The 70,843-nt window shown below is 38.6% G+C and overlaps 6 protein-coding genes and 1 pseudogene across 7 annotated transcripts; 4 read left to right on the forward strand and 3 right to left on the reverse strand.

Moving 5' to 3' along the window:
• Nucleotides 1-1,811: 1,811 nt before the first annotated feature.
• LOC110767470 (putative glucose-6-phosphate 1-epimerase) lies at nt 1,812-9,685 on the forward strand. The gene is made up of 10 exons (XM_088250181.1): nt 1,812-3,066; nt 3,107-3,252; nt 4,868-4,942; nt 5,670-5,726; nt 5,813-5,973; nt 6,314-6,454; nt 6,964-7,066; nt 7,169-7,268; nt 7,617-7,864; nt 8,379-9,685. The coding sequence occupies exons 2-9, from the start codon at nt 3,145-3,147 to the stop codon at nt 7,829-7,831; spliced, it is 960 nt and encodes a 319-aa protein (XP_088106307.1). The 5' UTR covers nt 1,812-3,066; nt 3,107-3,144; the 3' UTR covers nt 7,832-7,864; nt 8,379-9,685.
• On the reverse strand, nt 9,397-12,927 carry LOC110767469 (elongation factor). Its single transcript, XM_088250182.1, has 2 exons — nt 12,472-12,927; nt 9,397-9,913 (listed from the first exon to the last, which is right to left on the reverse strand). Exons 1-2 carry the CDS (start codon nt 12,692-12,694, stop codon nt 9,717-9,719), a joined length of 420 nt encoding a protein of 139 aa, XP_088106308.1. The 5' UTR covers nt 12,695-12,927; the 3' UTR covers nt 9,397-9,716.
• Nucleotides 12,928-22,812: 9,885 nt separating this feature from the next.
• LOC110767467 (P-loop containing nucleoside triphosphate hydrolases superfamily protein) lies at nt 22,813-30,386 on the reverse strand. Of its 2 annotated transcripts, XR_002528329.2 has the most exons (12): nt 29,837-30,386; nt 29,488-29,497; nt 28,720-28,782; nt 28,238-28,351; nt 27,909-27,970; nt 26,591-26,645; nt 26,119-26,320; nt 25,108-25,214; nt 24,316-24,371; nt 23,506-23,598; nt 23,251-23,408; nt 22,813-23,073 (listed from the first exon to the last, which is right to left on the reverse strand). XR_002528329.2 is itself a non-coding variant. In XM_021971011.2 (11 exons), exons 1-11 carry the CDS (start codon nt 30,272-30,274, stop codon nt 23,301-23,303), a joined length of 1,308 nt encoding a protein of 435 aa, XP_021826703.2. In that variant the 5' UTR covers nt 30,275-30,386; the 3' UTR covers nt 23,095-23,300. The 2 variants fall into 2 exon arrangements, 1 of the variants encoding a protein (XP_021826703.2); XM_021971011.2 differs by lacking the exon at nt 22,813-23,073 and having other exon boundaries at nt 23,095-23,408.
• Nucleotides 30,387-41,616: 11,230 nt separating this feature from the next.
• Nucleotides 41,617-43,879, forward strand: LOC110767466 (protein GAMETE CELL DEFECTIVE 1, mitochondrial-like). Its single transcript, XM_021971010.2, has 3 exons — nt 41,617-42,346; nt 42,729-42,918; nt 43,372-43,879. The coding sequence occupies exons 1-3, from the start codon at nt 41,823-41,825 to the stop codon at nt 43,579-43,581; spliced, it is 924 nt and encodes a 307-aa protein (XP_021826702.2). The 5' UTR covers nt 41,617-41,822; the 3' UTR covers nt 43,582-43,879.
• A 34-nt stretch (nt 43,880-43,913) lies between these two features.
• On the forward strand, nt 43,914-45,276 carry LOC110767471 (pentatricopeptide repeat-containing protein At1g26900, mitochondrial pseudogene; annotated as a pseudogene).
• A 1,197-nt stretch (nt 45,277-46,473) lies between these two features.
• On the reverse strand, nt 46,474-48,424 carry LOC110770365 (E3 ubiquitin-protein ligase RSL1). The gene is made up of 2 exons (XM_021974494.2): nt 47,354-48,424; nt 46,474-46,843 (listed from the first exon to the last, which is right to left on the reverse strand). Exons 1-2 carry the CDS (start codon nt 48,223-48,225, stop codon nt 46,768-46,770), a joined length of 948 nt encoding a protein of 315 aa, XP_021830186.1. The 5' UTR covers nt 48,226-48,424; the 3' UTR covers nt 46,474-46,767.
• Nucleotides 48,425-53,418: 4,994 nt separating this feature from the next.
• On the forward strand, nt 53,419-57,053 carry LOC110746098 (4-coumarate--CoA ligase 1). The gene is made up of 5 exons (XM_021946313.2): nt 53,419-54,538; nt 55,385-55,583; nt 56,095-56,308; nt 56,487-56,589; nt 56,764-57,053. The coding sequence occupies exons 1-5, from the start codon at nt 53,516-53,518 to the stop codon at nt 56,881-56,883; spliced, it is 1,659 nt and encodes a 552-aa protein (XP_021802005.2). The 5' UTR covers nt 53,419-53,515; the 3' UTR covers nt 56,884-57,053.
• Nucleotides 57,054-70,843: the final 13,790 nt, after the last annotated feature.

A 70,843-nucleotide genomic window follows, 5' to 3' on the forward strand; every position in this document is an offset into this window, starting at 1 on the left:
CAGAAGGAAATTTGGGGGAGTTGCCAATTTTTGGCTGACCTAGCCACAAAAAAAAAAAAAAAAAAAAAAAAAAAAAATTTGCACCTGCCGAACGGTAGGCATTGTGCAGAAGGAATTTGGGAAGTGAAAATGCCCACTTGGCTAGCTACTTGGCTGACCTAGCTTAAAAAAAAAAAAATTAAAAAAAAAATTGAACCTACCGAACGGTAGGTGACATGCAGAAGGAAATTTGGGGGAGTTGCCAATTTTTGGCTGACCTAGCTCAAAAAAAAAAAAAAAAAAAAACCTTCTCTCCCTCCAAACCACTTTGGTTTTTTGTTGCAACTTCTCTCCCTCCAAAGTTCTTCTTACCCGGGGACTTGGGGGACTGGGGATAGTGCACTATACGACTTGGAAGACAAACTACGGTGTTGCTCGGCCAGTGCACTTAAGATTACAAATCCCCAAGCAAGAAGTACCTTCTTACTCGCGAACTTGGGGGACTACTGTTGACACCATAACTGACCAAGCAACTAGAAGAAACTCTAAGCAAAGCAAGAGGAGTCCCACATCGGAAATCTACAAGAAGTGAAGACTCCCTCTCACCTATAAAAGCATACCACTCTCCACTTAAGAGGGGATCTGGAACTAAGCTGGGCTTCCTCTTCAGGACTCTCCTGTTAGTCTGGCCTTCGAGTCCTGGGTCTCCAGACCCGGGGACTTGACCCCTGGGCTCCAGACTCCTAACTTTGTACCTTAGGCCCTAGGCCTTCTTCCATTTATCTTTGGGTCTAATCCCCTTGTACAAATGTAAACAATATCATAATGAGAACATCTTCCCTGTGGACGTAGCCCATTCATTAAGGGTGAACCACATATATCTTGTCTTTAGTATGTTCATAAATTGGCCAAGTCCTCACATACATGCCGAAGGTCCGAACCTTCATCCATCATCCATCACACACCATCATTAAGTTGGACTCAATCTTGGCCGAACCATTTTGGGCATCAACAACATTCTTGTGGATCTGCACACTAGTGAACTATACATAGGTTGTTTGAGACTTTCTTATAGCTATATCTGGAGAGGGTCTGCTTTGCTTAAAGGCCATCTTATAATGCAATTTCCAAATATGCCAACATGTGAAAGCAATTACAGATATGGTCCTGCAAGAGTTAGTGGGATTGCAAGGCAGATCACCAATTGTAGTAAGGAGCCAGTTAGCAAAAGTGGAGATAGAGAACTTGTCTATTCTTAGATTAAGCTACCCTCCAAACCAAATTGGCACCACCCAAGTACATAAAAGAAGCATATGTTCAACAGTTTTAAGCTCATTGCAGCGAATGGGGCATGTAAGGGATGAACTTATCTTCCTCCTGACATGTTTTCTTTAGTAACTAAGCAATTCCTGAGAGCTTTCCACAAGAAATTACGATTTTTTGGAGGGGCTTCCAAACTCCAAACAAGCTTCCAAACTTTAGGATCAGTCACTGAAGAAGAAGATGGGACCCGTCCATGTATATGATCAGATTCCTGCTGAAGCCAGTGATACCCAAACCTCATGGAATAACTCCCCATCCTCTCAAAAGGCCAAATTAGTCGATCATGTTCCCCAGTAAGTCTAATACCAAAAATTACAGAAGCTTCCTGGTTTGATATTTGCTGCCTTACAAGTGAAAGCTCCCACTCCCTGGTGACAGGGCAAGGTTGAACTCATGGAGGCTGTGAAAGCCCATGCTACCATTATTCTTTGGTTTTCCTAGAGCCTCCTAGCTAAGCCAATGAATTCGTTTCTCCCTTCTTGATTGGCCCCACCAGAAGTTGGATAGCAGGGAGTCAATTTCTCTACATACAGATTTGGGAAATAAGAAAATATTCATAGGGTATTGAGGGACAGCTTGTGCCACTGCCTTTATAAGGACCTCAAGACCAGCTTGAGACAAAAGTTGTTGTTTCCAGCCCTGAATTTTCAACAAAATCTTTTCTTTTCTTTTATGTAGAGCAAAGCTTCACGTTTGGCTCTTCCCCAAATGGTAGGAAGACCAAGGTATTTTCCTGGGTCGTCGACCTCTGGCATACTAAAATACCACAAATATCTTAGTAAATATTCCCTAGAGAGTTGGAGCACCCTGCCTTAAACCACGAGAAGGCTTAAAGCTTCGACCTGGATGACCTTCTAGAAGCACCGCAAGTTGTCCAGTGGTAACACAACTCATCACCAATTGGATCAGCCCATCTTCTGCATGATCGTTTCAAGGAAGTCCCACTCTATCCTATCATAAGCTGTATTCATATCCAATTTCACCCTCATTTCCCTATCTCTTCGCCTCTTCCTCCGTCTCTTTCTTTCCTCTGTTACAGACTAGGTGTTTCAATTATTCAACAATTCTACAAGCCTCCTCCCTCAACCGGCAGAAAAGACACAAGGCTCCTTCTCCAAAATATCCTCAATGTAGGCCTGAAACTCTTAGAACGAAAGAGACTTCTCGTGAGGCTCGGAATCGGAATCGAAAGGGGAGCCCATAAGCGCTTTTGCCGTCGGTGGTGATGTGATCGTTTCGGCGATGTTGCAGTTGGTTTCACTGAAGGAGGAGGGGCCTGGGTTTTGTGACGATTGGCTTGATTGGGAATTGATTGTTGGGTTGAAGATTGGGAATTGATTACAAGAATAGAGAGAGTTTGCTTGGGCTTTTTATATATTTTTTTATTATTATAGTTTTCTTATTAATTTTTATATATATATTTTTGATTTATTTATTATTTATTTGACTTGAAATTACAAATTTACCCTTATAGCTAACAAATTTTTTTTAATAAAACTTAACGGTAAAAGCTAAATTGAATATTTTAATTAATACGAGTGTTAAATTAACTAACTTTTTAATTTAAGGGGTCAAGTTCGATATGGGTCCTAGTTTTGGGGTGTTCGGCAATCTCCTGTAAAATATCGTCAAACAATAATATTGAATATTCCAAATTACCTATTGAATCTCCCACATCAGCCAAGAAAATATAAAGATTCCCCAAGATAGTTTGTACAAGTAAAAATAAAAATATATATGAAGCGTAGTATAGGATCTGAAAAGGTTCAAAATTATGACCAAAAAAAAAAAAAAAAAAGAAAAGGTTCAAAATTGCAGGGCATAATAGAGCGAGAGAGAGAGATGTCTTCCGGTGCTCGGGAGAGAGAGAAGGTGTTTGTGGAGCACTGTAAGGGCGCAAATGGCCTTGACAAGGTCGTTCTCAGAGAGGTTCGAGGCACTTCCGCTGAGGTACCAACCCTTCTCTTTCTCCGATCTTTTGATTAATTCATTATCATTTCTATACAGAATACTGTTGCATTCTGTTTTTGTTAGAAACTTAAAATGGCACAGAATCTTGAAACCAAATTGTGATAGATACATGCAGCTGTCCTCGAATTTTCAATTTAATTCATATGCTATGTAAAATTCTACGTGATTTAATTATTTATATATATATATTTTACTTTTGGATGTCCTTAGATATAGGATGAGCTTTGTATACAAGTATGGAATTGCAATTTGTATGGTTCAACAATAACAGATAGAATCGTTGCTTACTGAAATTTTTTATTGCTTGAATCCTGTGATTGAAAGGAAGAAATAGAAAACAGAAAAATATATCAATGCAATTTCAACCCTGGTAATCTTTGATTATTTTTATCTCTTTTCTTGCTTTTGTCGGTGTAGAATGTTATCTACATACCTTTTCCTTCGGTGGAGCTTCAATTTCTTGAATATCTTATCAGTTCCGAAAGGTAATTGTTGTTTAGACGTGCGGGCGGTTGCTCTAATCGTCTTGTTCCACATATTTGGGCTTTCAGAGTGTATAGTGGATTTGATTCCAGTCCATTTGTGATGCTAAGTACATATTAGTATTGGCTGTGTGCTACTTTGAGTGTGTGACCATTTTACAGAAGTTTAGTTGGACAACATTCCTCCCCTGAGGTTCTTTTTATGGAAGAGTGGTGGGTCAAATGAGTCAGAATACTGCTTCTGGGTTCAATTTTTACTGTCCTCAATGGACGAAGAGATTTGAAGCATGTGTCCTCTGTAAGGGATAGATTCTGTAAGGGATAGATTCAATTTATGGTGATTAAATGTGCTATTATTGGTCAGTGCTGCAGTGGGTATATGAATACATGTGATCTATTCAATAGTAAGAGTGTGGATTGTCAATTACTTTTATTCTATTTTATTATATTTTATAACTCTCATAGTTATAAACATCTGTAAATAAGTTTATGTGCCTTTTACCTATGTGAACTCTTAACTCCTTGGCTACTCTTTATGTTAACTTTGCTACAGAAGATGAAAATGTTCTGGCTTTTGCACCTTTGTATACGTTCCCATGCTAAACACTACTCTGTTTCCTGTTATATGTCATAGATCTCATAGTACAAAAAGTTCTTTGAAAGTTTGTGTGCCATTAACCTATGTTAACTCTACAACCTTATGGTAGAGAATGCCATTGGTATTTTAAATTTACCGCATAATATGGAACTTTTCTGGACTACTATGCTTCGTGTGTGTGTTTGGATGTGGCTCACACACTCACGAGCATGTGTAGTGTTTAGTATTGATTTGCTAAAGCATTTGAGTACATTCCACATAGTACCAATATTCTCTTCTTTGACAAAGTTTCCGTGTGTAATATTTCATTCCTTTCTTCTTTAAAAGAAAATCTATGGTCTTAGAGTGATGTGGTTGTCAACTTGTTGACTGTATTCCTTATTCAATCTCATGAATTCTGCCTGTATGGTGTTAACTTGAGTGTTCCTCTATATTTCGTGCATGAGTCCTCAAGTTTGACATCTAAGGCTAATTCTTAGATTACTAATGAATATTTTTTCTACTTTTGAAACAGGTGTATTTGTATGGCGGTCAAGTTACATCATGGAAAAATGAATATGGGGAAGAGTTGCTTTTTGTTAGTAGCAAGGTATCACATTTTGGTAGAGATGTTGCACGGAAGTTGTTTATCTTTACATAACTGATAACTTTTCTTGAAGTTACTTCTAGTTATTCATATGCTATTGATTGGTTTTCAGTCACATTAGGGACTAGGAAAACAAAACGTGCATGTTAGATATTATCCGCACAAGCGCAACTTACATTTCAGCTGTTACTTATTGTGAGAAAACTATTTAAAAGAGATAAGTATATTGTCACGGATGTTATTAAACAGTTAAGTCATTTTGCAGAATGCAACCCATTTTCATGCAAAACACCCAATAAACCTCTTGGAGCGATCGATGCCATAGTTATAGCTTGAACCTGATAACCCACTTTTAAGAAGCGCTCTTTCAGCCTTTTTGTAGAACACAAACTTGATGTAGCTTGAACCTGTCATTCTATTGATGATTTCAAACTTTTTTCTTTATTATGTCCCAAATGAATTTAGAAAAAATTTAAATGTGGACAGCAAATTAAAATTATATGGGGAATCTTGCTTAGTAGCCCTGTTGCATTCGTAGCTCCGTGGCTGGCTTTAAAGCTTAGAGAGGACATAGAACTAAAAAGAACAAACTCAGATGATGGATATTGGGAGAATGATTGTTGAGGAACATATGGATGAGATGAGATAATCTGATCTTTGTTAGGCCTAAAGATTGTTTTCAGTATGTGTTCCCCCCTCCTTTTCTAAAATGTATGCATGTTTCTTGCAGGCTACTTTTAAGTCTCCTAAGGCTATCCGTGGAGGAATTCCAATCTGCTTTCCGCAAGTAGGAGTTTCTCATCTTTTATCTTCTGTTTTATTTGCTTTGGTATTCTTTTTATAAAAAAATTAATAATTAGTTGGCACATGCAGTTTGGAAGTCATGGTTCTCTTGAACAACATGGATTTGCAAGGAATAGGTTTTGGAGTATTGATCATGATCCCCCTCCATTTCCAACAAATAGCGGCAACAAGGCTTTTATTGATTTAATCCTTAAACCCTCTGAAGAGGATTCAAAGATCTGGTCGCACAGGTAGTGGACTTAAATTTGATAATTACATGTTTAATTCAGCTAAGGTAGCATGTAATTGCTTCCATGGTGGCTGGAACAGGAAAATTCCAGAACTGTGCTTCTGTTTATACACACATACATACACAGACATATCATAGAACGTCATATGTGATTATAGTGTTATAATTTTGCACAATCAGTTCATTAGAATGCAATTCTATGCTCTACGAAGTGTTAGATTTCAAATATGTCAGTTCTTATTCATTTTTGTTTTTCGTTTTTGCTTTAATGTATGTTTGTTGCAATCCCATGGATCTCTGTTTGCTCGGTCAAGTAATGATGTAATAGCAATCACTTGCAGATATGAATTTCGCCTTAGGGTTACTCTAGGACCAGGAGGAGATTTGATGTTGACTTCCCGCATCCGAAATACAAACACTGATGGAAAGTCGTTTATGTTCACTTTCGCTTATCACACCTATCTTTTCGTAACTGATATCAGGTTTAGTGATGCAATTTCTTGCTATTGTTTTGAATTCTTTATAATCAAATTCATGTTTCCTGGGCAGCTGTATTTGACTGGCAAGCATCATAAACATATGCTATTATTGCGCCCTTGCTGTTATTTAACCAGTATTAGTTCAGCCATATATTTATTTAAAACACCAGGTTATAATTCCTTTCAGAATCGGGTTGTGAAAATGGAATGGTAAAATGATATTCTAGGGTAACATTCGTCAGATTTTGTTTAGTTCTGATCTGCATTGTATGCCATTTCTAGCATTATAAGAAATATTCTAGTAGACAATTAAACTAAATAAATTATCTTTTAATATTGTTTTTGAAGGGGCAATAACACATCCCACATTCTAGCTGTGATATTTAAATGCGAGCAGAAGTTTTAGTTAAATACATAATGGAGATCCCTGTATGTGCATCTACATAATCCATTGCTGGAAAGTGTTCCTTTTGTGTGGTTTGCACATTAACTGTCATGTTGTCTTTGTTTAGTGAAGTGCGAGTGGAAGGACTAGAGACACTGGATTATCTGGACAACTTGAAGGGTAGAGAGCGATTTACTGAGCAAGGGGATGCAATAACATTCGAGTCAGAAGTTAGTGTTTGTCCTTATCCAGATGCATTGTATTTTTGACACTTTTGTTTTGGTTCTTATATATATGTTTATTTGTTAGTAAATGATACTTTCATTGTCAAGGTGGACAAAATTTATCTGAGTACGCCTACAAAAATTGCTATTCTGGACCATGAGAGGAAGAGAACATTTTTGTTACGGAAGGACGGACTTCCAGATGCTGGTGAGTTTTTGTTCATTCATTTTTCTTTGCTAGAAAACTATATTATGTTGAGAAACTTATCAAAGAAATTAAAGGCTGTATTTTGATGAAGGTGTATAGGGTTTAGACAAGCTGTTTTGATAATTTTAGACAAGCTGTTATGATAATTGTAAACATTAAAAGAAATAACAAAGAACCAATCTGTCTTTTATTATTTTGTTAAGTGAATTCTACTGTTTATTTAACTATGGCTAGATACCAAGTCAATTGAGCGAACATAGAAGGTTCTGCATGTTTTGCGTAAGTGGTTATGGCATACAAAACAAAACTTGGCTTTAGTGTTTATCAGATGGTCCTTTTCCATTGCAGTGGTCTGGAATCCATGGGATAAGAAAGCAAAGGCAATTTCTGATTTTGGGGATGATGAGTACAAGCATATGCTCTGTGTTGAGGCTGCTTGTGTGGAGAAGCCTATTACTTTGAAACCTGGTGAAGAATGGAAGGGAAGGCAGGAACTGTCTGCTGTCCCTTCCAGTTACTGCAGCGGACAGCTTGACCCATGTAAGGTACTGCAAGGCGGTTAAGTGATCAGCCATTTTGATGCGTCTCTTGTACAGGTAGTTTACTACACCTACCCAATGTTTAAGTTTTTTGATACAATAGCAAGTTCTAAATTTCTATAACATAATACAATTTCTGCTAGACCACTTTAAGACTTGTTCTGTAGTTTACCTAATTTGGAAATTTTAAATGCATTTGGTTTGAAAAGTGGGATTAGGTCATCTTTAATTTGAGGGAGCAAAAGGGTTGTAGATTGTTATTCTTGCTCAATCTGCAGCTGAGGTATATAAAGTAGGCATTTTAGAAACCCCCCGCTGCCCCCCAATGGTCATGCCCTATACTATAAAAGGCCGTACATTCGTTTTATTTATTTTTTCTTATGAGTTGGATTTCAGCTTCTTTTCTTTTTTCTTTCTTATTTTTTTTTAAAAATCTTTCCACAATAGTTGTCTATACGAAAATTTTTAACTTTGCCTGCAAGCTTCTTAATTTGCTTGTATTTTTTTTTTTCCTTCTTCTGTTTCCGTTTGTGATGAAGTGGTGATGATGACTATAATGAATGCATTGCAGGCACACTATGCATTCTAGATTTGGCAGGCTTTTTGTTGGATGACAGATTCAGTAAGCAGAATTGTCTATAATGATTTCATTGGACATTTGATTAACAAAAGACGACAGAAGAAGGCGGTTAAAGAAAAGTTAGTTAATATTTTTTGTACATCTATAGGGACTTAATACGAAAGAAATGAAGAGAAGAAAACCGAAGGCCTTATGGCACCCCCTTCGTTTTCTGGCCCCTTTTAATCTTCCCTCTCTTAAACTGTTCTTTTATACAATTGTATTCTTTCCTGTTAATGAGTATTCTTTGCCCTCGTCTAAGGATGACTCTTGTAATTCTCCGGCTTATCTTTGGAACGTAATGTTACCAAGCACCCGATGGATGGGGTCGTTTCCAAGATTTTAACACCAAAATAGTTTGTTTTGTAAGTAATATTTCTGCAGTGTAGTTCTTTTTTGTTTCTTGAAAGGAAAATTTCTTTTTTGTTACAATATCCACCAAAATCCCAATTCAATACACCCCTATGTAGCAATGGTGCTCGTCTTTTACTCTACCTGAATTTTAGGTAACACATTTTGTAGCATGTGTAGTTATGTTGGATGTTTGTTTCTTCTATATTAACTTGGCTACCAAGTTTAACTTATTTACATATTAGTAAGGATACGTAATTTTATATATCTCCATTTATTTCTGTTTTCATCATTTTTATTTCATGGATTGTATCCTATTAATAAGATAAGTTAGCAGCATAACATGTTCTTCGTTTTTAACCTTTTGGAAAAATTGTGATTTTCTTAAATGCATTTTTACCACATACACGTCGAAGAAGATGGATAGATTGTTTTTGACGATTTGTTTTTATTTTTATTGTTGTAAATGTGGTAACAGTAGCATTATTCTAATTTCAAACTTCGTTACACATGGTGCAAGTCAAACTCAGTTACGAAATTCAGAACCATCAACTTATATTATTTATATTTACAAATGATAATAGGGAAAAATGAGCTCTCTATCTATGTATGGAGGCTCTTTTGAATGAACTGCTTTTCTTTTTCTGATTTTTCAATGAAAAACATTATTCATATTTACAAACGACCACTTGGGTCATCTCTGATAGTACTAATTTACACACAATAGAGGTGAAAATAGATACACAATTTCACCTTATATCACTCTGTGGTTTTGACACCTGCAACAGCTTGTGTACCATATGCCACTGTAAGTCTTGGAGCAATTTGACGGTAAAAATATGATGCCAAATGTCATGTTTTTTTTTTTTTTTTTTTTTTTGGGGCAGCGGCAACACATTATTAATTGTCACTATTTTTATAGTATCTGACTGTTTAATTTCATGCATGATTTGAAGAGAGTGGTGACGGTTTACTATTGTTGCTAGAAAATTCAAAAACTCTCCAGAAGGGTCTTTGTTTGCGTTTGGAATGGTGACTTGTCAGCTCAGTGTCTCTGCTCAGCATCTGCCACATCACCTGCACATCTTGATATCCACAGGTTTGTACATCGTCATGAAGCTTCAAAAGTCCAGCACCTGCTCCAAAACAAGACTTGTAAGTGACATGAGATGAGATTCTAAACCAAATACAAGTATCTAAAGAAAAATGTCCCTTCTTAGCCAAAGAGTTAGCAACCACAGATTAGTTTCTTGATAAGTATTCTAAATCAAATACATTGTTCATGTTTTGATACATCAGTTTAAGAACTTCGGTGTAAGGAAAGCGGGCTCATTGTCTTGACCAACTGGTCTAACACACATCAACTGTTATTAAAAAAAAGTTAGATTAGATTCCAGAAAACCAACTTAATTGAACCCATGTTAGCCATTAATATATTGACCACAACCAAAGAAATAATGTGACACTTATCATGATGATGTCCCAGGTAGTTGGGATATCATGTGATACATCTGATACAAGATGCTTCCAAGTGGCAGAGATGTTAGTGGTTCAAACAACAAACATCAACTGTCGACAATGATATTTTTTGGTGTGGGAAATTTCATGCTCAAGATAGTGATTAGAATAATATGTCGAGGTTGTTGTCAGGCCGCTATTTTAGTGATCTGGTGGACATCAAGTTGAATCAATAAAGATGTTGATCCTATCTCTTTAGGCCCCTCAGCTTTCGACCCAAAGACAAAACAGAAGATTGGTGACTACTTTTATGAGATGTAAAATAGAAATTGGATGGTCCCTAAAGTAGGTTCATCAATTTTTTTATTATTTTTATACGAGAGAGATATTGAGAAAGGGGGAAATCGAACCTAAAATCTCAAGTGCACGGGTAATTGATCTTAATCACTTTCGCTACAAGTCCCTGTAATTGATCTTAATCACTTTCGCTACAAGTCCCTTGCAAGGAGGTTCATCAATTTGAATGGCAGGAGTTAATCACTAACTAGGAAACTCCGTACAATCACACACGCTTTGGCCCGCCTTAATTTACTCTAGTGGGTAGCGCACCAGCAATGGGATCTTTCAATAATCTATGTGCCAATCTTCTTTTTCTTTTGGGCCTATTTGCAAGAAATTACAAAAAAAACAAACAAAACAAAACAAAATAAAAACTCTGTTTTTATAACTATTTGAAAGGTTTGGTTAAATTCATCATTGGTTGTGGTTGTGGTGGTGGTGGAAAGAAACTCCCCTCATGATGGAATCAAAGCTTGTTTTCTCAAATGGCAAAGTATATTAAACTTGGATAAATTATCAGTTATTTTATATTTATAATAGTAAATTTAAAGAATTCCTATAACCGTAGCTCTAAGCAAGAAAATATATGCAAGAAAAAGTTGCCTATATAGCTACGTGTGTAAGGTGTCGACAATCGTTGTTCATTTTTTTTTATGTTAATCACACATCAATCAACATTTCAAAATCGTTTAGAAAACGATGAATTTGCATCCACAATGATTCAATGAATCCTGCGCCTAGCAAACAAATGACGCCAACTTCAACTTGTAAGCATTCACTAGAGAATTGTGGAGGTTTGGTAAGAAACAACTTGCTTAGTGGGGAGGCCAGCGAGATGCGAGCTCAAATGAAAAAGCAGCACATCATCACAAGAAAATACTATTGTTTATTTTATTTTATTTTTTTGACAAAATGAATTAAAAGTAATCTCCAATTACCAGAACCACTTAATTAATTATTTTTCTATGAGCCCCCTTAATTAATTATTAAAAATTAGAGGGGAAAAAAAAAGCCACACTTGTACTTTTTAGGTATGACTCATGAGTCTTCAAATTTATTTAATCTTGTAAGACTTTCTCATGCAGAGTCATCAATCGGCAGTTGGGATTAAATATTTTAAAACCAAACCGATCGTTGATTTTGACAAATTCAATTAATCAAGCACCGACAATATTTATTATATATACATGTTTAGATAAATTTGACCTTGTGGTAAAATAAAAAGAGATGCAAATTGGAAAAAATAATTCAGTTGCTTGTAAGGGTAAACTATATATGTTAAAAAAATGTACAAAGAAAACAGGGAGGGAAAAGATATATTAGTTCAAGTCGGATCAAAGAAAACGACTTTAGTTTTTTAATGAGGGAAATCAAAGATATTGAAATATGAACACTGTTATGTGGCTAATGATGTTGAAGTGTTGTTAAAATAATTATAAATATGGGGGATACAGAAAGGGACCACAACTCCAGAAGTAGGGGATGAGATGTGGTGGCCAGAGATCATGGGAGAGGGAGAGGGAGAGGGAGAGAGAGAGAGAGAGAGAGGTGGGATCTAGCCTATAAAAAAAACCATTTAATGATGTAGCAAAAAATTTATAAAAAAATGCAGCACTAAATCACTGATGATGGATCAACATTGGAGAACTTGTTCAATCACAAAGAAAAGAAGACTTATTGATAGGGAGAAATGAAACTAAAACTTTGCTTCTTATTGAAAACAAATAGAGATTAAATTCTTATTCATCCCAATTATGTTATATATATTTTCTCCGGACGTCCGGACGTTATTACCGAGAACATGAGAACATGGTATGTATAAAAGAAATAACCAAATAAATAAAAACAGAGATATTATATATGTGGACAGAAGAAAAACAAAAAATTGTGAACTGACCATTTTTGCGAGCTTTGATGCGAGCAGAGACAGTAAGCCAGACGCGGCGGACAGGGAAGATCATCTTGTGCCAAAAATCCATAAACCTTTCTTTGATAACTTTTACTTTCTTTCTGCCTTTGATTTTTTTCTTGTTATACCCCCCACCACCACTACTCACTCTAATCGCTATGCTCCTTTGCCCTGCCAGGCCTGCACCCTTCTCTCTTTCACACATACACATACACTCTGATGATCTCTCTCTCTCTCTCTCTCTCTCTCTCTCTCTCTTGCTACATATACCTTAGCAAAATATCTGTATTTCGTGCAGATTGAGAAATGGTTTTAGAGAGACTCGGAGAGAGAGAGAGAGAGAGCTTTGGAAAAAAATCACAGTGGAGACCTGCCTGCCCACCGGTTTGTCTGTTATAAGCTTCTAATAAGTGCCACCGACACTCTCTCTCTCTCTCTCTCTGTTTATTATATTCTTTATTTGCAAAACCCTACTTTATAAGACTTTATTAAAAGTATGTATGGATGTATATGTATGGATGGACACATCTAATCTGGTTTTACTGTTTGTTCAGTTTTCTTCTCGACGTCTTCTTAAATTATGTGAAAGTTGAAAATGACCTTATCCAATTGTATTGGGTAATCGAAAAAAGAAGAAGAGGGAACTAAGGAAAAGACGCGCATTACCTCTCTCTCTCTCTCTCTCTCTCTCTCTCTTCTTTGTATGAAAGGGTATGAAGATTTTTACTTGCCAGGAACCAGTAGTGTAATTATAATGTTCTGGCCATAGGGGAAGATTGAAGCTAGAGAGTTTTAAAAATTTTAATTTTGGTTGGAGAGAAAAGAGAGAAACTTCATGTAATGGTTGCTTGCATAAAGATACTTGTTTATATAATTAATAATTGTAATTATACCATAATTAGAATCACAACTGCTCTTTTTTTGTTTTGAGAAATTCTATTATTGCGATGAATTCAGCTAAAAAATCCGCTCGCTAGCCACAAATACAAACAAACCACAAAAGGCCAATCACAGCTGCTTTGAGTGCTCATGGTGAATAATTCACTTTGGTTTAGTGGCTGCAGAGAAAAAAAGGTTTCATTGCAATAATTGTAGCCACTAGACTAACTCAAAATGATGGATAATATGTGGATTCAATTAACAATTAAGCTCAATAAACTACTACTAAACTAAACCCAAGATTCTTTTTCCATCTAAAAAAAAGCCCTAAACCTTATTACCGATATTCTTATATTTAATTGCCGATTATTAATGGCCATAACCGTGGGTGGGAGCAGCAGCCCAGAAAGGCAAAGCCAATTGTTTGGCCTCCCTCGTATTCTTATTGATCACATCCAAGAAAGATGCTAGAGGCCAACCAATAGGCAAGTTGTATACGTAAGAGTAAACTTGTAAAAAATTATTATAAAACCTGGGTGGCATATCATTTCATTCTACAAATTAAATAAAAGTTTATTACATAATGATTCTTTAATTTCTGTATTTGGGTGTTGGTTATACGAAAACTCCATGGTTTTTTTTTTTTTGGCCAATAGTTAGGGAGGGGGAAGGAGTGCAAAATCACACCCATTTTATAATGTCATGTCTCGAACTCGAACCCAGGATCAACTGGGTGGAGACAAAATTCCTTATCACTACACTAGTGGGGCAGGGGCAACAGCTACTCCATGCATTTATTGATGCTAGTATTGTTGTAACATAATAACACTTTCTTGAGATTGCTTTAAATTCAAATGAACATCAATTAAGAAAAAGAAATTTTCTCTACCCCAGGAAAGTGTTATGGGGAATCGAAGCTGGAGTTGATCACCGATTGATGAAGAACACGTTCCGCATATATCTCACATCAAACACTAAGATTTTGAATGCATGAATCACACTCTTAACTACTTAAATTACAAAATACGCTACGCTAGATCATACATATACCCGTGTGTGTTTGTCACTTGTCCACAGATAATACCTAGAGTGTTAGGTACGCATATTTTGTAAAGGCCTAATCCTATGGTGTTAGAATCCATACTAGTACCAAGTTGAACGGCTGACCAAAAGAATACATCGTTGAATGGGAATGTAACACGTGTTACAATTTTACCATTTCCTTGGACTTTTTTGTAAGTTTCATCATATCTGTTTTGTCGGGGTCCTATGTTTGGTTTTTTTTTCTTCTTCTTATAAACAGAATTGGCAGAACACCTGTGTTATTCACTGTGCCAGGGTGGGATCTGATCATTGCCCAATCTTGCTTGATAGCAACCCAATCTGCCAAATCAAAAAAGGAAAGTTATTCCGCTTTGAATCACGATGGCTCAAAGAGGAGGAGTGTGGAAATATCGTGAAGCGCTCATGGAGGCCCAAAGAGAACAACACACATGTTAATCAATGGACTCAAAACCTGCATCTTAGCAAGACTGAACTTTTGAAGTGGAATAAGGTACATTTCCCGAACTGCAAAATCAGAATCAATGAGGTGATGGAGGAACTTGGTCTTCTGCAAAATGCTAACGCATCTGATGTTTCCATACCCAAGCAAAGATCTCTCAAAGCTGAATTGGATAAAATGTGGCGGTGGGAGGAGCAATTTTGGAGGCAAAGGTCAAGAGTTAATTGGTTGCAGTCTGGGGATTCAAATACAAAGTTCTTCCATCTAACCACCATTCAAAGGAGACAACGAAATCGTGTTCTCAAAATTCGAAATAATTCTGGAGATTGGTTGGTCGGTGAGCATGCAATTAGAAACGAATTCTTCGGTTTCTTTAGCAACCTGTTCAAAACTGCTGGCCCTCGCGATTGGTCAAGCACGTTAAACAATGTGGATAGGATTGTTACCCCCGAAATGAACTCTCTCCTGCTTGCGCCTTTCAATGAGGATGAAATTAAAACTGCTGCCCAACAACTTGGAGCTGACAAAGCCCCAGGCCCTGACGGTTTCCCTGGGATGTTCTACAACCAGTTTTGGAATATCGTGAAATCATCAATCGTTGGAGCCACGTGTGATTTTCAGAGGGGTTGGTGTCAATTAGAGGAGCTAAACAAGACCTTCATTGCTCTCATCCCAAAAATTCCTGATCCTGAGAACACTGACCAGTTTAGGCCTATTGGACTTTGTAATAACTCTTACAAGATTTTAGCAAAGGTGATGGCCAACAGGTTGAAAATGATTCTTCCGGATATTATCTCAGATAACCAAAATGCCTTCGTCCCGGGAAGGCAAATCCAAGATAATATCCTCGTAGCGCACGAGGCCTTTCATTATTTAAAGAGGAAAAAAACTGGTGGTGTTTTTGAAGCTGGCATAAAAGTTGACATGAACAAGGCTTATGATCGTATTGAGTGGGACTTCTTGTTTGTTCTTATGGAAAAAATGGGCTTTGCTAGTGACTGGATTCGCCTCGTCAAAGCTTGCCTCACTACGGTGTCTTTTTCTGTCATTGTTAACGGCAGACCCGGCCGTTCCTTTAAGCCCTCCCGGGGCTTGAGACAAGGGGACCCACTCTCACCATACCTTTTCTTACTGGTCAGTGAAGCCCTCTCTATGAACCTCACAAAGGCCGCCAGCAAGGGCGAGATCACTGGAATTAGGATTGCCCGGCGATGCCCCATTCTCTCGCATTTGTTCTTTGCTGATGACTCCCTTTTCTTTGTGAAGGCTGATGTGCTTAATTGCAGGAACCTAAAAGGTGTTCTGGATAGCTATTGTTTGGCGTCTGGACAATGCATAAATTATCAGAAATCCTGCTTCTACTTCTCTTTGAACACACCTGAGGAAACTAGAAGAAGCTTATGCTCCTTACTGAGTATTAATGGTGTGGACAACCCGGGGATTTATCTGGGGCTGCCAACTATTTGGGGAAGGTCCAAAATGGCTTCCCTGAATTATATTCTTGAGAGGATTCGTAGGAAAATTGAGGGATGGAAGCAAAACTCGTTATCACTGGCGGGTAAGGAAATACTAATAAAATCTGTTGCTACTGCGGTCCCTGCCTACCCGATGACTTGCTTTCGCTTTCCAGAAGGAACTTGCAAGAAAATAACTAGTGCACTAGCGAATTTCTGGTGGGGTAAATCTGAAAAGGGATCTGGCCTCCATTGGAGGTCCTGGTCGAGGCTTGGATTAGCAAAAGGTGATGGTGGGATGGGGTTTCGTGACCTCTCCAGCTTCAATCTTGCCTTGTTAGCTAAACAGTGCTGGAGAATACTACAAAACCCGAATGCTACGTGGGTTAAGATCTTAAAAGCTCGCTACTTTCCCAACTGTGATTTCGTAAAGGCTAAAAAAGGATCTCGTTCCTCTTGGGCTTGGGCAAGTCTATTGGATGGGAGAGATGCATTACTCAAGGATGCTAGGTATCAAGTGTTCAGTGGCGCCACTACATGTATTTGGACTGACAGGTGGGTCTCATCTACGCATTTTGGTGTCATTCAACCTATCAGACCCGTTCCCCCATCTGCCCCTCAACTTGTTAAAGATATAATGGACAAGCATAATCATACTTGGATTCTTGATGGCATCTCCACCCTGTTAAGCAGGGAAACTTTGGATCGTATTAGATGTACTCCGATTGGCCGTACAAATCGAGCAGATAAACTTGTATGGCCTTGGAATACTGTGGGCACATATACTGTGAAATCGGGTTATCACCGTTTTCATGCAAGGCTCCACACAATCATACCAACCCACAACTTTTCCTCCCACTCTATTCCAGAAACTGTCTGGAAGTCCATTTGGAAAATCAAAACACTCCCCAAAATCAAACACTTTCTCTGGAGAGCTATTTCTTGCTCCCTATCCACAAGACTGTCCTTGTTCAGAAGGAAAATTGTTAGTAATCCTCTTTGCCCAATTTGCGAGTGTTATGAGGAATCCATTGAGCACATCCTTTTTCTCTGCCCTTGGACCCTACTGGTATGGTTTGGCTCTGAGCTGTCTTACAGGATTGACCATCAGAGAATCACGTCCTTTGACAGGTGGCTTGAAGGAATTCTTTTGATTCCAGGCATTACCAAGGCGGAGCTTAATCACTGTTTGTCTCTTATTAGCTTCATTTGTTGGGAAATCTGGAAGTCCAGGTGTCGCTTTGTCTTTGATGGTACCACCCCGGACCCGCGCCGGGTTATTATAAGTGCTAGGGAGGCTTGCAATGAATTTGTGGGTGCCACTGCTGTTGGTGGAGTGATAATGATGGCTACACAAGCTTCGCCTCCCAGCTCTATCTCTCGAGGATCTCGGTGGTCTCCCCCGACTAGCAATATTTTGAAAGTTAATTTTGACGGTGCCTGGTGCCCTGGTTCCTGTGCTGGTGGTATTGGAGTGGTCATTCGGGATTTAAATGGAGTTTGGTGTGGGGGCCTCTCCTCCCCGGTCATCTGCGATTCAGCCCTTGTTGCAGAAGCTGCCGCTGGCCTTTGTGCAATTACCTTTGCAAAAGAAAGGGGAATGGGGAAGATTATTTTAGAATCTGATTGCAAGGTGGTAATTGATGCTTTGCGTGGAAGGTTTGGCAACAACTCTTGGGTCATCGCGCCAATGATTGATGAAATTCGTAATCTATCTTTGTGTTTGGATGATGTGGCCTGGAATTGGGTGCCTAGATGTGCAAATCGAGCAGCTCATGCAGCAGCTTCGATTGGTTTGAGAGCTATGGAACTGAAAAGTTGGGTCACCAGACCACCATTGTCTCTTGTTGGAGTTTTAAATTCTGATGGTCTGCCATGCCCACCACAGGATGGCAATACTAGTAGTTAATTTCAGTTTTTTATTTGGTGGGGGTTAAGACTATAATACTAGGCTCCGATGGAGCATTAGACTTGTCTGACTTCTCTGTTGTTGGTTTCCTCTCCTATCTGGCTTTTGCCTGCTTTTGTATCTTTTTACCCTTTTGGGTTTGAATACAACAAGCATTATGACCAAAAAAAAAAAAAGTCCAATAAAATCCGGGGGAGAGGGCGCGCGGTTTGACTGTTTGAATTTATATGAACAACTTTTTGCCTAATTTTTTTTTGTAAATTAGCACTATTAAAATTCAATGAGAAATTCTGAATTCCAATAGAGTTTTTTTGACTTTGTTAAGCTTTCTGTAAGTTGAAAGGTGTCGGCAAGCTCTCTTCTCCACGTGTTCAATACTGTATGGTGCAGAAACGTTTGGTTGTCAAGCGTGCTCAAGCTTTTGAGACTACCAATTATAATATAACACGTCACCATCTTAATATGACCGTTATATCATTACGCAAGTGTTACTGATTAGTTGATATGTCATGGATTCAAGCGTATATTATTAAATATTAATATATAAATGCACATAATATAATATGAGTAGATCGGTAAAATCACGTTGGACGAAGAATATGGGCGAACTAACTCTATACCATGAAGAAAGTTGAGGAACTTATCTCGCTAGAGCCAAACCAATAACCCGACACAAGAAAATCAGCCTTAACCTTGGTGCTCGAGCCTTGAGATACCGTAACTAAACACAAAATAGCAATGTTTTATCTAATCTTAATGCAATTTAATATAATCTATTATATTAAGAACAATCCAGTAATGCTCATCAAGCAATATACATATACTAGAATGATACATTCATATACTGTGAATGAGAATCATATATACTCAAGCATGACATTGAATAAGAAAGAAATAGTATACGAAAGACCTAGTATTGGTAAAATCCAATGAAATACTAGAGACTGAACGAGTGCTAATTCCATATCCCAAAAGAAACATATCAAGCTTGACCCAAAAATTAGGTGTGATAGACTGATAGGTGGTCAAATTCTAACCCTACTATTACTGGGTAGAATGATTCCAAGTCGATACTTTTTTTTTATAAAGTCAAGAGAAATTAAACTAAACCCTAATAGTTAGTTAGGCATCTCCCTATCAGAATTGAATGCTAATAATCTTCGCATCCACAAATAAGGAACTCTTTTATTACGTTTTCAATGGATTAAAGAGTTAAATCCAAAACTTTCTCCTTAACTTGAAGACAATGATAAAGCCATTTGTTATGTACTACGAAAGCGACTGATTGTATACAAATAATTGAGGCTTGGCAGATGTTCTTAATATGCTTCTCTATCTCACTAGTCACTAGTGTCCCTAAGGAAGACAACAATGATGGAATTTTGAAATTTTAATGAGTGGAGGAAGCTTTGAGAGTGTGGCTCTCCACATCGTCTCGCCACTTAGGCCTTCGTCTTCTGATAATTAATTCTTCAGTTGGTCCCATGGAAAAAGACACTAAATGTTTGTTGTCTTTGATCACTGGGGATGATTTTACCCATATTCACCGCATAGCTAATTGCGTGACAAATCACCTTGTTGCAAGATTTGCTTTGAACATTAGATCTTCCCGCTGTCATTAATGTGTACTTTTCGAGGATTTGTAGTTCCCTTTAATCACTTTTTAACGGAGAGAGAGTAAGTTACTTGATTAGATCGATGATGATCAATCCCTCATGTATAGAGATGTTCGCACAATCCTCTTCGCTTGTGCCTATCTATTTTGAATTGTACTTCTTTCCTCAATTATATCATATCGTCTTTTTTCTAAAATAATAATAATAATAATAAAAACAAAAGAGTGGAGCCTCGTTTTGTAGGACAAGTTTGCAACAACAACCATAACAACAACAATAAAAAGATGAGAATCATGCTATATACTCTGAGAACCACTAATATCGTATGTATTTTGTCTACGCAAAAAGGATGATGAAGCATCTTTCATGTCGTGAATGGTGTTGAAAATTTGAAATTTCGACACCATGAAACTTTCCTTATTGGGTTTACTCTTGAATTGAATAATGTGAAAACAAAATTGGGGAGCATATGAAAAAGGAGATGAAGGCCTTTTGTCAAGTATGTGATATTATGTTAGCATCAAAGACAATGAGCTCACAAGTGATGCCTTCCCAACCAATCATGTCATTTTTTTTCTTTATCAAAGGCATCCATGCTTTAACTCAAAGCCAATGAGACAAGATAGCACAATTAGTGCTATTGTGCATCTTCTTTTAGCATTTGCAAGCGACTTTACAATGTAAAGCACCAACCCTTAGGACACATAAAATTGGCAATTAAGATAGTCTTTTGCATGGTTTGCAAACAATGCTCGACTCGAGTTATCAAATTTATTCACCAAAATATACAAGTTTAGGCAAGTTGGCTAGAGTGAATGTGCTTCCCATTCTGCACTCAAGTTCGAATCCCCCTCTCTTAAAAGATGCAAATCTACTTTTGTTATATAGAAATAACTTTCAGCTGTTTCACGTTTAAGCATTAGATTCCATGAATGCTTTCTTTTATTGATGATATGCGTAAAGAACCTGTGTGTGGCCCCCTTTTGCCTTTCGAGACTTTGCCCATTTAGCAACATAAATAATGAAGTAGAAAAAAATGTTTAAAGCAGGATTTGAAAATTTATTAATCAAAGTAGAGTTGGATAATCATGGACTTATGCTCTTGCCCTAAGAATTATTCACAAAGTCATGTGAAAAAGGAAAGTGAAAAATAAAGCAAATTCAACGAATGTTCATATTCCAAGTTAAGTTCATCCAGATGAATATTGGATAAAGCATTATCTATATAAACAGCTTAGGGTCCATAAATCATCTATCTCAGACGCAGTTTGCTTTGTCCACAGATTTGTTGATGGTTGACCTCAGCGGCGAAGCCAGGATTTCATGTGTGTGGGGGCCTTTTACAAATTATAAAGAATCAAAAATTCGAACTCACAATACATACGAAAAATAGTATATATATATCACATATGTCAATAATCATATTGCTTATTGGTTGCAATCATAATTGTCCTCAACAAAGGGATAGAAAAATACATTCTGAGCAAGAAAAATTGCAAGAGATAGACAAATAGTAGCGATTTAGCAAATATCTTTGAAGCTTTTCCCCCCATTAAAGCCAATAGAAAGAAAAAATCAAAGTTTCACAAACTAAAAAAAACCTTAGGTCCCTTCATGCATTCATATCATACATGGAAAAATGTTTTATGTAAAAATATTGACTAAGTATGAAAAATAGTTTTTCAAAATAATTATTTTCTCAAGATAATTTTTGGCGGCTTTTATTCCTTACACATCAAATAAGAAAACTTGATTTTATGGGATTTTAGTATGAAGTATATATTGACTTAATGAGCCATCAGTTTTAGCCTAAATCGTATTTTGCACTAAAACCGATTTTTCATATTTTGATTTGGTGGGAATTTGATTTTCTAGTATTTTTATTTGAATCCAAATAAGGGGTACTTCCTTATTTACATTGTAAACTTAAGTAAATGGAATAATATAAAAATAAAGGAAAGTAAGGTAATTTGTACACATGGAGTGCACCACTACCAGCCGAGCAAAGAGGCAATTTGAAGCATCTCCTTGTGCCTTAATAAGTCCACCACAACACATGTAGGTACATATCATAACATAAAGTATTTGAAATAATATATATATAGAAATACATAATAATATATTACTTTTAAAATATAAAAAAATTGAGTGGGGGCATGTGACCACACTGGTCCCAATGTAGCTCCGCCCCTGGTTGACCTTCGAAGCACATATTCTGTCTAAGATTTAGTGAGAGAAAAGTGGAGGTTCTTGTAAGTTGTAAGATTGCTCTTTAATGTATGTCGTGTATGTGTTATATACGCAGCCAAAACTTCTGAAGAGAGATCCTTCTTCCTTTTAGAAAAGAAAGAACGACATTGTTGGGACTTGGATGCATCTGGTCAGGGTCGGAGCTAGGATTTTATGTGTGGGGAGATAAATTATAAAGAACAAGCTTTAGTTGAATTGATTTTTGCACAAGTTAAGAAAATTCACGTACCATATATATATATATATATATTTGAATATGATTATACACAATGACATGTTATTGTATGGGTGTTTGAAACTTTTGGGTGGCCAGGGTTACTGGCCCATGAACATGTCGCAATTTGGTTAACAAATAAAAAAAAATTCTCAGTAAAGAATTACCTTAAAAATAAATTGAAACCGTATAATTATTTTCCTGTGACAAAATGCTAAGACAAACAAAGTGTTTTTCACAAGTGGACCATACCTGAAAAATGAGTGGTCGTGGTTAAAGGTGAATAACTCCAAAATTCACAACTTAAATTACAAGGTAGAATAAAAATAAATAAAATTAGAAGCTAGAAAAAGAAGGGGTCAATTTGAATTCCACGTGGCATTTGCTAAAGTGCTACAAGACACTAGAGATATGTCATAGCTGAATCATTGGTTGAGCATTAGCTTAGTGGCTGAGTAGCTTAATTTGTTCAGAGGGCTTGGAAGCCAATTAAGGAGAAGTGATTTCTCAGAATGTGATGGGTGATAATATCATAATATAATACAAATTGCTAAATCATTTTCTTTCCAATAAAAAGAAAGAATGTCTTAATCATCTGCTGCTATGAATTGTCACCATAGTAGTCGTATGGTTATGAATTTAGTGGATATACATGCACTTCTGATCAAACCAGAAATATAAAAGAAAAACAAAACTTCATCCAAATACGACGGAAAATACAGTTTTACCATTAGCGATAAACACACGCTCGCCGTTGGATTTGTCTGAAAACAAGAAAAAAAAAATTATAATATATATGTGCAAGTGTGTTTTGACAGTTTTGCTTTGTAGTGATTGAAAATGACATTTCCACAATTCTTTTTTTTTTGGTCATAAGACATTTCCACAATTCCATTTATGCAAATGCAACAAATGCAACAGGCCAAGGACATTCCACTCACCCTTGCATAACAGAACAAAATTACAAGGCATAACAATGACATCCCAAGTTCTAGTCATCCATGTTCTTCATGTATTCCTTTGAAAGTTTAGTCTCCATTATCAATTGCTGTTCTTTGAGCAGAGAATAGCCTGATTCAAGTAAAGCCTCAATTGTTTGCTGCACAAGGGAAACGGAAAACGACTCAATCGTTTGTTCAGCTGTGATATGGATTTCAGGTTTGTAAAGAAACCCTGGTTAAAATTGATGACACTACCTTTGGAGGAGTAAACGCAGGAAGGTTGTCATTTTTTCTTCGCTTTACAAGTTTGTCTCCCAGACTTTGAACACCACCAATATCTTCAACCCACTAAAAAAGAAAAGGAAACTAGTTAGAGAACAAATGTGCATAACTAATTAAAAAGTTTTACAAGAAATAAGATGACATAAAACTAGAGATGTTAGAAATCAAGCTAACCTAGACTAGTTTTAACTCATAATGGGAACTATTTGCGCTGCTATCTCTCATTATCAAGTTTATCTGCAGGGTTCCTCTTGAAAACATCATTCTTTTTAGCATTGCGCTTTTAGAATTCTTGTGGAACAGATAACAAAGATTTACATGAAATATCAAATTCTGTTCTCTTATATTGATTGTGTTAACTAATGGCTTAACATCCATTGGTCTCTCAGATTCTTTGACACTAAAGGTTACACCATAATTTATCCTTCTGAATTTTCATGATTACTTGTTTCGTTGGTTATTCATCAATGAGTTAGGCATGAAGACTTTGAGAAGCTGGAGCATTACTGAATATAATGCCCAACAGGTTAGGCATCAGGCATGAAAACTAGGCAACAAGTTAGGCATGATCCTACAAATAGTATGTCAATACTCAACAGTAACACAGATTACCACTATGATATTTAACATCTAAATCCCACTGGGTAAAAAACAAATTGTATTTATAGGATTCAAATGTTCAATCACAGAAAGACATAATTGACTTCCCAATCTTTTCACTTGATATAATAATTCGATAATATGTTACAGTGGTCGCACATTTCAAACCAGATTGTCATGTACCTTAGAAATTGACCGGTCATATGTTCGAGACCTCAAAGCTCCATAGAAATCCAGTGCTGCCCAGTCATCGAAAGTAAATAGTAATAACAATAAAAAGAAATAAACTATAATGCACAAGTCTTCAAATTATAATATGAAAGTAACAGTGAACAAAAATCTTCAGATTCAACTCTCACAGCAACCCACCCCCTCCCAACCGCTCGAAAAGAAATTTACCCAAGCAAAGATGCAGGTTTAATGTTCTAGAAAGATGTTAGAAATGAAAATTTTAGTACTGTATATAACAAAAGACATCAAGTGGAGAAAAGAAAAAGTTATTTTCTTTAGTAATGTTTACAGGGACTCAAACATACGCAGTGCCATTTCCTTTGTGCGTGTGAGATTGCTTTCCACATATGAATATGATACTTGGGAAGATAATGTTTTATATTACTATTTTAACCTTTAGTATACTGTTTGTTTTATTTTAACTACGTTGCAAGATGTGACAGTGTACGAATTCAGAATATTTAAACCGACTGGTCAAGATCACACACACACACTTTCAGACAATTGAGGACGTTATGATCAACAGCCTATGGTGAATCCAGAACATCTTGAAACTGAGAATCCACATGTATATGGGTGTGTAGAAGTGCTTCTTGTCTATGCTTCTTTTCTCTTCTTTTTTGAGAAGATGAAAACAAGTGTTTCTTGTCTATTGATTTTCAGATTGGAATTACTATACATGCTGAAAAGAAAATTGAGGGCACTGATTTTGTGAACAGAGAGGATATGAAAGCAGTGGGTTACCTTGATTAGGAAAAGTGTCCACTATACTTACAACTTCATCCCTAGACATGCCATCTTTCTCATACATTCTGTGAACAATATTAATGATATCCTCGTGGTTAGGCTGCCTGTTTCAGAAACAACATATCAAACAAGGGTGACATGTCTTGGTTCCTTCTAATCAAAAACGGAAAAGTAAGTATCAAACATAAACTCCATAAAATTAAATTAAAAAATACACAAACAATTAGTATAGAATAGCATTCAACATACAGCAGAAATTATTAAAGATACGGTGTGGTCAATAAAAGAAGAATGTAATTAACAATAACAATAGTGCAATTCAGTACCAGAACATCAAGAACTATATTTGGTGTACAACTATCTTGAACAACATTGTAATCCACAGTAATCTTGGCTACATAGTCCAAATTTACGGAAAAAGGCTCAACATATTCAATAGAGAATTCACGACAGAAAAAGAGGGAAAGACAGCTGTTTCCAATGGAACATGCATGTTATTCGCCATCCTGTGGTGATTATATTATTAATCATGTGGTTCATGCAAACAAGGTTGATGAAGAAATCACTTCTATAGGAAAAGACGTACAAAACACCTATCCAACTAAGGTCATGGACAAGAAGATAACCGATTTTCTTGAGAAAATTGATTGTATTTCCAATAGGAAAGATCCCCATACATACAAATACTTTTCTTTTCATTCAAACAAAGACTCACTGATATGTGGAAAATTTAAATAAGAAATTATGCAGGCAATTATTTCCTTCAAGGATGATGAAGGCACAAATCTCCAAGACAACTTCTCCTTTCAATGTGCAAGTTTGGAGCTTGGAACTGGGTATACTTGAACACTTCAAAAATGAACGTTAAGTTTTTTTCCAGTGGAAGAAATAGATGTCAAATTAAACTGGTTTGTTCCTTCAAATCACTAAACAGGAGCTCTTAATCCTTCGTCGAAAATCACATACCAGCAAAAAGGAAAATTTATCCTTTGTTGAACAATCACATACCAGTAAAACTTTTCCATCCTTCCATCACGGATTAAGGGAGCATAAATTGTTGACAAATCATTTCCTGTAACAATGATAGGAATTCTGTTTGTAATGTCTGATTCTCGCCAGTCTTGTCCAATACTAACTCTTGTAGGATTATCACATAGATTCATCAATGTTCCAACAACAATTTGATTATTGACTGTCATTTGAGTGTTTCCTACAAAAGAATAAACAATAACACATTTCACTAAAACTGAAACATGAATAAAACTAAAAGGTCTTCAGTCATTCCTACACACAATGACTAATGTTGGAAAGATATAAAACCATATAAACACATTCTTCCCGAAAAACCCAAAAAAAAAAAAAAAAAGAGAAAGAAAAGAAAGAATGGAAAAGGTTGGTACTGGCTGATGCATATGCTAAGCATTTCCTTTTTTCTCTTGGTAAGTTATCAAATGTCCAGTCTAAATCATACAGTTCTCACCAAATCTACCAAGGCCAGCATCAATGTCATTGATCATCAAGCAGCTCATCTTGCCCTGAAATAACCAAGAAGAATAGAAAGGTATAAAATAAAAATATATAAAAACTTAAAATTGTTGGAAAAAAGGGTTGTTCATCATCACTAACATGAATGAAACATCACTAGCATGACCTAAACATATGTAGACTGTAAAACAACTTTTTGGAAGCAACTAATTTGACGTGTTGTCTTCTATGATGGTGAGCACAGCCTTCAATCTTTAGCTGAAGGATCCTCTCTGTCATTTTTCCAACGGATGTGACAGATGATCTTTAAATACATAACCCTTGAAGCACTGTTCTAGTTTAAATGCAGCTGAGTTTGGCACCGGTGTGAATGTGGGGATAAAATTAGAAGGGCGGTTCATTCATTACTGTAGCACTTCTAAATTTCTCTATATGGTGTATCTTGCCAGCAATTTTCCAGTGTGTCCTTCAATCTAATCCTTTCAGATCATGTCATGAATGGTTCTTCATCCCCAGCATCAAGGGGATGAAAAAGGAGGAAAATCTGAAACCCCTAAATAAATCCTTCCTAGCTTTCTGACAATTATTTTCAAATTCTACAATCTCACTTTCAGTTTCCGGTGACTTGGTAGTGTTAAGTTAGCCTTAGGCCTCTTGACCCATAGAGAAGAAAGAGATAAGCAATGAACGGACTAGACCAATGAAAGTGGACCTAGGTTTTTATTCATTAGCCATACACTTTAAATTCAAAGTCTAGACTCTAAACCATCCAGTAGGCAATCGTAACCGCAGATTTTATAAAGCTGTTCCCCATTATTACAGATGGAGTGTCTAATAAAAATCCGAAAGAGATCTAAAGAAGCTTTATCTAATAAATGTGCATGATGTACACAACAAGAGAAGTGAAAATTTGAATTACTTAGTGCTTGACCGAGTTATTCTTTTATAGCAGAATCTATTTTCTAATATAAAAGAAGAAATAAATTACTACTTGGGAAACCAATTCTCAAACAGGTCTATCCTCCAGAGGATTTGGAAGAGGGAAGGAGCTAAAGGTGCTCTGCTAGTGCTTTCTTTCAGACTTCAGGAGAACACATCTCTATACCTTCTTTGAGATGACAATGCTAACCTCTCTCTCTCTCTCTCTCTCTCACACACACATAGGCAATGTTCACAGACCCCAGTATACGCAGACGAAAGAAAAAGAGGGAGAATCATAAATCAAAGTAAATTTTGTGCAACGATTAAACACTGTTTAACTTCATAACCCAAGACATACATATATTAACAGTGAAAGTGGTAGAGCTTCTAACTTGGTTCCGGACCACTTGAGAGGCAGTTCTATAGCGGTCGCGTATCAGTTTTCCTGGTTCTCCTGTAAAGTAACTTTTGATTATACACAGCATGATTATACAACAAAGTTAAGAACACAGTAAAAAGTCTTCCACTATCCTTGCAGAATATGACAGCTCAATATGTTGTTTAAGATTAGTAAAAGGAGTTGCACAGAGAATTTATATATATGTACATAAAAATTTATACTGAGTGGTATAATTAGAAAACATCAATAATTTAGGAAGTAGCCATGGAGAAAAGAAAATGGAAGAAATGGCAGTATAGACATTCTACAAACTCATCTTACCAGCTCTTTCTGATTCTAATTCTCCAGCAGACATAATTACAGGTTCAACTCCCATGGCTTGGAAAATAAGTTCAGTCTGAAATGATTTTCCTTGTCCTTTACCTCCCCAAATACCTGTAAGATAAAATGATAAATTTCCAGAGCACGTCTATTAACATATAACCACGTAAGAAGACTAAAACTCATTATCATTCTCATTCAAAAGATATTAAAAGCAATGAGATAGTTTAAAGTAAACGGCTAAAAGCAACCAAAAAGAAGAAGTTAGACCAATATTTTTTACCATATGGATGCATATGACTTTGCAAGATGTAATAACAAGTTATAACATCTTAAGAATCAGAAAAACTCTTAAAAAGAAACATGATTGAACACTCTTAACATGATATACCCACAATAAAAAATTTCATAAAATTATCAACTTTCAAGTTCAATGAGAATCCTTACGACAACCAGTAAAAAGTTATTGTGACTACATATACCTAGGATTAAAGGAACTTTAGTATTGAGAAGATGAGCAAGGTAGTTCTTCGCAATATGGCAAACTGCATTTTAAGAAAAACCCACATATATAAGATTACAACAAATACTTATTGATAAAGATGACTTTGATAAGCTGCACAAAACATGAATGAATCCAATAGTAAAACATTAAAATTATCAATTACAGGTTCCATCAAGGACACACATGTATGAATATAAGAATCCCTACTACAAGGCCGCTGACGGATAACATTAAGTGTAAATGAAGACAACGTAGAGTTTTTGTACAAGCCGTTATGGTGTTAGTATTACACTCTTGAAACAAGACCCAATTATTTTTGTGTCTAACATTCTCGAAGAAAAAAAAACACATGGCTTCCATGAAATAGGTTGAACGAGGTGTGGTGGTTGGTAGTCGTAATATCAATAGTTAACACTGACAAATTTATTGTCTAGGTTATTTTATTTTAGCCTTCCTCTGCACAATGTAAATACGGGCAAAGGTAAGAACTACTGTTAGGCCCTTGGAAAACTGAGCAACTGTCTGATAAACTGTATAGTAAATTTGCAAACTCAGAGGACAAACAAAACACGTCAAAATATATATAGCAAATGGCCACCAACACCACTGAAGAAAATATTGGAAAAGAATGTAGCACAGGAAGGTGAGATAGGTACAACGATTATTACCAAGTTTTCTTACTTTTTTTTACCCGAAACATCACAGGTATTTTTTCTAACCTTTTGCCCAGTATCATAGAACTTACCAACTTTATCCTGTCAAAGAGAAAGGCAACGAAAAAGACACAAAATCACTTACCAGATATTGTCAGCATAAAAATATAATTGAAAAAAAAAAAAAAAAAAAAAAGAAGCTAAAGATCAATTATTGTGATCTACTGACATCAACTAATAATAAATTCACACAGAATTCACATTGATACCAAATAATTGTCGTTGCTACTGCAAGAATCAATTCAATTGATCATTGAATTCACATCCATAAGAAGTTTAATACTCAAAATGAAGAATGCATTACTCACAACTTAATTAATTTCACTAAAATTGGATGAAACACAAAAGGAAGAAGCAGAAACAAACAGTATATGATCATACCATGAACAGAGGCGCAATGTAATAATCGCCCTGAAGGTACTGAAAGGACCTGGTGACCTTCTGCCGATAATCAAACACAATATCCGAGTCTCGGCCGAGGAACTTGCCGACGAAGAGGTCGTCGACGAGGCCAGCCCGGGCTCCGACGGCGATGTTCATGTTGTCGGCCTCTTTGCCCAACCTGTACAAGTAGTCGCTTCCCTCGGAGTCCTTGGCCTCCCACGAGGACTGATCTGAAAGCTTCTTCTTGGGCCCACCGCCGCCATTGTTGGTGTCACTGTTGCTGCTGTTGGTGCTGGGATTGGGGTCAGGGACAGGGGAGGGGTTTGCTGAGCAGCAAAGCGAGGAAATGGGGAGTTGGGTTTTGGTGGTGGGATGAAATGGGAGTGAGAAGATTGGGTTTTTGGAGAGAAATGGGTTGTAGTTGCAGAGAGTCATGGTGTTTGGGATTTGTGGGTTTGGACTTTGGAGGAGAGAGTGTGAGGATTTGGCGCCACAAATTAACCCAAAGCATATCCTCTGGAGTCCTGTTATGGTACGGAAAATTTTAACTTTGAACTCACCAAATGAAAACAACTTTTTTTGGGTAAAAAAAAGTTTAGGGGGAGATTTGCTACTCTCACCGCCAGCGTTAGGGGATACCCACAACTTCTAGCCGAAAGGACTTACACATGGCACCCAACTGAAAATAATTTTTGACTTCACAAATGAGTACATATTATGAGAAATGTTCACAAACTTTAAATTCACATCCTGACCGTGTTTCTAAAAATGGTTATTCCACACATAAACTTCTTCCTCTTTTACCTCTGTCCTTTCTTACTATTGGTTATCTGACATTGACATGCAGTGCAGATTGCTAGTTTGATCAAGACTCACATATTTAGGCGGAGGAGACCAATCGATGGGTGGAAATACATTATAGAGGAGCTAGGGCCAAATGCGAGGAAAGGGAAGGGTTCTGTTCCAACTTCTGAATGGCATATTCACTTATAAGCCTTCAATATGGTTTCGTGGTCACTCACCAATGACCAAATGCTTCCATTCCACGATAGCCTCTTGTTTATTTGCTTGCGAAAAAGAAACTTATGGTGCATCAGATCAGTCACGTTGACTTGTTACCACATGAACTTTTAGTTTAAAACACATGGTCCCAAAACAGGTGAAAAGAAGAGAGGAATCTCATTTTTTACGGCCAATCTCATTTGTTAAGAATTGCATCACTCTTTGGGAGGGCCGTCATTAGGCTTCATCCTCAATCCAAACCGAAACCAAAATTAACAACAAGATAAAGAGTGCAAAATGTCCGTCGTATCAAATATTTTTTTATCATGTATTGATAACATATCGGTATTAGTACTTTTAACCGTTTGACCAAATTAATTAGCCGTTAAATTAAATTGGTTAGCATGAGCCAACAATTAAGATATATGACCTTACCTAGGGCCATACATAAGGCGGAAGAATGACTCCAACATTCATAACCATAACCAAAACAACATACAAAATTCAGAGACATCATATTTCACAGGCTAATTGCTTTGTGGAAAATTGTGAAAAAATAATTGGATGGGTGCGTGGGTGTCCAGTGATTTGCCTTGCGTGTCCATAAAAATCTTCAAAATGAAGTTTTAAACCCTTGTTAATTTTATATGGCCCAATATGAAGAATTCAAGTCCATTGAGCATTTTGGACCTTTCTTCGGCTTGTGTGATCTTCTTCGTCTCTATGTCTCTGCCTCTCACAACAAGGACTTAAGTTAGGAATGGGCATCGAAACCGCAAAACCGAACCAAATCAAACCCAAAACAATTGGAGAAAGCCATATTAACCAGAAAAGTCAAAAATCAAGACAAAAATTGAACCAGATCGGTTTCGATCTTGGTTTTCCACCACAAGGAATCGGTCCAATACAATTAATTTTTATATACATTTATATTCTATATTATATATATTTTAACATGTGGCCCTTTTTTATTGGTTGTGTAGGAGGTTACAATAGGCACACACACACAAGATCATCACCTATACTATATCAATCTGACTTAGGGCTAGATTGGTATTGCTGTGCTTTTAAAAAAAAAATGATTTTACTGTGCTGCGAGAATAATTTGCTGGGAAATAAAGCTGTTAGGCGTTTGGTAAATGACATTTGAAAGTGATGTGAGAAATCAAAGTGTTTGGTAAATTTTTATCAAAAGTGCTTTTATTATGTATAATGACAAAAAGGCGCATGATAATAAAACTAATACTTTTTTTAGAAAAACAAATTCAACCACACAAATTCAACCACACAACATATACTTAGCAATTTTTTTTAAAAAAAAACATTATTTAAATATACAATTGTCTCATTTAAATTAATTAAAAAGAATAAGAAACAAAAAAGTTCATATTACAAATAAATAAAGTCAGAACAGTAAATAAAATTTTGCCAAAAAAAAAACAGTAAACAAATAAATAAACCTGACCCCCAATCTCTCTCTCTCTCTCTCTCTCTCTCTCTCTCAAATTTCATCACGATCTGGGCTTGGGATGCTGACGGTGTTTAGTTATTCTTGGCAAGTTCGAGTTTGAGTTCATATTTGGGTTCAGAGATTCGCTGCCTCCACACCTTTCACTCTTTAAGATTTGATTTTGTTTTGGTGGGGGAGCTGGGGATTGGATTTTTTATGGCTGGAGTGGAGATGACAGAGTAGGGAGCTAGGGGTTGGGAATTGTTTAAAGCTAGGGGTTGGATTTTTTGTGGCGGGAGTGGAGATAACAAAGTGGGGAGCTAGGGATTGAAGAAGAATCGAGCTGGAACGGGAGGAAGAAGAAGAATTGAGCTGCAGAACAAAGGATTATTATTTGTTCTAGGGGTAAAAGTTGTCAATTTAGAAAGTTATTAGGGGTACTATGGGAAAAAGGAAATATCATTTTGAAGAACCGGCTTTTTTTTTCACAACAGCTTTGAGAAGCTGGGTGGGAGCTGCTTCGCGAATTCGCTGTGAGTGACCTCAATTTCTAAAATAAGTTGCGTTCATTGGTTTTACCAAACGCTTTAGTTTCCAATATTTTTTTAATAAATTTTTTATCTGCAACAAGCACTCCCAAACAAGAGAAACTCTCATGTAACGGGGATAACACTTTTTGCTATCCCCGACCTATAATGCAATGACATGTAGGATAAATTTTCCATGTGTCATTGTGTTATTGGTCAGGGATACAAAACAGTGCTATCCCCGTTATAGGTAAGTTTTTCCTCCCAAACGCCACCTCAGGTTTTTCTTCCCCCTCCCATCCCATTTCCTCTCTGTTTCTCCTACCGCCAAACCTCTCTCAGCCACCGTCGTCACGCAGGTCAGATTCTCTCTGGCAGGACCTGACCCAAATTTTGTTTTGGAATCTGAGCCGAATTGACAGGACCCGACCCAAATTTCCACTTTGGAATTTGCACCGAACCCTGTGCATGTTCGACACCTGGCAGGTGCCGAGTACACTTGACCAAAATGCCCTTCAAACTAACATTTAACCATTTCTTTAAGGTTTGACTTCTGTCGAAAATTCGGCAAAATCTCCCCTGTAAATTGATCGTTTCCAAACTTTTACCCCTGCACAAAAAACAATTTATAACCCAACCGTTCAGCATGCACAATACTATAATTTTGATCGACAGTCAAACGCCCAATATGCGATATTCGATCGACAGTCAAACGGTAACCAAAATGAAATCTGAGCATACCGTCGTGCTCGGGACAACGTGGGGATCATTCTAGGACAGAAACTCGACCTTGACACCCCCCGACGCCCTGCCACGCGCCGCCATCGTGGGCGGGTGTGTAGAGCAATTTTCCGGCGATCGGAAAACTCCAAACCGCCGACCAATATTCATACCTCTGGATCAAGCACATCAAGGGGAGTAACTTTATACCTTTGCTCAAAGATCAATTCCACCGTTAAAGTCCTCGAACGAACAATTTTGTCTCTTGAAAAACCTAGAAAATTCTACTTGAAATTGGGTCGGGTCTTTGAGGGAAAAAACTGGCGGAAGGTAGGGGAGTGTTTTGGGTGTGATTGCACGGCTTGGGGTGGTCGGAGTTGGCCGAAGAAGCCATGAACCACCACTGTTTTTAGATTTGGGGCTGGAAACTGGTATAGATGTGTAGATGAGTGAAAGACGAAGAAAATGTGACCAATTTCGTGGCCGGAGACAGCCAGAATCGTTGCAGGAAGCCACGGAGGTCGTGGCTGTTTCTGAATAGAGGAGAGAGAAAGAGGTCGTGGCTGTTTCTGAGGGAGGAGAGAGATAGGTTTTTGGTTTTTAAAAACTGACTTCGGAAAAATTACGATTGTGCCACTGGACTTCTTTTGATCATAACTTCTTCGTTACAATTTCGATTTGAGCCCACTACGTGTCTACGGATTCATCTCGACGTGCTCTATGCAATGGTACAACTAAAATCTACATATTTCTTACCGAACAAAAAATCAACTTTGAAACCAATAAAATATGAGATTTCTATTTAAACCCCACACTTCTCTTAGTTCACCCCATGTTCTAAGTTCACCCCATCTTTTAATTTAAATTTTCACAATTTCTAAGAAAATCTCACTATCTTCCCAAACTACCCTTAAATACACCCGAAACTGAAAAAAAAAAAGAAATAAAAGAGATTTTCTATTTAAACCCCACAATTTTCTTTGTTCCCAGCAGAAAAAAAACACAAACAAATGGAACCCCAAATCCGAAATTTAATACTTTCTAGAGAAAGAGAATTACTTTACCTCTCTCCAAAAACTGTAACTGGAATTCCAACACTTAGGTATTGTTGAGAGAGAGAGAGAGAGAGAGAGAGAGAGAGAGTGAGTGAGTCAGTTTGTAAACAAGAAGTTGGGGTGTGTATAGATGTATTAGGGTTAATTATTAAGTTGGATGACCTTTTTTGTCTTTTTACACAATAATAAAACTTACAGCTTAATCATTTAAGTATTGGGGTGAACAAAGAGAAGTGCGGGGTTTAAATAGAAAAATCTCTAAAATATTCCTGAGATAAAATCGTTTTTTTCTTGAATATTTTATTAATTAATTATTAATTTAGGATCGGGTTCTTACACACTCTCTCTCTCTCTTTGTTTTTCTTTTCCCCCTTCGATTCTCTGACCTGCTAACTCTCTCTGTCCTCCAGCACTTCGCAGCTTCCACTTTGTATCTCCTCTTCATCTCAGCTAGCTCTCTCTCTCTCTCTCTCTCTCTCTCTCTCTCAGCTCTTCTTTGATTCTTTGACCCGTTGAAAAGAATCAGCTTTGTTATTTTGTGGCCTCACGCAATGATTTAGGCAATTTGTGACTTCAGCCTTCACCCCAAAGATGTTATGATTTAGGCCAAATAGTAGCTATTATGGTTTGTAGTTTTTCAAACTGTGATTATAAATTTTCAATTTACAGAATTACAAAATATAAATTGTACTTTTGTTTGTACCTTAAAACCGGATGAGGCCACTGGCCCTTTCTTCTTTTTTTTGGTGAAATAAGGGAAACCCCCATAAAACAACTAACCCCCGCACATTAGTCGAGGCCTAGCAAGACTAAGTAAGTCATCCATCAACAGATAGCTAACCCAGACAGGAGCCTCATCAAAGAAGCAAATTCCCAAATCCAGATTATAACTCTAGTTTGCCAAACAATCCGCAACACAATTCTTTTCCCTGTAAATGTGGACAAGGTGACAATTTCCAATTTGTCTCATGAGATCACAACAACTATGCACCAAAGTAGCAAGAGGATGGCATTGCAATGAATTGATTTGTTGAACAAGTGAGACAGCAACAGCAGCATCCATTTCAATAGCAAGGTTAGTGACACCTTTCTCAACAGCAAGCTTTAGACCAAAATATAGGCCCCAAACCTCAGCCTCCAGGATATGACCACGGCCCAAATTCACAGCAAACCCGGCAATCCAATCACCTGAGGAGTCACAGATAACACCTCCTGCTCCAATAATATTAGTGTCAGCCCTTCTAGAACCATCCACATTCAGCTTAACTTGACCAATTGTAGGAGGTTCCCAAGCCAAGAAGACAAGTACTCTATCAGGTTTCTTGCCAAAGCCAATAGCGGCTTTAACCCACTCAACAACCGCAGTAAAGATGGTTTTCCTAGGATTAAAAGGCAAATCCACATCAATGTTAAAAATCTGCTTGTTACGCCAATTCCAGATATACCAACAAGTAATGGCAAAAATAATATTCCAACCAATACCATCAGGTCCTTTAACCTTAGAGAGCAAGTTGCCTAGGAACCAAGGTTTTAGCTCAGATAGGAAGAAGTGAGGAGAGGAATGTAAATTTACAACAGAATTCCATACCATCCTAGCCCTGGGACAGTCCCTAAGAATATGAATAACGGATTCAGTTTGCCAACCACACAGAAGACAAGAAGGATCAGAAGTTAGATTCCTCTTGGTTCTTTGCTCATTGGACAAGATTTTACCTTGATAAGCCAACCAAATGAATATATGAATTTTGGGAGGGATTTTCATTCTCCACAAGTCATTCCAAAAGGGGTCAACATCTCCCAATTCTCTAAAAAAAAAAGAGTATGCAGATTTAACAGAGAATAAGCCATTTGAAGACATACCCCAAATTTGAGCATCATGTATAGAGTTCCCAAACCCAACAAGGACAGCAGTGATCTTTTGAACCAAATCTTCAGTAAGAGCATTCCTCAGCTGGTCCACATTCCACCAACCATTCCTAAAAAAGCTGTCAACATTGCAATTCAAATCTTGGATATTCAACACCCCATTATGTTGCATTAGAGGTGTATCAAATAGCCATTTATCTGTCCAAAATTTGGCCAAATCACCCTTTCCAAGCCTCCAGGTCATTCCCTTTGCCAGCAGCGCAGCTCCAAAAAGAATACTGTTCCAAGTTGAGGAGCACAAATGTCTTGTTTTCATATTAGGATCAATAATAGAATGACCCTTGAGGTATTTCTTTTCAAAAATCTAAGCCCATAAGCCATTATCTTTGTTGTGCAGCCTCCAACCGATTTTAGCCAACAAAGCTTGATTCATGTCCCTAGCCTTCTTGAAACCTAAACCACCTTTGTTTTTAGGTCTACACAGTAGATTCCATTGGCAGAGGTGGACTTTCATCTTCCTATCACTTCCTCCCCAGAAGAAATTTCTATTTAACCTGTCCAAATCTTCACAAATACTAACAGGCAATTTTGTGGTCTACATAGAATATATGGGAATAGCAGATGTGACAGCATGGATTAGAGTGGCCCTCCCAGCTGAAGAAAGCAACTTACTTTTGTCTACCGCACAGATCTCACGGCCTTGGTGTCCGGGCCGAGGGGATATGCGTTGACACGCGGCTTCCTGCTTTTGGGTGCGGTGCGGTTGTGCGCGGGCGTGCCAGCACAGTCTACCGTGCGTCGAGATGGTTGATGTGAATAGAATGGTTAAGTGGTGCGCCTGTTTGGACTCGTCTTCTAATCAAACGATTGTAGCCGAGAGAGGAACTAATCTCGGCTGTTAGGTTCACGGCCCGAGCTACAAGGCCGTTTAGTGATGATGTTGGTAGGTTTTGGGTGGTGCTCCGGCGCGCTGCTCAGGGAGCGACGGTCGTATGATATATGGGGTGAATGAGCGAATAACAAGGATGATGCTCCGGCGCCTTGAAAATCAAGGGTCGTATGATATATTGATGAATGAATTTTCCTTACAGTCTAACACTACTCCTAGGAAAACAAGTAGATATTGAAAGTGCATTACAGGAAAATATAAGTTGCTCCGTGGGAGGCTGTGGTTTGGTGTTTGAACCCTTTGATCGTAGTTTGAGCCTTGTATTTATAGGAAGGGCTCTTGAGGAGGAATCGAGGTTGAAAACCTGCATGGTGGAGCCTGATCAGAGCAAGTGGGTAGTCTAATCGACATTTGGGATTGTGAAGCATGGTGGTGTGACTTCATAAATCTTGGTAAATCTCGGCCGCCACCCTGATCGTGGGTTCTGCGCCTCTGGCCGTGGAGACGCATTTATTGCTCTGATGGCTGGTGACCTACTCTCTCAAGCTGCAAGAATTCTTGTGAGAATGTCCACGTCTAATCACTCTGTTTCCTGTCGCCAAACCCTAACTTCAGTCACTTCCCACCTTCCCTTATGCATTAAATGCTTATTCATGGCCAGTGGGTTTGCTGCAATAAACAGAGGTATTACTTTATTAAATGAAGCATGGGACCCTGCTATCACGTGATGATTTGATTCTGATATCTCTGGCCGTGATTTTGCTCGGCCTCGGCCTCGGCTTACAATCGAGGCCGAGATGATCATGCCTTGGCAACTTTTCCGTTGTTTTCAGGAAGGCAAAACACCTTGGCGAAACGCTGCGCTTTAGCTTCTCGAGAAAGTGCTTGGGCCGAGAAAAGGGGCTCCTTCGGCCAGTTCATGGCCGTGATTTATTAGGCACAAACAACTTTTCCAATTGGCAAGCCTGCAATGAACCTTACTAAGAAAACTGCTGTAAGTGGATCGAGTTACCCTAGAGTGCAATGGGAAATCAAGAACGATGAGAAATCCCACATCGCTCGGGGAGGGAAAGGTGAAGTGCTTAAATGCGTGGGCATTTCTCTTCCTAACACGAGGCCTTTTGGGAGCTCACTGGCTTCGGAGTCATGAGAACTTCGAAGTTAAGCGAGTTGGGGGCTAGAGCAATCCTAGGATGGGTGACCCACTGGGAAGTTGTTCGTGAGCCCCCAGAAACAAAACCGTGAGGGCAGAGAGGGGGGCCCAAACCAGATAATATCGTGTTAGGAGAGTCGGGTTGTGACAAATGGTATCAGAGCCGGACCCCGACCGGAAATGTGCCAGCGAGGACGCTGGGCCCCAAGGGGGGTGGATTGTAAGACCCGTGTCTTGGGGAATCAAGAACGGTGAGCAATCCCACATCGCTCGGGGAGGGAAAGGTGAAGTGCTTAAATGTGTGGGCACTTCTCTTCCTAGCACGAGGCTTTTTGGGAGCTCACTGGCTTCGGAGTCATGAGAACTCCGAAGTTAAGTGAGTTGGGGGCAAGAGCAATCCCAGGATGGGTGACCCATTGGGAAGTTGTTCGTGAGCTCCCAGAAACAAAACTGTGAGGGCAGAGAGGGGGGCCCAAAGCGGACAATATCGTGCTAGGAGAGTCGGGTCGTGACAACAAGATAGGCATCCCCAAGTACAGCGGACAATATCGTGCTAGGAGAGTCGGCCACAAATGAAACTGACCTCTTGAGCTAACGCCCTGCTGGTATTAGGAGAACAAAATACAGCGGACTTGTCAAAGTTGATAATTTGACCAGAGGCTTGACAAAATAAATCCAAGCATCCTTTCATCACCCTAGCTTTTTGCTTACTAGTTTCAGCGAAAAGGATTAAGTCATCCGCAAAAAACAAATGTGATACAGCAGGCCCAGTTTGGGAGGACTTAATAGGTTTCCATTTCCCCCTATTGATAGCATCAAAGATGATATGAGATAGCTTTTCGATGCAAACCACAAAGAGGTAGGGAGATAGGGGATCTCCTTGTTGAATACCATTCTTTGGAATAAAAGGTTGGGAAAGCTCGCCGTTAACACAAACTTGATATTTGACAGAAGAAACACAACTCATAACCAGCTTAATGAAATTACTGGGCAAGCCTATTTCACTAAGGACCTTTTCAGTAAACTTCCAATTTAATCTATCATAGGCTTTAGATAGATCAATTTTCCAGGCAATGAAGCCCTTCTTACCCTTAGAACATTTGAACTTATGCATCAATTCCTGAGCAATGAGGATGTTATCTGTGATTTGTCTTCCAGAGATGAAACTAACCTGATTAGTACTGATGATTTTAGGCAACATAGGCCTTAATCGAGCAACCAGTAATTTAGAAATTACCTTATAAAGAGTGCAACAAAGACTGATGGGTCTGAACTGCACCATGGAGTGGGGGTTCTCAACCTTGGGGATCAGAGTGATTAGGGTATCATTGAGTTGCTCAGGGACAGAACATTCATGAAAAGCCTTACGAACCATGGCGAAGATATCATCAGCACAGAGATCCCAATTCTTCTGATAAAAGGAGGCAGGGAACCCGTCCACACCTGGTGCCTTAAGCCCTCCAATTTTAAACAAACTCTCCTTGACTTCAACCAGTTCAACACTCTTAACCAGGTAGTTCAAATCGGCCTCCTGAACAGAAGGATAAAGGTTGGGTATATCTTGAGTGGAATCAAGAGAAACAGATTGTGAAAACAGAGCTGAAAAATGAGTGATTGCCAGCTCTTTAAGACCATCAGCATCTTCCACCCATACCCCATCACAATTCTTCAGTCTCTCAATCTTATTGCGCCTTCGCCTAATAATTGTAGTCATATGAAAAAATTTGGTATTTCTATCCCCTTCTTGCAACCATTTCAATCTAGACTTTTGTTGCCAGAATAAAGCTTCTTGATCAAGAATGCCATTGTACTCCCCAATCAGAACATCTTCAAGATTGCTCAAAGCCAAATTTGGCCCTATACACAAAGCTTTCTGTATTCCAGCCAGCCTGGCTAAAATTATAGCTTTCTTCTGTCGAAGATGCCCAAAAACAATAGTATTCCACTGTTTCAGAGGCTCAATTAAAGAGCAAGATTTCTTCAACGCATCACCAGTCGCTTGCTCCCACCGTTGGGTGATAAACTCCTTGAACTCATCACGTTTCAACCACATTGCTTCAAATCTGAAGGGCCTATTAGTAGGAGAAGTAGTAAGACTGGACTTCTGTGCTCTGTGCGAAATTTGGTTTCTGAAAATGAAGACTTTTTCGTGCGACCCTTTCGTGAAAGAGATCTTTTTCTTGAAAAACTAAATGAAGTTCGATAAGATAAGGTTTTGGGTTGCTTAAGTTTATTTGCATATATTATTACAGTGACGACTCTAATTGTAATTGATTTTGAGATGAATTTTTGTTATGAATTGCAGAAGAAGTTCAGGAAGATGGTAAACTTCTCCCAGAGTTTGCTGACGCAGAAGAATGTGAGTTATTCTGATTCAAACTTGTTATAGATGATTGCTATCCTTTTAAAAGGATGCAATATAAATTTTCTTTGTTATGAAGAAAGATTTTGGCCCTATGGGATTGCTGTTATTAATTTTGTTTTCATCACTTTGCAGAGAAGGCAACCTTCTCTCTAACCTTCTCCTTTAGACCTTCTCCCCTCTTTGCTTGACATGTGTCATTCTCTCTACACTTAAAACAATGCCATTAATATATTATACAAGCTAACTTTTGCTTTCCAAGTTTACCCTTATTACATGTATTCAATTTATCCAAAAAAAATTCACAACTTTCTTACCATCTTATTAATCTTTTTTTAACGTAAATTATTTTTTTAAAGAAAATATGTGCTTTTTTTCTTAAAAGAGGAAATGTCCCTTTTTTTATTTTATTTATAAAACACAAAGAGTTTAGAATTTTTTTTTTTAAAAAAAGTCTAAACTTGACGTTAAAAAAAAAGGGGACATTTCCTCTTTTTTTTTTTAAAAAAAAAACAGATATTTTCTTTATAAAAAAAAAAATAATAAGATGGTAAAAAAGTTGAGATTTTTTTTTGGATAAATTGAATACATGTAATAAGGGTAAACTTGGAAAGCAAAAGTTAGCTTGTATAATATATTCATGGCATTGTTTTAAGTGTAGAGAGAATCACACATGTCAAGTAAAGAGGGGAGAAGGTCCAAAGGAGAAGGTTAGAGAGAAGGTTGCTAGCATTTCTCTATGAATTTTTGAAGCTTCAGAATCAGGAACCGCAAGAACTGAACCAAAACCGGCAGGTCCGAGTTAGTTGGTCTTGCCTGTGGATTTTTGTCAGAACCGTACCGGACCGAACTGGTCTTCATTTCTGGTTCAGGTTCCGGTTTCATGAGAAAACCGGTAGCGCTAGTTTAAGCTTTCATTTTCTTCGATTCTCTGGTTTTCTTCACTGGCTCCAAAAGCTATGCAAGCCCTTCAACGCATAGCGACAAAGACCGAGTTCCAGAGACTCTCATCCACAATCACCAAAATCCATTTCATATCCAGCACCAATTTCAGACCCTTCTCCTCCAACTCAAAGAGAGGCGATGACGACTGGAACGACGCCTGGGAGACCGCGTGGCTCCCGCCCGACCTCTCGGGAAGTAGTAGCAGAGCTCCATGGGAGACCGACGTCAATTTCTCGTCTTCAGAGTCGAGCGTAGTGATTCCCTCGGACGCTGACCTAGAGACCAAGGCGTTCGTGGAGGACATGAATGAGAATTGGAACGAGAAAAGAAAACCCAAAGAGGAAAAGCAGCAGAGTGAGAATGGGTCGTCGCTTTATAGCTTGGATAGTATTAAGAAGGATTATAGGATCAAGAAACAAAGGATTCACGCTGGCCTTTGGATGAAGGAGATTGAGAAGCAAGAGGAGGCTAAGTTGGCCGACTCGAATTCTTTTGGTGGTGGGGACGATATCGAGCGATTGCTCGATAGCTGCTCCGAGTATGCTCTCCTTCTGTTTTCTTTTTTCTTTTTCTCATTGTTTTACTCTGTTTTGTATTTGTGTATGTATGCAGTTTGTGTATCCATTTTGAATGTGTTCAGTATGCGGATTGGGTTATCGTTCGTGTATTTGATATGAATGCCCTGTTGTCCATTTGATGTGGGTTCTATGTCAAATTTGAGATATTTCACTTGCACGCATACCCAATAGTTATCTCATTTGTTATGTTTTAATGCTTTGAGTCTGATTGATTGTTTTCCAAGTCTTGAATTTTTTCTTGATGTTACTGGATTAAATATGCATGTGTTAATGTTCATGGAAAAGAGTTTTTAAGGGTGCTTTTTAATTTACTTGTTGGGTGTACTATCGGGATACTTGCAGCATTTTTGATTCTGCCAACAACGATTTGGAAAACTCTAAAGCCCCGAGTGCTTCCGACTTCAAAAACAAACCGGATGGTTGGGAAACGACATCCAAGGCTAAGGATGGAAATGTATGGGAGATGACACAGAGAGAGGAAGATATTCTTCTCCAAGAGTTTGAGCGTCGAATTGCGTACAATAAATTTCAGGTGTGTAAATACACTCAAACAGACTTGTATTTTCCTTCTTCCCTTATACAGTATGTTCCGAGTGTAAGCATAATATAAATGAAGAGCGCAACTCATAAGATTAATCCCAAGTTTTAGATTGTCTGTATAAATCTTTATCAAATCTTAGACAAGGGTGTACAAGTGTTGCACATGGCTGTGGTGCATCAGACTTGGTAAAAGAGAACTTTTGAAATTTGACTCTTATGTATGGAATGATGCTACAGTGTCTCCTAGTATTTCTGGTTGTGTATTCAACCCCTTGTTGCCTGTAAAGACTGTATTTTCTGCATAATGGCACCACACCTCCTACAGTTTTTCTACTGAAAAAAGTTTGAATGTACTCTTTCATTACAGATTTATCTAGCTATGCGAACGTCTTCCTCTTTTACCTCTGTCCTTTCTTACTGTTGGTTATCTGACATTGACATGCAGATTGCTAGTTTTATCAAGACTCACATATTTAGCCGGAGGAGACCAATTGATGGTTGGAAATACATGATAGAGGAGCTAGGGCCAAATGCGAGAAAAGGGAAGGGTTCTCTTACAAGATTACCAAGTCTATCCGATGCATCAACACAACCCTTTAAGGAGGAAAACAGTGCAATGAGTGGCAGCAGCATTATGCCCTTTAAGGAGAGGTAGTTTGCTTTTGGACTATGTTCATATATTCCCGTGTGCTCGGAGATTTCAGAGATTGGGCAGTAATGACCATCCTTTGTTTAGAGATACCAGCATCGAAAGTATTCATAGCTACCGTATAAATTCATTCTGGCAATTTTGATCTCTGGCTTTCTCAATGTATGATCGTACCATCCTGTAGGCAACTGAAAGTGCAATTAATGTAAGTGAAAGAATGTATGAATTTCCTTCAAACCTGCTGTTCCAACTTCTGAATGACATTTTAACTTATAAGCCTTCAATATGGGTTCAATGTAAAGAATACCCTTTTGCATTTTTACTGTATTTCTAGGAAAATGGAAGATGCACATAAGTTGTTTGATGAGTTTCCTCAAGGAAATGACTTGATTTCATGGAATACTTTGATGGGTGGTTATCTTCATGTGTCTCAGCCTCAAGTGATTGTAGATTTGTTTAAGAAAATGTGTAGGAGCTGTTTTGAAGCTAGTGTTACCACCGTTTTGAACCTTTTGTCTGCCATTGGTGATTTAGGAAGTTACCTTGGAGGAGAGTCTCTTCATGGGTGCTGCATCAAGACTGGCTTTTGTTTGGATTTACATGTGCTTACTGCTTTGATTGATATGTATGCAAAGAATGGGAAAATTGATTTAGGACGTCGGATTTTCGATGGAGATGCTGTGAAGGATGTTGTATTATGGAATTGTTTGGTAGATAAGTACGCAAAATGTGGCCTGGTTCAAGAAGCAGTAGCTTTGTTGCGGTTGATGAGACTTGAAAGAATGAAACCCAATTCATCTACATTGGCAGGACTGCTTTCGGCTTGTGCTGCTTCTGGGTCTGTAAGTGTAGGGAGTTGCATTAAGGATTATGTGGAAGAGGAGAACTTGGTTTTGGATGCGGTTCTTGGTACAGCTCTGGTTGACATGTATGCTAAATGTGCGTTTTTGGAGAAGGCACTTGACATCTTTGAAAGCATGGAAAGTAAAGATGTGAAATCATGGACAGCCATGATTTCGGGTTACGGTGTTCACGGGCAGGCAGGCAATGCCATAAGGCTGTTCTATACAATGGAGGAGGGTTGCCAACCTAATGAAGTCACTTTCTTGGCAGTGTTAAGTGCTTGCAGCCATTTAGGGCTGGTGACAGAGGGAGTTAGATGTTTTGAGATAATGGTTTGCAAGTACGGCTTTGTGCCAAAAGTTGAACACTACGGTTGTATGGTAGATCTTTTGGGTCGTGCAGGGTTGCTGGAGGAAGCACATACACTAATTGAAAGCTTGCCCATCAAGAGTGACGTTACGGCATGGCGTGCATTGCACGTTGCTCTTGGGGAAACTGTGAAGAGAGTGTTAATAAAACTTAATGATGATCATCCCACTAATTCAATGCTTCTATCAAGTGCTTATGCGATTGCTGGAAGGTTGCCAGATCATACGAGAAGAACACAGGAAAGGGAGGATGAAAAGATAGTGAGAGGAGAGAAATTCAGGCCAGTTCGAAAAGAAGAAAACCTGATAAAGGAAGCTGGACGTAGACGGATACTCAAGGTTGAAAAAATTAAAGTCATCAAATGACCTGGTATATATTTTTGTATTGTTTTTCGTTTGTTCGAGACCTGTGTTATTGACTTGATGCAACATACCTTCAAACAAAAGAAGAGATTAGAAATTGATATTTTGGTACAAAATTTGAATCATAGTTTCATGGTATCATCTTTGGCTAGTAAGCCTCTTAAGCCCCGTTTGGTGGGCTGGATTGAACTGGTTAGGATAGACTTTGAAGCATTGAATTGGTCTGGCCTAGACTGGTTAGGCTTTGAGTCCAGTCCTATTCATTTTTGCACCAAAAAATAGACTCGAATTAACTTTTTTTAAATTTTATTTTTAATCAATCAGATTTTTATTTTATTTTTTATTAACAATAATCAAATGCAAAATTCCAATTTTTTGCCTCAGATTGAAGAAAAACCTTGGAACCATATGCAAAATCCTAAACAAATCAAGAAAACTCATAATATCAATAATCAAACTCATATCAAGATTTAAAAAAACAGGAAAAAAAAATTCAAACTCTTATCAAGTTTAGAAAAACAGAAAAGAAAAAATATATAATCTATTGCTAGTTGTTTTCCTTCTTCGTCTCTGTTTTCTCTGATTCACGCGGCTGTCGGGCTTTGTTTGATTTTGTTTTTGAAGTGGATTTATACATAGGTACCAGGTTAGTCAACATGATAGACAACTGAGATTTCTTCAGTCTTTAGATTGCTTCGGCGATGCCCAATCTCTCCTGTAGTCGCATAAGAGAGCATACCGCGGAGGCGATGACTCCGGCGATGGGTCGAAGGTGGTGGAACAGAGAGATTGGACAGAAGATAAAGGACAGAGAGAGGAGAGAGAGAAGAGAGAATATAAAAGAGGAGAATAGAGAAGAAGGCAACGAGATGGATGGGAAGGAGAGAGACGGTGACAGAGGTTTCACTGTAAACCCACATCTGGGGTTGGGTTTCATAACCCTAGTTATTTGGGACTTGAATCCGAAGGCTCATATCCAGAGTTTTTGACATTCTAATACCTCAGTCTACCTGCAAATGCCGACTCCAAATCCTTTGATCGAACCCCAGCAAATGATTTAGGGACACATTCCAGTTGAGAGGAAGAGGACAATGGGATGTTTGCTACTGGAGAGCTTACTCTGCACTTTTTATACTGTGCCGCTCACATAACTTCAGCCCACCATCTCTCTACTGCTTCTGAAACAATAGGAAATTTCATTATCTGGAATTTCAATTGCTTCTTGGTTCAATCTGAGCAAGTCATCTTGCTTACACCTCAGACTAGGAATTTTTATTTTATTAAAGTTCAATTAGTTTACAACTTACCTGATGCAGAATGCAGATGAGGAAAAGAAACTTTTTAATTCGACTTTTAGAAAGAAAACAGAAACCTCAAATACATTTGATTGGGGATTTCAAAGCAATGTTCCTAAGAACACTCGAATTTAAGGATGGGAGGTAAGCATCCTAAGCTTCTCCCTACTATACAATCAACTTGCTGATGAAAAATAAAACAAAAGCATACATACATATGGACTTTTTCATGATTCTGTAAACAAAGTTTAAGCCTTTTTATAAGCAACACAAAGTACCATAACAGGTTACAATGGTGAAGCCTCTCAGTGCCTCCTTATCATTTAATCTCTCGCGCAACTACCATCATGAAGAGAATTCCATTCTCCTCCACATCCATAGCAGAACTGGAATTGGCACCTGCAAACACAAAATACAGCAGATAAAACTTCCACTAAGTAAAAGCATTAAACCTGCATTAACCATAATCTAATTTGTTTCATCATCAGCCAAAACTTAGGTGCACCCGAGGTTTTATTGGGCATAATAACCATCTAAAACCCATTATGGATAACATGATACATAAACCTTGATGGTGACGCTAAAGACGAAGACGACGACGTGCATTATGGAAGTAACAATGGGGGATTTTTCATCTTTTCATAAGATGATTATTTGACTAATACCATGTGTTTAGATTGGATTTTCATCTTGGTCATTTGATTAGATACATTATTATGATTAAACACATATATGTTGTACCTATGAATGCATAAAGAACTTACTTGAATAATGTACCTAACGAAAACCAAAACCAAAATTAAAATCTAATCTAACTTCTTGGTTTGATCAAAAAATCATTTTATTCGAAGATAAGAATCTAATGTTCTAAAGCAAATCAATAATATCCATATACCAAAAGAAACTGACCTGCAAGAAATGTGCATACAACCTTCAGTCCTCTCCACATAAAATTTGCACCTGGGGCACCTCTTCCACTTCTTCTGCTTTGCAAGCTCCTTCACCATAAGATCTGCCCTCCCTCTCTCATCCTCATTAAGCCTCTGAAACTCCTCACAATCAACCCCTGGGTGCCATGGCACTTGGCATCTTGCACAGAACAATCTATGGCAAGCAGGGCACTCTGACTCTCTTATGCCTTCACCTTCATTATCAATGATCAAAACTATTGAGCAATCACTAAAAGGGCAGTAAAGTCTTTGTGCCCCAAGAACCAAAGCCTCGCAGAGGGCATCATTCCACCTCTCAAGAACCTCTCTAGGAAGCATTGGCCTGCAAGCATCAAGCTCAAGCACAGCCTTGCAGCCCAAGCCAGGGCAAACAACAATGTGAATGTTGTCCTGGATTTTTGAGGCAGCATGTTTGGCTATGCAGTCAGAGCAAAAGGAGTGATCACAGCTCTCATTTCTGAACATCTGGGCAGCCTCCTTCATTTCAACACAAATCCCACAGACGATTTGTGGCTGAATTGGGTTTAGGGTTTCATGAATTGGGGTGGATTGGGTTGCTTGGGAAGCTTGGATTATTGTTGTTGATGATGTTGAGGAGGAGGCGGCGGCGACGGCAGCGGTGGCAGAGGAGGAAGACGACCCAACATTGAGTGTAGTTTGGGAAGCGATCGAAGAAGACACTAGAGCCTCCTGGAACTGCAACTCTTCTGCATATCTGGAATCTGAGACTGGGTCATTTTCGTCTTCATGATCACTCTGATCAAATAGTGCTGAGAAGTAGAAATCGTCTACATTGAGATGAAGATTAGCAGAGGCTAATTCTTGTGCCATAATATGATTCAAAACCCTAGCTGCTCACTTCTAATCTCAAAAACTGTCAGGGCAGTTCTATGATGAAAATCAACTATCTATCTATATAAAATAGGAAGTGGCAATGCTTTTACAGCAAACTTAGCTAAGAAGGTCATCTCCAATTGGATGCTCCCTTTTACTCAGTGCTCATCCTTCGTTGAGGGGTTGTTTGCTTTTTGGGACTGTGATTTGACTTTGACTTGCTTTGATTTATCTCCAAATATTTTAAATTTAGGTTAAATACTTTTTTGGTTACTAAAATAAAAAAATAAAAAAACAAATTAGTCACTGCCACAGACGATTTGTGGCTAATTTGTGGCTAATTATATATATACCAAATTTGGATAACTTCCACTGTTACTAAAATTGGATAACTTCACTTTTCCAATGTGAAACCATAAAGGAAAACCTACTGATCAAATGAAACTACATGAGTTTCAGCAACAATGGCAATTCCTATCACCACACCCACCAACACATTGAACAACCCCACACCTTTCAACAACCCCATTAAAACCCCACCTCCTAATAACAAAGTGACTTTAACAGATGGGTTTTATACTTTGAGGCGAAAATAAATAAAATGTAAGTAAATAGATAAAAACTTGAAGGAAAAAAAATCTGATACATTTTTCTTTAATGGGATTAGAGATGTCAAACGGGACGGGCCGGCCTAACACGGCACGAGCCCAGCTCGTTTAAATGAGGCACGGCACGAGTCTAGTCAGCTTAAAACTCAGATAAAAATGCCTGCCTTTTGTATTTGTCTCTTTTCCTCTAATGAATAAAATCATACTGCCTTCTCTGACTGAAAATAAAAAAGTAAAAAAGTTGCAAGTAAACTGTAAACAAAAACAAGAGACACCACTTATCCAACAATGTAATGGGTAACAATTTCTCTCTCATTAGCTGTCCACACAGTGCAGAGAATACAAAAGCTCTTGAATTTCAACTTGATAAACATTGGAACTGAGGTTTGCCCTCTAATGAATAAACACTAAAAATATATAAGAAAAACAAGATTTCTTGAATTCTGATTATTCTGAAGCCAACTGGTAATTAGTCTGAGGTAGCTGCAATGAAGAAGGCTGCTGCTGCTGCTGTGGGTCTTGAGGAGAGGCCAAGTCACTATCATAAAAATGGATATGATCTTCCATCAAACCAATATCACCACCACCCAACAGCCAACCAAGATGATCAGAATTATTAGTATCCATCTGAGCTGGCGGCAACAAAGGCATCTGCTGCTCTTGTGATTCAAGAGGGAGAGGGGCCAAGTCACTATCACAAAATTGGATATAATCTTTCATCAAACCAATGTCATTATGATCATCCATTAGCCAACTCACATAATCATCAATGTTGCTCATGGTTGGTGCAGCAGCAGCAATATGAAGATCATCCAAATAGAAACCATCCGAATTTGTGGTGGAATAATCTTCTTGTTGGTGATGATGAGGAACTTGATCAGCAAGCAACATTGATTGTTGTTGACCTGGTGGATCTGGTAGCACACTAGTCCCCATGATATTCTCGTAGAATTCCATGAAACTGCAGGTACTAGTTGTTCTAGTTTTGGTACCACCATCCCTCATCATCACAACTCCAATTCTCTCATTCAAAGCCTCTAACATGGTTTCCAAGAAACTGTAATCAGTACCCTTTCTGGCCGAGAATGAACCCTTTTCAATTTTCTTTCCCAATTTCCCTAGATTCTTGTGTTTGAGAAGAATTGATTTCGCATCTTGTTGGTTTTCCGGCCAAGTCTCGATTTTGCTGTCGGCTCCAACAGAGACCACGCAGACGGTGACGTCGCACAATGTCGAGAGTTCGCTGGCCTTTTTCTTCAGAGTGGACATTCTCCTGGCCAAGGCGGGTTTCAGAACAGAGCCACCATTGGCGTCGATTTTAAGAACCTGCGGCTTCATCTTCATCTTCTTGGGTTTCTTGAACTTTAATTGAGGAGGAGCCATTAATTAATTCAACTCTGAAAGAGAGAAACAATGGAAATAATGGAATTGAAGAAACAAACAGCGGAGTGAATAGCGAGAAAGGAGGGTAACGGGGTATATAAAGGAATTCTAAGTTGACCGATAGTTGACTCAAGGTTAATTGGAGCCGAAGCAAACGGGAAAAACTAGCCCTTATAAATGCTCATGGGTTAAATGGCAGTCCTAGAAGACAAGATTTTATTGTCTTATTTGATTTTGTAATTGTAGTTCTTTTTCCTTTTTGAAATGGGAAATAATTAATCTTTTGTAGTTTGATAGAAGGTAACTCTAATCTCATTTTTTTTTTGGGAGTCAAAATGATATTTCTATTAAGAACCTAAACCCTAAAGTTTGTTACAATATTTTCATTAAAAATAATGTTTGTTACAATTATTTGTGAGAACATCGTGAATAATTGTAGTAACAAACTATCAATTGATAATCCTAAGATTGTCCAACTATATTAAAATTGGTCATGCCAACGGGATCTAATCCAGTGTAAAAAGGTCTTTGACTTGCTTACAAGTGGTTTTAAGTTCAAACCTCCATGACACCTTAGTAGTGCGGGTGAGAAACCTCCCATCCTTTTGTAGTTTAGACTATTTATTTTGTTAAATTGCAAGAAATTTTGGGGGCATCATTGCACTACAAGATTTGGAAACAAAAATAGTTGACAACACAAGGCTTGAAACAAAATGTGAAGTTCAAATTGAAAATATCAAGTAAAAATGTTAACAAAACATCTATAAATTTTTAAAAATTTACGCCTCTTATCAGAATTTTTTTTTAAAAACAAATCTTTGTTGATACAAGAGCTAGAAAATTAGACTCGCGACATGGCAAAGACTTTTGATGTAAAAACTTTACAGCAATTAGGGCCACCTACATTTGTGGATTTTACAAGCCTTCAAAGTTAAAAAATTTAAGGGTATACAATTTATTTCTCCTTCTTTCTATTACCTATTCTTATTAAGTAGGCAAGATCTCTCTGTCTCTCTCTATTTGAGCATGTGGATAATGAACCCTAGGAGCTTAATATATGTTTGCATCTAAAAGAAAATATGATTTAGAGCTGATATTCTAAACTAATTGACCAGTCTGTCAGCTGGAAGGTAAAGATGGTTGCTTCAATATAAGATCACCCAAACAAAAAATCTAATTCAACACTGTATAAAATATGTAGAAACCTACTTACCCTCTGTTTGTTTGCTTAGAAAGTGCAAGAAAAAAAAAACACAACATTTCATCTTTTTAAACATTTTACTATTGTTTTGTGGGTAGGAGTTCACTAATTATGCTTATAAGAGCACTTCCACCCATTTGCCATGACAAAGGGCAAGGGGAGGCAAATGCAGTTACTATTCACATGAATAGTGCTAGCCTTTGCAAAAGGCAAAGTGTGTTTCCACCCATTGCCATGGCAAATGGCAATTACTATTCACTTTAAATTGTTTTTATTTTATATATATATATAAACGATAAATTTTGATAGGGTTTAGGGTTTTGGTGTGGGAAGTAAATAATATGGCTAGGTATTTATAAATAATAATAAAAAATCTGAAATTTTTGGTATTTTTCTTTTTTTCAATTTATTATTATTATTTTAATTAGCTACTGATGTCATAATGATGTCAGCATTACATCACTTGCCCAAGTAGCAACACAGGTGGGATTTGCCTGTGAGCTTGCCTTAGTTGGTGGGCCCATGCCTTGCCCGAGGTGCATTTGACTGTTGGAACCGCAAAACGAGCCTCGGGCCCCCTCCTGCCTAGGCTGGCCTTGCGCGCTAGAAGTGCTCTAAGAGCGTTTGAGGTCACCTACTTAATAACTTTAGTACTTTTTATTGAAATCACTTGGGTTTATGTGGAAACTCAAGGACAGGCTTTGGCCCGTTATGCTGGATTGCAAATTTGGTGCCTTTGTTCTTTCTTGCATGTGCTTGGAATTACAATGAAAATTTCCTTTCATTCTTTTTGTTGTTGTTGAAAGGTTTGAGCATGAGGACAAAGTTGAAAATCTCTCTTGTAGATATACAAAAGTTTAGGGGAAGATTGGCTATTCTCACAGCCAACACCAGGGTGAATCCATAATCTCGAGCTGGAAGGACTTACGGTAAAAATCTCTCCTTAACCTGCCATAAAATTGATAAAAGAGAATAGACAAAAAAACAAAGAATCAAATTCAAAATTAAAAGAAAACGCCAACCACCATACATATAGCTATTAACTAAGGGCTCGTTTAGGAGTGATTATGGATAGGCCAAAATCCCTTCTAGGAAGAACCACATCTTATGTACTTCTCCATATAATTACTTTAAGTGATTTTGGGCATAAGCACCTCCCATGTACTTCTCCATAAAATCATTTAAAACCACTTAAAGTGATTATTTAGGGAAGTGATTCTTCATAAAAGTGTTTTTTTAACTTATCCAAAATCACTCCCAAACGAGCGCTAATTTGGACTTTAGTCTTCATTGAATCATTGAGTAGAGCTTCTTTTTCAGGCAGAAGTTCAATAAAAAAAGTGGATCTTTTTCGAGCTAGACTTTCTTAATATTGAATTGAAATCCTATAATAAAAATAATAAAATATAAAATATTGAATTGAATAATTGTTGTAGTCTTCCTTTCTAAAATCATTTTGGGCTTGGGCTTCATGTTAGAAAGAGAAACAAATCAAGTAAAGAAATTAAAAACCCACAAGAGAAGTAGTAGAAGTTGACCTGCAACAACACTACGAATCATTAATACGGTAGTTGATCATATGGCTTTAATTCGGACTCTTTTAGTGACGTGTAAAGTTCGTTTTGATGCTAAAGGTTTCATTTGTAATTTTATTTTGTCTTTTTTTAAAAAATAAAGAAAAGGATAATATTGTAGTAGTAGGTAAAGGGCAGTGGTCTTTGCAGCCACGTCAGCCAGTGGTTGGTAAAAAGCCTGCCTTAGAAAAAGTATCTCAACCAAATTGGGTTGGCCCCCACCACCACCATCCAAACCCACTCTCACCAACCCAACCCCATACACACATACTCTTAATATTTCCTCCTCCAATCACCAACCCCAATACTTTTCTCCAAATTTGTGATCTCCCACTTTTGCCCCTAAACATTTACATAATCCCATCTCTCTCCCTCCACCAACCTCACCCACCCTTTCCGCCTAATCCCTCTTGTATATGAACATCCCCTTCCCATACGCACCAATTAAGCTCAAATCCATTTTTCTTCTCTTTATTTTCTCTTCTCTTTGAAACATCTCTTTTTCATTTTTATTGTTCCTAATGGCAATTGAAACAACACCAAACGACATCGTTTACCGCTCCAAACTCCCCGACATTCCCGTCCCAAAACACCTCCCTCTCCATTCTTATGTCTTCCAAGACAAGAACCACTTGAGCTCCAAGCCCTGCATCATCAACGGCACCACCGGTGACATCTACTCGTACTCAGATGTGGAGCTCAAAGCTCGCAGAGTCGCCTCCGGGCTCAACAAGCTCGGAGTCCAACAGGGCGACGTCATCATGCTCTTGCTCCCCAACTCCCCGGAATGGGTCTTCGCCTTCCTCGGAGCTTCGTTTTGCGGGGCCATGACCACCGCAGCGAACCCTTTCTTCACTCCCGCGGAGATCCTAAAGCAAGCCAAAGCCTCAAAGGCAAAGCTCATCATCACCTTGGCATGTTACTACGACAAAGTGAAGGACTTGTCATCATCATCATCATCAGCCGCTCATGATGATGTTCATGATATTAAGCTCATGTGCGTCGACTCTCCACCTGATCCCAGCTGCTTGCATTTCTCTGAGCTTCTCCAATCGGATGAAAACGACATGCCGGAGGTTGACATCGACCCAAACGACGTCGTCGCCTTGCCATACTCGTCCGGGACGACCGGGTTGCCGAAAGGGGTGATGTTAACCCACAAGGGGCTCGTCACCAGCGTGGCCCAACAGGTGGATGGGGAGAATCCCAACTTGTACTACAGCAGTGAAGACGTCATTTTGTGCGTGCTGCCGCTTTTCCATATTTATTCTTTGAACTCGGTGTTGCTTTGTGGGCTAAGAGCTGGAGCTGCCATTTTGATGATGAACAAGTTCGAGATTGTTTCTCTGTTGGGGTTGATCGAGAAGCACAAGGTTAGTATTTGCCCCATCGTGCCGCCAATCGTGCTGTCGATCGCCAAGTTCCCCGATCTCGACAAGTACGACTTGTCGTCGATTCGGGTGCTCAAGTGTGGAGGGGCACCTCTGGGTAAGGAGCTTGAAGATACTGTGAGAGCCAAGTTTCCTAAAGTCACACTTGGTCAGGTATGTACACAATTAATTAATATATTCTTTATTTATATTTTTGAAACGACGTCGTTAGCATGCTTTATGGATTTAGAATTTAGGACAGCATAATTACGATTAACCAAAACCACAAATTTAAGTACTTAAATTTGGTTTTGAAGTCGCTTTCCCTCTTTACTCCTCTGAGTTTTGCAAAGATAAGAAAAGTATAAATTAGTTGGTGGTGGGTTGCACAGATTTGACTCGTACGTTATGAGAGATTAATGTCATGCCAACGACAAATGGGGACAACAAAGAATTTGTCTTCATTTGTAGGGTTACCTTGTACCACAAGTGCGTACATCCTTTGATAGATGGCCGGTGAGTTCTGAATATAAACCAATCAATAAGTTTACCTATCACTTTGAGTCCTTCGTTTACCTACCACTTTGAGTCATTGACATGTGACAAGTTTTACAATATATAATGTTTTTTTTTTGCGACATTTCGAACACTATTTAGTTGTTAACGTTAGCATTACTCAAAACGTCGTCGTGTTGGTACGCTCTTAGAATATATATATATATATATATATATATGTGTGTTTTATATGTTGGTCTATTGAGGAATTGGTGTATTGTTCAAAGGGTAGACTTCAGAAGGTGACACTAAATCTAAATTTTACATTAAATTATTTGTTATGATTGATATATAACCCATTTAATAGTATAATCCAAATTAATTCCCTTTCCCAATAGTCTGGCCAACACATTTTGGTTCATTTGGGAGACTTTTCAATTGCTAATCATGATGAAGTATCTTTAATTAGTTTAATAATCATTGTTAGATTGAAATTAACGGGTCCAAAATGAATGATGCGTGCAGGGATATGGAATGACAGAGGCAGGCCCCGTGTTGACAATGTCATTGGCATTTGCCAAGCAACCCTTTGAGGTGAAGCCAGGGGGATGTGGCACTGTCGTCAGAAATGCCCAACTCAAGATCGTTGACCCTGAAACTGGAGCTTCTTTGCCACGCAACCAGCCTGGAGAGATTTGCATTAGAGGTGACCAAATCATGAAAGGTATGCCTTGCCTTCTACTGCTTCATATTTGTATATGATTTAAGAAAATTAGTAGTCAAAAATGTTGAATAATTAATACACCATGTACATGTCCCAAATATAAATTCCACATCGGCTTTATTGTCATCGAATTATCTAAGAGTGGTGTTTGATACAGTCGTTCATACACATTAATATAATTTTTCTTTCCCTGCTTCATGTCACTTAAATGTAATAATTTCGAAAGTAATGTAGGATGTACGAACTTTAGGTTTGGTACGAACTATAAATAAAATCTATAGCTTTATCCAAAGTAATTTAGGATGTACAAATGTGGGTTAAGCCAGCTGGTTAGGACAGTAAATCCGCCTATTTGTACGCAAATTTGAATCCCCTTCTCGTAGGTAAGATTAACTTAGAGTAAATTATTGATTGCATAATAGGCATTGGCAAATACTATATTTATTAAAATGTTGGTAATTACATAATTATTAATTAATGACTTTGATTGGCTTTCATAAATTAATCTCAGGTTATCTTAATGATCCTGAGTCCACAAGGGCAACCATAGACAAGGAAGGTTGGCTTCATACAGGCGATATAGGCTTCATTGATGATGACGAAGAGCTCTTCATTGTTGATCGGTTGAAGGAACTCATCAAATACAAAGGGTTTCAAGTGGCCCCTGCTGAGCTTGAAGCCTTGCTCGTTACCCATCCTAGTGTTTCTGATGCTGCTGTTGTCCCGTAAGTCATTAATTTATGATGAACATATAACATCTCTCTCGCAATACGGACGTAAAATTGAACGCATGTTTTTTTTCCATCTTAAAATTCACGTGCATTTTGTATAAAAAAACAAATTATATATAACCGGCACATACAATAATTTATTGTTTTGACATTATATATAACATGATTTCAGAATGAAGGATGACGCAGCTGGAGAGGTACCGGTTGCATTTGTGGTAAGGTCAAAAAATGCTCAGATCACTGAGGATGAAATCAAGCAATTTATCTCAAAACAGGTAACTTTATTTTTTTCTTTTTTCCCACAGTAATTAAATATTTTTTTAGTGCTAAAAATTGTTCTTTCTATCATGGGCTGCATCAATCTGTTGTTGGATTTTATTAGGGCAGGTTGCCTAATTGGCCTGGTTGAGTATGAATTGCCACTAATATTTGTTTGTCTTTGTACGCAGGTTGTATTTTATAAGAGATTAAATCGAGTATTTTTCATCGAAGCCATTCCAAAGTCGCCATCTGGCAAAATCTTGCGGAAGGACTTGCGAGCAAAGCTTGCTATTGGGTTTCCAAATTGAGTCCTGCCCTGCATATTTGAACGGAGGGCTAGCATATACTTATCATAAAAGGCTTGATTGAAGTCATTGATATGAAATGTTGTAATGAGATTCGTCAATTGTATTGTGGATAAGTAACGAACTACAAAGTACTTTATGTTAAGCTTAATTAACAAAGTACTTTATGTTAATCTTAAGGTTCATTGATCCATAATTTTATTGTTCATTCATATTATAACACGTGAACTAACTATACCATGTAGTCATTCTAGTGCCGTATAATAATTTATCACATTTAAGAAATAACAAAATAAAAGAATAGGTAAGAAGTTTGAAATTTTATAGAAATTTTATGGATATTTTTTGAACAATTAAAAGATTAATCATAAAATTTTAAAACTAAAAAAGCAAAAGAAAGGAAAAACGGAAGAGGAAAAAGTAGGAAACCTGTTAACTTGAGAACCAGTTAACAAGTTAAAAAAAGGCTTAATTACTGTTTAACCCCCTGAAACAGGCACTCGGTCTCAATTTACACTTTGAAACTGAAAATTTCTCACTTAACCCCCATAATCTCTAAAAATTGCTCAAATTTTCTCACTTTACTACTTCCATCCATTTCCATTCATGAAACCGTTAAGTTTGCTTATGTGGCATGAATATTTTAGTAAATTTAGCTATTAGAAACTTTAAAATCCAAAATCAATATTAAAAACATATTTAAACTTTTTAAAATTTATTTTAGGGTTGTTTGTACCATATATGACCGGCCTCTTATGCCATGACAAGTGGAAGGGACCTGACACCAAGCAGCGCCCCGTAGCCCACGCTGGCCAGCCAATCTTACAATCGATAGGTGCTCTTGGTACCCACGACTAATTCCACACCCAGAATGACCCAGTAGCCCACGTTGGCAAGCCCAGCCTCACAATCAGTAGGTACCCTTGGCACCCACGACCAATTGCACGCTAGCTGGCCCACTCGCACAGGCCCACAGTCGACAGTCGATAAGTGCCCTCGGCACCCCTTGCTGATTCAGCCTCCGAGAAGGCATCTTGCAAGAATCTCTCAAGTTCCTCATTGGCATATTCACTAGGACACGTGGCATCCTCCTAGGCTACTCCCATGAGTCCCACATCGAAACTTCACACCAAGAGGACACCCAAAACCTCTATAAATAGAGTCCTTTACCCCCAGGGTGCAGGGTAACAGCTACTTGACACTTATGCCCTTGCTTTGTCAATAGTTAACTCCATTCTCATTCAACTAACTTTAGCATCGGAGGGCTTTCGGCCAGTATCACACCAGTGCCTTAGGTCTTACCCACTGCTTTCTTCTCTGTGTGTGTGCAGATAATGATCGGCTTGCCAGAGGGAAGTCCTTGCTGAAGGCAGATATGATCCCCTGATCATCCACCTCATCTCTAAGTTGGGCCCACTAGTACCCGTCTAGTTTTGAGCGCCAACAGATTGGCGCCGTCTATAGGAAACATCACTGATTAACCTATATCTCTGTTGAGCGAAGATGAATCCACCTTCATCCCTCACACCCGATGGCCCTATCCTCAGCCTTAATAGCGAAGCAAGCCCCGTTCCTCCACCCATCACGCCATGGTTGGATATATCTGCTCAGCTAAGCAATGCCGAAGCCAACCTTTTGGCTCAAGTAGAATCTCTATGGCAAGACACGGCGAAGATGTAAGTTCATAACAACATCTTATCTTCCAAACTTGACGACACTCAGAGGCAACAGTATGAGCAAAAGACGCATTCAACCTAGCTGCAGAATGACCTTGAATAGACCATGCAACATCGGCATGAGCCATCGCTTAGGAGTGTAAGCCTAGCATTTGTGATAGGGGAAAGCAATTGGTAGTCGCCAAACCTTCCGCCGCCCGACACTTGTTCAAGCCCTCTCCAGAGGAACGACACCAGGAATTTTGAGTCTACTCAGACTACAGAGACAGATTAAACAACCAACGCAAGCAACAGCAGCCATCGCTGATTTAAGTCAACGCCAAACTTAACGATAGCACCTGGACTTGCTCGATCTGAAGTCACCATTGTCACCCTTTAATATACGTACCTGCATACATCCATAACAAATTCACCCACTTCCTACATGCAAGGTCTACACTCCAACCATCGTCAAAAGAAATTCTAAAGTGGCTCAGGCTTCGTTATACCTATATAATTCAAACCTCAAACTGGCTTTGGGCCCACAAAAGCAAGAAGAATTCTAAACCTTATTCGCAGACCACTTCAAGTTTAAGACTCAATAACCATTAACAGATTCAATGATACATTTTGATGCAATTCAAGCACAACTCACACAGTTTATTAATTCCGTGGCTGCACCTAGGTTAACCTAGGTTGCCTACGTACCCTTACTGAGGGATCAAGCCACACGTAGTTCTTTCAGTAATGATATTATTCTTTCAGTAAACCACATGACAGAATCCACAATACTCATGTGGCTAGGGAATGAGCAGTCCAACTGGGGGACTATTGCTCCCTAGACACGCACGGTAGAATCCTTAATATGCGTGCAGTTGAAACAAGTCTTACGCTTGCGGAATGAAGGTCAAGGCCTATGGCACACCCGCCAAGGGTGCCCGGGTCATCAACATCTCACACGTCGGAAAATCCCTCAACGCACGTGTGGTTATCGTCCATATCGAACCAAGGAAGGTACATATGATGGTACAATTCACAAACCCATATAATATAAAATAATATACTGTCACATCTCAGATCGGCTCCACCATAGCACAATATTGTCCGCTTTGGGCCCTCGCCCTCACGGTTCTATTTTTGGGAACTCATGAGCAACTTCCTAGTAGGTCACCCATCCTGGGATTGCTCTAGCCCATGGAATCCAAAGCCAGTGAGCTCCTAAAAGGCCTCGTGTTAGATGGAGGGGGGCATGTACATATAAGGCACATCAACCCCTCTCCGTTGGTCGATGTGGGATGTCACATATAACCTCCCTTAATTCAATTTCCCAATTTCTCAATTTTCCAAAGTAACAAATCCCACACACATAGACATCCGGACATTAATAGTGTCCATAACTTAATACCCAATATTTATATGCAAATATAGATATCAAACTCTCCAAAGAATAAATTCCACAACCCAAAATATTCATAAACTCCAGTAAATCCATAAAATACCATAAACCTCAAACTAAGCCATATTATAAATTCATAGTCTCAATAATCAAAATAATCCCAATTATATAAATATGCAAGACCATCTATAAAACACTTTCATAATCAAACCCCATATCACCCAATGCATATATTTTAATACTAACCATACTAACAATAATAATCCCTGGAAAACCCATATCACGTTCCGATAACCTCACAATTAAAACATTAATATAATCTCATAATCCCAACATAACTAAAATAACTAAAATAACAATCAAGACTCGTTTACAAGGTCATTCTAGTACTTTTCGAAGGGTAAAACTACCTTAGAAGACTCACGGTCAACCGAGGGGTCAAACTTCCCATAATGGTCAATCAGGCCCGCGGGGCCCACGACCTTTGATTTTCGATCCAAAAGTTCCTACGAGTTCAAAAAAGCCTCCTCAACACATCCTGTGAGTTTGGTCTTAATCGAGCTGTCGAATCTAAGCCAATCGGACAATCGGATGGCGATTGCTTCACCTAACCTTGGAATCATTGATTTGGGGCATCCGGGACTCCGATTCTCGATCCGCGAGTTCCTACATGATCCTAGAGGTACAAAGAACGACATAATTGAAATTGGGATCGATTGAATGGTTCGAATCTATCAAATCCGGATATCGCATATTGGGTGCAATATCCGTTCGACTGTCATACGGTAACCAATTTCAAATTCAAGCATACCGTTTGGCTCAGGACGACAAGGGGAACATTTCAGAACACAATGGGTGGCGACAGAAATTTCTCAAAACACCCTACAATACCTATACCAACACGTTCAGACTAACAAAGGGAGTATTTTTGGTTCCTAGACCACTGCCAAAAAGTGGCCGGAGCTAGCCGGACCGAACCCAAACCGTGAGTGGTAAGTGGGTGTTTTGAACGAGCTCTTAAACCTCAAAATTGATCATAGATACCCATACTAACAGCTAGAGCATGTCAAGGGGATGAAGAACCATACCTTGGTTGACGAAAATGGTCACCGGAATAACCGGAAACGGCGTCAAAAAAATTGCCAAGACTTTCAGTCAATGCCGCTGACTATCCCGGTGTTTTGAGATACGAAAAGTACTGTGTTTATGTAGAGAAGAGGGAGACGAAAATTTTGGAACAAATTTGGTTGGATTTGGTCGCTAGACGGCGACGAAATCGTCACCTAAAAAAAAAGTGTCACGGTGGAGAGAGAGAGAGAGCCCCCCCGACCCGCTGTAGAAGAAGAAGAGAAATAGAGTTGTCCCATTACTATAGCAAACGTACTGTAGTGGTACTGTTTGCTACAGTTATAAATTTTAAAAATTCCACTTTCATCCTTTTTGTTTCTAAACCTTTACACGTTCATTATAACTCGGAACTGAGCGTGCCGCTTGTCTACGAGCTTATGAGGGGGAGCTCTACACAACGGTGCCGCTCAATTCCCTAAAGTGACCCTAACCCCATGGGCAAAATTGTAATTTCACAATTACATAAATTGAATAAAACGATTAAATTGGGTTAGGGGTGTTACAGAGAACTACTCGTAGCTCGGCTCTCCCTCCTCGACAACACCTAAGGAAGCTATGGTGTCAAGGAGTGTGATCCAAAAGTTCGGGTTAAACTATCCAGGCGTATGGCTAATCTGCCTCAAAATCTTCTGTACCGATGGCCTCAACGGCAACCGTAGGCCATACTTGAACATGTCACTGAGGAAGACAACTTCACCCTTGGGATTGCTCAAAGACTTCAACGGTTCAGGAATTCGCATCACTATCGAATCCAGAATGTGATACTCTAATTACCAATTGATCAGCATGTTCGACACAAGGAAGTCCTCGCCGAAGATAGGACCCTTCGACTGGGCCATCCGCACCTGTTGGTTGCCAGTTATAGCCGTCAATACACCTTCGCCAGGGGCCACCGTGGACGCTTTGGCCGTTTGATCGCCACGACCGGACGTCGAAGTTTCTGATTGATAACTCGCATGCTGATCCCTCACATGAGTATCTCGCATCAGAAACTCGGCGTAGTGAGCCTTATTAGCAACCTTAAGAGAACTTTGAACTAGGGCATGAAGTGCCCACGGGTTTGGTATGCACAATCGGATGTTCTTCCTCCAGCATCTTCAATTTAGTGCCTTCAGAATCCGCACATTCATATTCAATATCCTACTCTTCGCCCGATGAATCTCCATCAAACTTTGCAGGACTATGCTCATATTGATCATACTCTGACTCGCTTTCTGAGATCTACAAACAGAAGCGAAAGGAAACTTAATTCCATGCTCAAATCAAGCTACTGATCCTAATGCATTAAGGCCTATGTTCTTATGCAACCCCTCAGGTTCATTCAAGTTCATCCATGTTCAAGCAAAACTTTAAACAAATTAAGCAATTTGATTCAAAAGGAGTAGGGCCGAGGCAACATACTTGGTTTTGTATTGTGGTTTTGTTTGCTGTAAATCGCCTTTTTGCTGCAACTCTCTCGCATAAAATTGCCTTTCTCAAGCCCCAACTTTTGCTCTTAAACGCTAAGTGGTTCTTCTAACATAACCCTTCTTCATTTATAAGACGAAGATAACATTGGGAGACGAAACGACCTGACCCTTCCAGCTCCCTCAAGACATGTGTCCATCACAAGCATTAAATGCTCCACTATGAGTGCATGGGAGCCAAGGTGACAACACTGGTGACATTTCCTCACTCATAAGAATTCTCATGTTCGGCATTCGGCTCCAATCGCCTACATGTTGAATGGCAGGCGTACAGGGTCGAGTTCTCACTCTCATTCCATTCCACTCATCATTGCATGACAAATGATAGGTGTGTAGGGTTGAGTTCTCACTACCCTCCCTAATCCGTTCATCCTTGCATGACGAACGACAAGTATGCAGGGTCAAGTTCTCACTCCCCCCCTAATCCGTTCATCATTGCATGCCGAACGGTAGGCACATAGTGTTGAGTTCTCACTCGCCTCCTCAATCCTTTCATTATTGCATACCGAACGGTAAGCATGCAGGGTCGGGTTTTCACTCACCTTCCCAAACGTTCGACTTCGCTTGCCTACCATTAGAAACATTGACCACATACCCTCACCGTAAGCTCACTGATTGGTAGTCGTGGTCTAAGCACCCCTCTTCCAAGAGCCCCCTCGCTCGGGGACTTGAGGGACTACGAGATTATCATCAGCAAATATGGAGAACTAGCTAAAATCTCTGTATCAAAGTCTGGGTTAGAATGCCAAAGACATGTGCAAGTCCCCAACCAAGAAGTATTTTCTTAATCAGGAACTTGGGGGACTCCTGCTTATACTATATCTGACCAGCCTCTCACGCCATGATACGTGGAAAGAACCTGACACCAAGCAGTGCCCAGTAGCCCATGCTGGCCTCATCATTGCTTGTACCATATCTGACCAGTCTTTTAATCGGTAGGTGCCCTCGGCATCGACGACTGATTCCACACCAAGTAGGGCCTAGTAGCCCACGTTGGCAAGCCTAGCCTCACAATTGATAAGTGCCCTTGGCAACCACAATCGATTGCATGCTGGCCGGCCCAGTCACATAGGCCCACAATTAACAGTTGGCAGGTGCCTTCAGCATCCCTTGCCGATTCAGCCTCTCAAAAGGTATCTTGCAGGAATCTCTCGAGTTCCTTACTGGCATATTCACTTGAATACATGGTAGCCTTCCAAGCTACTCCCACGAGTCCTATCAAAACTTCACACCAAGAGGATGACAAAACCTCTATAAATAGAGCCCTTTGCTCCTAGGGTACAGGGTAATAGCCACATGACACTTATGCCATTTCTTTGACAATAGTTAACTCCATTCTCCTTCGGCTAACATTAGTTGGGCCTACTACTACCTATCGAAGGCAGATCTGATCCCTCGATCATCCACCTCATCTCTAAGTTGGGCCCACTACTACCCGTCTAGTTTTGAGCGTCAACAAGGGTTATCCTAACAAACCCCCTCTTCCCTTTCTTCCTTCCCATCAACCTTTATCTTCCTTCTCTTCCCTTTCGTGTCATCTCATCCCCAAAGCACCTAGTATAGTCCCGCCACCCACTCCCTTCCCCTCTGGCCGCCCCACTTACCTACTCTCTCTCTCTCTCTCCTTTGCACACATAAAACATGAAACCTAGCCACACTAGCTCATGTCACATTTAAGCCCTACCATCATCACAACCCAACCGCATGCTCTGATCTTCTCGACCTCTCTGGCTCCTCTCTCTCTCTCTCCCATTCTCTGATTTCCTCTCATATTTGCCCATCTCCCTCCGATTTCACTAGTTATTGGACGGTGGTGGTTTGATTGGCAGATTGGTTGGTAGGGTTTGATGGTGGTGGCTTGATTTGGTATGGGTAGGTTGCTAGTGGGTTCGATTGGATGGTGGTGGTCTGATTTCGTATGGGTGAGGTTGTTGGCGAGTCTGATTGGATGGTAGTAGTTGGATTTTGTGTGGGTGATGATGTTGCTGGAGTGGATGGGGTATGACTGGGTGGATGCGACAGTGAGGTTTGGTGGTGACATCATCACCCACACAAAATCCAACTACTACCATCCAATCAGACTCGCCAACAACCTCACCCATACGAAATCAAACCACCACCATCCAATCGAACCCACTAGCAACCTACCCATACCAAATCAAGCCACCACCGTCAAACCCTACCAACCAATCTACCAATCGAACCACCATCGTCCAATGACTAGTGAAATCGGAGGGAGATGGGCAAATATGAGAGGAAATCAGAGAATGAGAGAGAGAGAGAGAGAGAGAGAGAGAGAGAGAGAGAGGAGCCAGAGAGGTCGAGAAGATCAGAGCATGAGGTTGGGTTGTGATGATGGTAAGGCTTGAATGTGACATGAGCTGGTGTGGCTAGGTTTCATGTTTTATGTGTGCAAAGGAGAGAGAGAGAGAGAGTAGGTAAGTGGGGCGGCCAAAGGGGAAGGGAGTGGGTGGCGGGACTATTTTTTAATATATTTCATTGGATTTTAAAATGTTTAATAGCTAAATTATTAAAATGCCCCTGCCACGTTAGCATACTTAACAATTTTGTGGACAGAAATGGACGGAAGTGGTAAAGTGAGAAAATTAGAGATTCTAGGGGTTAAGTGAGAAAATTTCAATTTCATAGGGTAAAGTGGCGACTGTTCCAGGGAGTGAAACAATAATTAAGCCTAAAAAGTACATACATCAAGTGCACTATAGATGGTGCGCCACCAAACTCAGCGTTAGGTTATGTTTAGCTAAGGCTTTTAGCTTCCCTTGACAACTTTGTAATTGCACATGTAATTCATCAAGCTCTAGGTTAATTAGACTAGGATAGTCTAGTTAAAGATGATTACTATGGCTGAGATCAATAGTGGCACGATGTAATCTAGATCTTCAAAGGTAAATCATGCGTTGCACATATATATATATATATATATATATATATATATATATATATATATATCGAGTCGAAATGATGCCTAGTCATCCGTTACTGCCAGCTCATTTAATTTCTTGCGTGTTACCAGCTGTAGTTTTTTTGTCTTGATGATTTTTTTGTCTTATTATCAAGCCAATGAGTGGTTGCCAGGTGGGGGAATTTAGGGTAGACTTCTTTTTGGGTAAAAAGGGAGGCTACAACAATGTAGCCGTCACTTTGATAGAAAGAGAATTTTGAGAGCCGTTCTTCCTTCTCCGTGAAGTCTGGGTTTTCATTATGAGATTTTGAAAATTTGTTTTTTAAAATCTGCTTTGATATTTGAAATCCTCTTCACTCATTCATTCATCTTTTTTGGGAGAGAGAAAGAGAGTCCTCTTCTTCTTCTCCTATGCAAATGGTGAGATGAGTGAGGTATGAGGTTTTTTCAAAAAGAGATTTTCGAAACATTTTTGATATCTGCTTATGAGTTTTTGAAATCTACTTCATGCATTGAGAATTTTTGAGAGCTTATTCCTGCTTTGCATTTTCAAGATGTGTGAGGTCAAGGTTTCCAAAATGAGATTTTCAAATTGTTTTTGAAATCTGCTTTGTTCTTCAAAAATATGCATATATGAAAATTAAACACGTTCTCATTCATATCTAGATCAGATTCTTGGATGAATTTCTTCAAGAATGGTTTCTTGAAGAATCACACCAGAAGGACAAGCTACCAGCTCAACTAAGTTTGGAGAAGAAGGTTGCACATAGAGGTAGTGCTCATTTCCTAAATAGACCTAGGATTGCTTAAGCTTGTGATTACTTTTTCTATAAGAACCTTCTTGACTTTGTGGATTGTTTGGTCGGAGTGATGACCCCTAGTTTTTCCCAATGGTAGGTTTCTGGCCAAACACTTCTGGTGTGATTCTTTGATTTATATGCCTAGTCATAATGCATGTGTTATATCTGAAATGTTGAAGAATGTTCACACACTTATCACTCTAGTTGTTGATAGCAAAGGGGATGCCTAGATTGACGGGTCCTTTTGAATGCCTAGGTTGTCACGTAGTTATCTTCTAGGTTGTAGGGATTTGAATATTTGATATGTTGTGTATTTGTGTTATGCTTATATGCTCATAGGTCTATGAATTGTTGTTTAGTAGTCATATTGTTTCCAGGTTTATTTAATCATTGTTGTCATACATCTGTCCATTGGGGTTTTAATTTACCCTCTTCACCTAAGTACCAATTTCACTTACACTCACCAAAAACTCTAGACCCAACTCCAATTTCTCTATGAGAGGCTGTGGTGTCGCTCTCTTCAGCAATCTCTAGTCCAGGCCACACTCTATCCCCTAATGATGTCAAACCCAAAAAGATTTGCTACTCTCAATGCCATACATTCTTTCTCCCTCCTCATCGCTCTCCTATTTGCAAGGATTCCTTTTTCTGTTTGTTTCTCGAGAAAATGGAAGGGCTTTCTATCTAAAAATAAAATTGGAACCCTTTTTCCATATTGATTTTTCGTTTTACCATTTCACTGGAGCTTAAGACTTAAGTATGGTATAGACTGTTGTAACAAGTATGGAGTTTCACTTCTTTTCACTTCAGGCATTGATAACAATTTTTTGCCTTAGTGCTTTTGTCTTAGGACCTTAGGCCCGAATCTGTTTTGTTTTCATAGTGTTTTGGCCTAAATTCCACGCGCCAGCCCAACTAACTATTGGCCCATGTCAAAAGCAGGAGTTTGGGCTTTATTTTATTAAAATCAGAATTCTGCCTAGGTGGGTTTAGTGGCCCAGGCCTTTGTGAACCAATTTGCAAGGATTAAATTCACAAATTATAGATTAATTGCTATTAATGGTGATTTAATCAGGACAAATCAAATTCTAATTGGTTTAAAGGCTAGTCCCAGCTTCTAATCTCTCCAAAAGACTCAAAATTTGATCATCACCGTTGATCACAATTTCAGGATTCAAATCAGCAGATTTTTGGGAAATTCTATCTCTCTCCACAAAGGCTCACGTAACTCTAAAGTCAAGATTTCAACATGGCAGAGGAAGTGATGGGGAGTTGGTAGAAGGGTTAACCAGAAAACCACTCCCCATGACCATTTAATGCCAGAAAAGAAGGGCCAAGTTTCCTTCGTATGCTCGTGAGGGCTTTTTCATCAGGGCATGTAAGAACCCAATCCTAAATTAATATTTAATTATTAATTTATTCTAGTAAAAGACAATTTTACTACGGGAATATTTTAATGGTTTAAAAGTTGACTTTTTGTTCAATAAGGAATCTAGGGATTTCAATTGTACTGTTGCGTAGAGCACGTCGAGATGAGTCCGTAGACACGCAGTGGGCTAAAATCGGAGTTGTAACGAAGAAGTTACGATCAAAAGAAGTCCAGTGGCCAAACCGTAATTATTTCAAAAATGGAATTTTTTAAAAAAAACTTGGAACCTCTCCCTCTCCTCCCACGCGTGAACCACTTTCTCTCTCCTCTGTTCAGCTAGCTGCGACGACAACAGCTTCAGGCGATAATTCCGGCCACGTCCGGCCGTCTCCGGCCACGAAACCGATCCCGTTCTCTTTGTCTCTCTCTCTCCTCTATCTATCTATACCAATTTGTAGACCCAAATTCAAGTTAGAAAACAAGAAAATTGAACGAAACTAAGCTCCAAAAATAAGATGTTTCATAGCCGTGACTCCCGAAGCCATTTCCAGCCAACTCAGGCCACCAACCGCCACCCAATCACTTCTAAAACACTTCCCTACCTTCCCTTTGTGTTTTCCCTCGAAGACCTGACTTGATTTCATCCGAAGACTGTCGAATCCAAACCTAGAATTTCTAGGTTTTTAAAGAGACAAACGTTCGTTCGAGGGCTTTAAGGGTGGAATTGATCGTCGAGCCAAGGTATAAAGTTACTCCCCTTGATGTGCTTGATCTGTAGGTATGATTATTGGCCGGCAGTTTGGAGTTTTCCAATCGCTGGAAAATTGCTCTACACACCCGCCGGCGGTGGCGACGCGTCAGTGGGGTGTCAAGTTTGGGTTTTTGTCTTAGAATATTCCCCACATCGTCCCGAGCATGACGGTATGCTCGGATTTCAATTTGGTTACTGTTTGATCGTAGATCGGATATCGCATATTAGGCGTTATCCGGGTTCGATATGTTCGGACCGTTGGATTGATTTCATTTTCAAATATGTTAATCTAGACACCTCTAGGATCGTGTAGGAATTCACGGATCGTGAATCGAAGTCCCGGATACTCCAATTCAATAATTCAAAATTTAGGATAAACGATAACCGTCTAAGGCCATCTCCAGCCATGGGCTATATCCTAAATATAGCCCTAAAACAATGCAAAACCCATCTCCAGCCATGAGCTAAACAAAATTTTGGCTAAATTTGGAGGGGCACATTTGGCCCTTTAGCCCTCCAATCGGGCCACATGTAGCCTAGCTCTAGGAACATGCTAAATTTGTAGTGGAACCCATACGTCTGCTTTTCAACAGCCACATTAAAGCACATCTGTTTTTATTTATTTATTTAAATAATAAATGTGGTCATCTTTTCAAATCTTTTCAAGTGTTGTTTAAAAAAAAATTATAAAAAATCTTGTTCATGACCGTTTGAACTCAAACATTGAAACCCATCTTTTTTTAAAAAAAATTTAATAAATGTCTTCACGTTTTTAAATGTTTGGTGTTGTTTAAAAAAATTATAAAAAATTTTGGGTCATGATTGTTGGATGTCTCAGACCCTTGAAACCCTTCCATTTTTTTTTTTAAATTGCCTTTGTTGGCTTTATTTATTTATTTTTTTTAAAAAATTTAAAAACCTAAAATTTGTCTATAAATACCTCTCCCACTCATTTCATTCCACACTTCTTACAAATTCTATCACATATAGTTTAATTAAATAGTAGTTTAATTAAATTAAACAATATATAGTTGTGGAATGTATGAGTGTTGTACAATAGTTTTTCTCAAAAAATAATAAAATATGAAGGACCCTAAAATATAGCCATGCATGGCTGGAGATGGAAAAAATTAGCCTTGCACTATTTTTCAAAAAATTAATATTTTGGGGGGCTAAATTTTTAGCCCTGAACTACATTTAGCCCTATGACTGGAGATGGCCTGATCGTGCTATCGCGAGCGATCCGACCCTTCAATTCGGACCAAACTTACAGGGCATATGTAGTAAAGTGTGTTGAACCTATAGGAACTCTCAGATTGGTAATTGGAGGTCGTGGAACCCACGGGGTACCGGATTGACCATTATGGGAATTAATCCCTTGTTGAACCTCAGGTCTTTTCAAACCATTCCACCTGTTAGAAATGTTGGAAATGGGCCTAGGAACTTTCTTGAATTTTGTACACTCACTTTGAGGCCGGGGGTCAAGGTTTTGATTAAATATTTATGGTTGAGCTATTTTATTAATTCAATGTTTTAATTGCTTAAATAGGTACTCGGGCTTCATTGAACCCGCAGGAAGGACCCTCAAAGGGTCAGGCTAGCTCGGATGCTCAGTGAGTGGACATTTGTTTTCTAAATAGTTTTAAGAAATTCTTGAATGGTGATTATTAATTGTTTTGCTTATGGAATTGGTAATTTATGATTTCCAGTTTTCTAAATAGTATTTTATGCATATTCGAATTTAGTTTGAGAATGATTCTAAAGGATTTTTCATGATTGGGTTAAGTTAAGGAATTATGTATGGCTTTCGCTTTCCAATCAGTTAGTTTGAATTCAAATATTTCTTTTATCAAATTATGTTTATGTTTAATTATAAATGGCTTAGAAAGTAGAAAAGAAAGTAATTAGAAGATATAAGGATTTAATGAGAACTAGTATTTTAATTTTTCAGGAAATGTTTTTTTTAAACCACCGTAGATACCCAAAATGTTGTCTTCAGTTATAATGATGTCCACGGACATTCTAGTTGCCTTCGGTTGAGTTAGCGCGCGTTTGACTTTTGCTCCACAAGTTTATGGATATCCGGACCGTGAGGAGCGAGGATGCGGCTCAGGTTGATCAAGTGTCCCCTGAGTCTTGCAAGGAATGCGACTTCGGTCAACTTTGTGTTACCGAGGCCTACGAGGATATGTTGCATTATGTGACACAAGGAATTGACGGTATAATGTGGGAATTGAATAGAGAATCATGGAATTGACGGATTTTTGATGGGTACACATAGGTGGAAAGAATTTTTTTTTTTTTAATGCTTTCAATTGATTTCGATGGTTTGATTGAATACATGATTAATAATAGGTATATAAATATGCATGTCTTGATTATTGTACGGATATAGAAGATGATTATAATTGAATTTTCTAAATATTTTAACAATGGGGTTAGTGTGTTAATATGCTATTTTCCAAAACTTTATTT

Source organism: Prunus avium, chromosome 3, assembly GCF_965620075.1.
Source record: "Prunus avium chromosome 3, drPruAviu1.hap1.1, whole genome shotgun sequence".
Classification (NCBI taxonomy): Eukaryota; Viridiplantae; Streptophyta; class Magnoliopsida; order Rosales; family Rosaceae; genus Prunus; species Prunus avium.

Coding starts and splice junctions, on each gene's coding strand:
- LOC110767470 (XM_088250181.1), top strand. CDS start 3,145: ATGTCTTCCGGTGCTCGGGAGAGAGAGAAGGTGTTTGTGGAGCACTGT. Junction 3,253..4,867: donor TTCGAGGCACTTCCGCTGAG/GTACCAACCCTT, acceptor CTTTTGAAACAG/GTGTATTTGTATGGCGGTCA. Junction 7,067..7,168: donor CAATAACATTCGAGTCAGAA/GTTAGTGTTTGT, acceptor TTCATTGTCAAG/GTGGACAAAATTTATCTGAG.
- LOC110767469 (XM_088250182.1), bottom strand. CDS start 12,694: ATGTGTATGTGTGAAAGAGAGAAGGGTGCAGGCCTGGCAGGGCAAAGG. Junction 9,914..12,471: donor CATCAAAGCTCGCAAAAATG/GTCAGTTCACAA, acceptor GTTTTGGAGCAG/GTGCTGGACTTTTGAAGCTT.
- LOC110767467 (XM_021971011.2), bottom strand. CDS start 30,274: ATGACTCTCTGCAACTACAACCCATTTCTCTCCAAAAACCCAATCTTC. Junction 26,646..27,908: donor CTCAAGTGGTCCGGAACCAA/GTTAGAAGCTCT, acceptor TGGTTATTTCAG/GGCAAGATGAGCTGCTTGAT. Junction 23,599..24,315: donor ATGACCGGTCAATTTCTAAG/GTACATGACAAT, acceptor TTTCTTTTTTAG/TGGGTTGAAGATATTGGTGG.
- LOC110767466 (XM_021971010.2), top strand. CDS start 41,823: ATGCAAGCCCTTCAACGCATAGCGACAAAGACCGAGTTCCAGAGACTC. Junction 42,347..42,728: donor TTGCTCGATAGCTGCTCCGA/GTATGCTCTCCT, acceptor GGATACTTGCAG/CATTTTTGATTCTGCCAACA. Junction 42,919..43,371: donor TTGCGTACAATAAATTTCAG/GTGTGTAAATAC, acceptor ATTGACATGCAG/ATTGCTAGTTTTATCAAGAC.
- LOC110770365 (XM_021974494.2), bottom strand. CDS start 48,225: ATGGCACAAGAATTAGCCTCTGCTAATCTTCATCTCAATGTAGACGAT. Junction 46,844..47,353: donor TGTATGCACATTTCTTGCAG/GTCAGTTTCTTT, acceptor TTGTGTTTGCAG/GTGCCAATTCCAGTTCTGCT.
- LOC110746098 (XM_021946313.2), top strand. CDS start 53,516: ATGGCAATTGAAACAACACCAAACGACATCGTTTACCGCTCCAAACTC. Junction 54,539..55,384: donor CTAAAGTCACACTTGGTCAG/GTATGTACACAA, acceptor TGATGCGTGCAG/GGATATGGAATGACAGAGGC. Junction 55,584..56,094: donor AGGTGACCAAATCATGAAAG/GTATGCCTTGCC, acceptor AATTAATCTCAG/GTTATCTTAATGATCCTGAG.